This window comes from Phocoena phocoena, chromosome 15 (genome assembly GCF_963924675.1).
Source record: "Phocoena phocoena chromosome 15, mPhoPho1.1, whole genome shotgun sequence".
NCBI lineage: Eukaryota > Metazoa > Chordata > Mammalia > Artiodactyla > Phocoenidae > Phocoena > Phocoena phocoena.
The window spans coordinates 4,427,635-4,489,014 of record NC_089233.1 but is presented as its reverse complement, the minus strand read 5'-3'; the positions used below and the strand labels follow the sequence as shown (position 1 = coordinate 4,489,014).

Here is a 61,380-nt window from a genome sequence, read left to right as displayed (position 1 = left end):
CCTGGCTCAGTTACAGACAGGTTTTCAGAGGCATCGAGAATAGACTGGTCTCAGCTGATTCGGAGGCGTTCAGGGTAAAAGGGACACCCCACAGGGGACTTGTCAATGCTATGTTTGGAAGCAGCTTTTCTCACTCCAGGTTCAACTATCATTAAACAGCCTTCCTTCTTATCCTCTAGGTTTGGAGTCAAATCAGTCGTCATGCTCCCAGGGGCAGGATGTTCAGAGGTGTTCTGAGACAGCAGGAGCAAAGACACTAGGACGGTTCAAACAGGTCCCAACGGTGTGATTGGCAGAAAGCAAAGCGAACTCTGTCCACCACTAAGACACAGGGTGTGAGCCCCTAGGTGTGCCTGCCCTGGGCCGCCCGGGGTCCCTGCTCGGCTGGGAGCCGAGCCATGACTGGGCTCTACCCAGGCCGGTGGGCGGCTCGGTCCGCTTCACAACAGCGGCGTCCTCGCCCGCACCAGGCCTGGGACAGTCTCTTTGTAAGATTTCTGGCAACGGCTCTATAAAGTTGGACCTCCCAGCCGTCAGACTTGACCACATTCTGGAGGAATCAAGGCGGGAAGCTAAAGACTACTCCGGGGGCGCAGAACACGAACCGCAGCCCCGCCCCACCAGCTGTCCGCACACACCTCCGCCGGAAGTCGGCCTGGCCGACGGCGTCGCGTGATGACGTCACGGACCCGCCGGAAGTCTTGGGGACGCGCTCTAGAGGCGCGGACCAGGTGCGGCTGGGGTTAGACTGGTCTCGGCGGTAAGTCCGCCTCCACTGGGCTGTTAGACACCTGGGCTGGCACAGGGCCCTTCGTCTCCCTGTTTGACTCGCCCTTCCCCTTTGTGTATGGAGCTGCAGCCCCACGTCCACCGCTCCCGGCGCATAGATCTTCTGCACCTCCCATCCCCCCAATCCCGGTTTCGGCTCCCGGGGAAAGCTCCGGCCAGGCCCACCCGCTGGGATCTTCGGACGGAGAGTAACATCGGGAATGCTTTTCTGTTGGGTCCCCAGCGTGGGCTCCTCAGGTATAGGGATAAACACCGAGATCCAAGGCTCCCGGGTTATTACTTCCCAATGAGCTTTTTGTCTAGAAATCTTACAGCCCCGTACATCCTGCGGGGTCTCAACATCCCTTGACTTCGAAATTCTTTTACACAATGTATTCCGCCCCTGACTCCTAGCCTGTCATATTATGTGAGGGTTGAATTGATGTCTTCGCAGCCAGATCCAGCTTCCTAGAGGAGCCATGTCTCCTGCAGCTTTGGGTGCCACCTGTTGTGCCGGGCGCACGCCGCTGAACAAGAGGAGATGCCGTTTGGATTCTCCGTGAATGTTCGGAGGAGGAATGCCAGAGCTGCCGGCTGAAAACTATCCAAACAAAAGAAATATGTAGGCTGGGGACCCTGAATCACTTCGTGAGAATTGCTGCTCTTTGTTTCCTCTGTCTTATCTCGTGAGGAGTTTCTAGTTTGGTTATCTTAATTGGAAGTTCTGCCCAGAACCATATCTGCCAAGGCCAATATTAACCATTTCCAGTTTCTTAATACAGGCCTGTGTGTTGACTCTGGTCCCCCTGGGTGATCCCTGATTGTTGTGGTCACTGTCCTGGAGGGATCTTCATAGGACAGCATGCCTGATCCTGGCTGGGGGGCCCTGACTGCCTCTGGTGGATGCTTGTTCCAAGAGCAATGTCAGCAGATTCTTTTGGGTACCTTCATATCAGTGTCATTGTGAATATTTATATTCAGGGGAGTAAAAGACTGATTTATCGTTGTGGGAGGGAAGGGGGATGCATTTTGCATATTCTTCCCCACTTATTTTGGGATTTGCAGGCAGGAGATGCCACAAGGCAGACCACAGTGGTTTGATTAGGAAACTTTTGAAGGGTGACCAGGTGGGAAGCCCCACTGAAAGACAATTTGTGCTTGAAGGATGAAGAATCCTGCTTGGAGTCACTTAGGGAATTGGAGTCACTTAGGGAATTGATGTCTGAGAATATGTGTTGGACTGTATCCCTCAGTAATAGTCACACTCCCTCTGTTCCTTTGTAGCCCCAGGATGGACTTTCTGGTTCTCTTCTCGTTCTACTTGGCTTTTATGCTGATTGGTGTTGTTACGATCTGCATCTGCTCGAAAACCCATTGCTTTAAAGGCCTGGTCAGAAGAGGAGCACAGGTAACAGTGATGGTTGGAGACCACGGGATTTTGAATACCACCAGTCTAAAAGGCTCACCAGTTTTCTGTCAGAACAAAAAAGAGATGCCATTTTTTATTCGTTCGTTCACTTGTCCTTTCATTTATGGCACTTGCGGTATATTCGAAAGTCTCTCTCTTTCTGTTTTGTTACTGTTGAAAGTAATCTTTTTTAAACAAATTTATTTAATTTTCCTTTTTTTGGGGCTGTGTCGGGTCTTAGTTGCAGCACACAGGATCTTTGTTGAGGCATGCGGGATCTCTTCGTTCCGGTGCTTGGGTTTCTTTCTAGTTGCGGCGCTCGGACTTCTCTCTAGTTGTGGTGCGCGGGTTTTCTCTCTCTAGTCGTGGCGCGTGAGCTCCAGAGCATGTGGGCTCTGTAGTTTGCAGCACGCAGGCTCTCTCGTTGAGGCTCGTGTGCTCAATAGTTGTGGCACGTGGGCATGTGGAATGTTAGTTCCCCGATCAGGTAATGAACCCGCATCCCCTGCATTGGAAGGTGGATTCTTTACCACTGGACCACCAGGGAAGTCCCAAAAGTAATCTTTTGATGATGCTTTAAGAGAAGATAGCATTCTCAAGGTTGGCTGTTTTTCTCTAGAGTTGATGCCTGTAGTTGGGCATGGATGTGAGCAGTGTCTGCCTGGAGGGGCCTGATGGGTGAAACTGGGGGTAGTGTGAGTAGAAAGCTGAACATCGGGCTGCCCACACTCCTCCAGGGATCAAAGTGAGCAGAATTGGGGTGAGCAGCCTTGGGAAGGGGTTGGCCTGGTGGGGGGACCTGGGCTAATGCTCCGTGATCTGGAGGTGGACTCTGGAACCTAGGATTGAACCCAAGGCAGGGAAAGGCTACATTAACAGTTTACATCAGCATTACCTGATCCAGCCCCTCTGCTCACCTCTCTTTGCCTGAAGACCCTGACTTAGTGCCTTGTTTGGGGTCAGGATGGAAATGGAGGAGTTGACATCATAGGAAGGGCAGCTGAGGGAAGCCCTCCTCTTTATTCTCACTTAAATCTCTTCTCTGCTCACATGCGGAAACATGCCTTAATATCACCAATATTGCTGGCTGAAAGTGAAGCATCTAATTTGTTTAGGAGTGGGGAGAAAGAGAAATGAAACTGAATCTTTCTCTTTTCTTTTATTTCAGATAATTTCGTATATAATTCCAGAATGCCTTCGGAGAGCCATGCTAAGATTGCTTCATTACCTCTTTCATACACGGTATTTATATTTCAGAGTTTAAGTATTATCTTCTTTTCTGTTTCGATTATTAACTGTTGCTGTCCTCTAGCTGTAGGAGGTTCCTTGTTTGTTTCCAGCGTGATACAGGGAGGGATGCTGCAGGGATCAAGAGTCCTGGGTTCAGAACCTCTACTGACAGATAATCTGCCTTTTATCTCTGGGGTTTTGACATATCAAATTTTAAGTATCAATACTTAAAGAATGGGAAAGTATTGACGTGCGTTTCTGTAAAAAGAAATATATACTGATACTGAGACCTCAGTTCCCAACAAAGATGATGATGATAATAGATAACATTTATTGAGTACTTACTATGTGGTAGGTACTAGGTGAAATGTTTCACATGATTTCTAATGTAATTCTTACTGTTGTCTCAAACCCAAAGGAAGTGGTTGTCCGTTGGTTCACCTCCTGTAGTGTGGTGATTTTTTCACAGAGAAGCCCCTGTGAACAAGTCATGTACCTGTGTCCTTTCAGAAACCACACCTTTGTTATCCTGCATCTCATCTTGCAAGGAATGGTTTATACTGAATACACCTGGGAAATATTTGGCCTCTGTCAAGAGCTGGAGTTCTCCTTGAATTACCTTTTTCTGCCTTATCTGCTGCTGATTGTAAACCTGTTTTTTTTTGCCCTAAGTTGTGAAACAAACCCTGGTAAGTTGAGGCTCTTAGTATAGAAAATGGTGACAGATCAACTGTCTGTCTCACTGAAAGTACTACAAACAAGTAGTGATCCCTCCAAGGGCTTTGCAGAAAATTTGGTATGTAGGGTTTGCATGATCTTTCAGTTTTGAATGGTTTCTAGTTTTTCTTCTTTGTCCCACAGATTATTTAGAACTATTTAAACATTATCACTTAATTGTGTTATATACAGAGCTTGCCGTCTATATGAAACTGTTTCTTTTAAAGTTGTTACTGATATTTGCATTATGCCCAGGCATGCTGTCAGTTTCTGTAAATGATCCATGTGTTCTTGAAAAGAGTATTATATTTTCTAGTCCTTGGGCACAGGCAACCATATAAGTCCATTAGATCAAGATGTTAATTATGTTCAGATTTTTTATATTCATACTAATATTTTTGTTTGATTACTGAGAGAGGTATGTGATCTCATCCTGTTGGTAGATTTGACAGATTTTTTCCTTCACATATTTTGAAGCTATTATATGTGTGTGTGTGTGTGTGTGTGTGTGTGTGTGTATAATAGTTATATATACTCATATTAGATGTATTCAAGTTTAGAATTAGTATTATCTCTTGAATCTTTTTTCAAAATACAGTGAGCCTCTTTGTTACTAGTAATACTCTTTGCTCTCAAGTCTCCTTTGTCTGATACTCATTTATTATTACACTGTTTTTAGATATATACTTGCTAGGTATTTTTTTTTCCCATCCACTTATTTTAATAAATTAAATTTATTTATTTATTTTAAATTTTTGGCTGTGTTGGGTCTTCGTTGCTGCGCGCGGCCTTTCTCTAGTTGCGGTGAGGCGGGGGCTACTCTTCGCTGTGGTGCACGGGCTTCTCATTGCGGTGGCTTCTCTTGTTGCAGAGCACAGGCTTTAGCTGTGCAGGCTCAGTAGCTGTGGTGCATGGGCTTAGTTACTCCGCAGCATGTGGGATCTTGCCCCACCAGGGCTCGAACCCGTGTCTCCTGCATTGGCAGGTGGATTCTTAACCACTGCACCACCAGGGAAGTCCCCATTCCCTTATTTTAATCTTTTCTATCCTTGAAGGACCAAATGTCCATTAATTAATGAACAGATAAATAAAATGCGATATACCTATTCGATGGAATGTTATTCAACCATAAGGAGGAATGAAGTACTTATACATCCTATAACGTGGGTGGATCTTGGAAGCATTATGCTCAATGAAAGAAGCCAGATACAAAAGACCACATATTGTATGATTCCATTTATATGAAGTATCCAAAAAAGGCAAATCCATAGAGACAGAAAATAGATTAGTGGTTGCCAGGGGTTGTGGGATTAGAGAAATGGAGAATGACTGCTGAAAGGATTTGTTTTTGGGGTGATGAAAATGTTCTAAAGTTGATTGTAGTGGTGGTTGTACAACTCTGTGACTATAAAAACCACTGAAGGGGGGCTTCCCTGTGGGCGCAGTGGTTAAGAACCCGCCTGCCAATGCAGGGGACACAGGTTCGAGCCGTGGTCTGGGAAGACCCCACGTGCCACGGAGAAACTAAGCCTGTGCGCCACAACTACTGAGCCCGCATGCCACAACTACTGAGCCCGCATGCCACAACTACTGAGCCCGCGTGCCACAACTACTGAGCCCTCACGCCACAACTACTGAGCCCCCGCGCCACAACTACTGAGCCCGCGCGCCACAACTACTGAGCCCGCGCGCCACAACTACTGAGCCCGTGCGCCACAACTACTGAGCCTCCGTGCCACATCTACTGAGCCCACATGCCACAACTACTGAGCCCGCATGCCGCAACTACTGAGCCCGCACGCCGCAACTACTGAGCCCACGTGCCACAACTACTGAGCCCATGCGCCACAACTCTTGAAGCCCACGCACCTAGAGCCTGTGCTCTGCTACAAGAGAAGCCACCGCAATGAGAAGCCCGCACACCTCAACGAAGAGTAGCCCCTACTCACCACAACTGGAGAAAGCCCGTGTGCAGCAATGAAGACCCAATGCAGCCAAAAATAAATAATAAATAAGTTAATTAATTAAACAAAAACATTGGATGGTACACTTTAAACGGGTGAATTGGGTTTATGAACTACATCTCAAAGCTGTTAATTTAAAAAATAAATTATTTGGAATATTAAATACAGCAGTTTTAGTTGTGCTTTGCCAGGACAGATTGTGTGAACATCTGGTCCACTGTATTGCTCGAAACTGACACTTGTCCTTCCTTTTTTCAGGTACCATAACAAAAGCAAATGAATTACTCTTTCTTCAAGTGTATGAATTTGATGAAGGGATGTTCCCAAAGAACGTGAGGTGTTCTACTTGTGATTTAAGGAAACCAGCGCGATCCAAGCACTGCAGTAAGTCTGGTTCTGGCCCCTCCAGCTCTGCCCTCGCACAGCGGACAAGTGGGCTTCATCTGTAAGAGAATGTTACATAAATCTAGAAGCAGGGCCATTTGACCTCCAGACATGAGATGGCCTCTGTTGGTAGGGGATAGTTAGATAGTGGTTTCTTTGAGATACCTAGAGGTGAGGTCTTGTGTTCTCCTGTAGTGGGTAACCTTCAGCTCTGGGCAAAACAGCCCTTCCTTTGCCACATGGCAGTGCTTGCTGCTCAAGAGATGTTTCTGTAGGATGTTGTGTTTGCAGACTTCAGTCCTGGCAGAGCCTACTCTTCTGGGCAGTGGCCAAGATTCTAGATTAGTGCTGTCCAACAAAAATATAATGTGAGCCACCGATGTGATTTAAAATTTTCTAGTAGCCATGTTGCAAAAGTAAAAATAAATGGGAAAAATTTATTTTAATTATATGTCACTTAAGGTATCTAAAATACCATTTTAACATGTAATCAGTATAAAAATATCATTCGTGGATTTTTTTATATTCTGTTTTCATACTAATTCCTTGCAATTCTGTGGTTTTTACATTTACAGTACATCTCAATCAATAGATACTAATTTTTTTTGTGTGTGTGTGGTATGCGGGCCTCTCACTGTTGTGGTCTTTCCCGCTGCGGAGCACAGGCTCCAGACGCGCAAACTCAGCGGCCATGGCTCACGGGCCTAGCTGCTCCACGGCAGGTGGAATCTTCCCAGTCTGGGGCACGAACCCGTGTCCCCTGCCTCAGCAGGTGGACTCTCAACCACTGCACCACCAGGGAAACCTGACACTAAATTTTTATTGGAAATTCTTGATCTGTATTTAGATTTCATAAAACTTACAGTTGAAAGAGCTGATTCACATACCGAAGCTATTCTAGACATTCTTAAAAGTTTTTCAATGACTGAATCAGTACCAAAACATCATTTTTCTTGGGACTTCCCTGGTGGCACAGTGGTTAAGAATCTGCCTGCCAATGCAGAGGGTACGGGTTCAAGCCCTGGTCCAGAAAGATCCCACACGCCGCAGAGCAGCTAAGCCCGTGTGCCACAGCTACTGAAGCCCACACGCCTAGAGCCCATTCTCTGCAACAAGAGAAGCCATAGCAATGAGAAGCCCGTGCACCGCAACGAAGAGTAGCCCCCACTCACCGCTGCTAGAGAAAGCCCGTGCACAGCAACGAAGACCCAACGCAGCCAAAATAAATAAACCAGCATTTTTCTTTAATATCCACGTCTATATTGACATAATGGTTCGTCTTTATCAGAAGAATTGATTTGACTTTAAAGCAAAAGCATCAGTTTTAAAATTATGTCTGTCCAAGTTAATAAGTTCAGCATTATTCACATTGATCTCAAAGGAGCAATGCGTAACTGAAAAACAACTGTGAATTTATCAATATCAACAAAGTATTCTTTCAAGTTTCTCTTGTAGCCACATTTCAGGCCACATTTCAAGTGCTCATTACTCACATGTGGCTACTGTATTGGCTACTGTATTGTCCCCTTCGGTTCTGAAAGCTTGGTGACAGCAGCTGCCATTGACACTACCAGCTCATACTGCTAGTGTCAGTGTGTGAAACTCTCAGTAGGAGTGCACGGTGTCATCAAGGATCAACGCAGGGTTGTGGCTCCCCCATTTTTGTGCAGGTGTGTGCAACCGGTGTGTGCACCGCTTTGACCATCACTGTGTGTGGGTGAACAACTGCATCGGGGCCTGGAACATCAGGTACTTCCTCTTCTACCTCTTGACATTGACGGCCTCGGCTGCCACCATGGCTGTGGTGAGCACTGTGTTTCTAGTCCAGCTGGTGATGGTGTCGGACTTGCACCTGGAGACTTACATCAATGACTTCGGACACTTGCAGGTGGTTGACACTGTCTTTGTTGTTCAGGTAATTAATATTCAGGTAATTATGTTGTGGGCTGTATGTTTCTGACTTAAGGTTTAAAAATTGGGAAAAGGGCATTTGTTTTCTGAGTCAAAACGTGAAGGCATTCCTTTTTAAAAAAATTGATATATAAATTTTAAAAATCAATATATAATTCACACACCATAAAATTCACCCTTTTAAAGTATACAGTTCAGTGGTTTTAGTATATTCACAGAACCACATAACCATCACCACAATCTAATTTCAGAACATCTCATCATCTGCAAAAGAAACTCTTATCTATTAGCAGTCACTCCCCATTCCCTTTTTCCCCAGACCCAGGCAGCCACCAGTTTACTTTCTGTCTTTATGAGTTTGCCTTTTCCGGTCATTTCACATAAATGGAATCATACAATATGTAGCCTTTTGAGCTGGTTTCTTTCACTTAGCATAATATGTTCAAAGCTCATTCATGTTGTAGCATGAATCAGTGCTTCATTCCTTTTTATGGCTAAATAACATTCTGTTGTAATCATTTGAGGAACCACCACACTGATTTCCAAAACATTTGCATCATTTACATTCCCACCAGCAATCTATGAAGGTTCCAATTTCTCCACATTCTTAACAATACTTGTTATTATCTTTTTTTTTATTACAGCCATATAGTGGGTATGAAGTGATACCTTACTGTGGTTTGATTTGCATTTACCCTAATGACTAATGATATTGAGCATCTTTTCATGTGCTCATTGCCCATTAGTATATCTTCTTTGGAGAAGAAAGTTTAAGGGAGAAGCAGCTCATTTTTATTTGGGTTGTCTTTTATTCTTGTGTTGCAAGAGTTCTTTTTTGTATTCTGGACACTTGACTCTTATCAGATACAGGATGTGCAAATATTTTCTCCCATTCTGTTGGTTGTCTTTTCACTTTTTTGGTAGTTTTCTTTGAAGCACAGAAGTTTTAAATTTTGATGTTCAATTCATTTTTTCTTTCGTTGCTTTTGCTGTAGTGTCATAGCTAAGAAATCATCGCTTAACCCAAGGTCATGAAGATTTACACTTAAATATTCTTTAAAGTATTTTATAATTTTAGCTCTTACATTTAGGTCTTTAATCATTTTGAGTTAATTATTATTATTTTTTTTTTTTTGTGGTACGCGGGCCTCTCACTGTTGTGGCCTCTCCCGTTGCGGAGCACAGGCTCCGGACGTGCAGGCTCAGCGGCCATGGCTCACGGGCCCAGCCGCTCTGCGGCATGTGGGATCCTCCCGGACCAGGGCACGAACCCGTGTCCCCTGCATCAGCAGGTGGACTCTCAACCACTGCGCCATCAGGGAAGCCCCAACTTTATTCTTTAGTTTGTGGATATCCAGTTGTTCCAGCATCATTTATTTATTTATTTATTTATTTATTTATTTATATTTTTGGCTGCGTTGCGTCTTCGTTGCTGCACACGGGCTTTCTCTATTTGCAGCAAGCGAGGGCTACTCTTTGTTGTGGTGCACAGGCTTCTCATTGCGCTGGCTTCTCGTTGCAGAGCATGGGCTCTAGGTGCACGAGCTTAGTTGCTCCACGGCATGTGGGATCTTCCCAGACCAGGGCTCGAACCCGTGTCCCTTGCGTTGGCAGGCGGACTCTTAACCACTGTGCCACCAGGGTAGTCCCCCAGCATCATTTACTGAAAAGACTATTCTTTGCCTATTAATTTACCATAATGTAAAAGTCAAAGCCATTCTTTAAAAACTCATTTGATTGCTAAAAGATTTCTATTTCATTTATGGGAAATGGCTTACGAGCAGTCTTTTTTTAGGTAACTGCCTAATTCTCCTTGAGTGTTTTTTTCCTTTTGTTTCAAAGAAAATAAAATGAGCAAGTGGGACGTATTAAATGAATGCAAGGTTGGCTCAATATTGGGAAATTGATTAGTATCTTATATAGCATTATTAAGTATTAGGAACAATGATATTATTTCTCTAGATGCTGAAAAGCCTGTCAAAAAAATTCAATACCCATTATAATAAAAGCACTTAGAAAATAGGAATTGAAGGATATTGTCTTAATATGATAAAATACACGCATAGTCCTAAAGCCTGCATCTTTCTTTTTAACTCTTATTTTAAAATAATGATAGATTTACAGGAGGTTACAGGAATCCTGTGCACCCCTGAGCTCCTCTCCCCATGCCAGAATCCCTATGCAACCACAGCGCAAAAGCAAGAAATTGACATTGGCACAGTCCACAGTGTCAGTTATATATGTGTTCGTTTGTGTTGTGTGTGTAGCTCTGTGCAGTTTGTCACATGTGTAGCTTTGCGTAATTGCCACCACAACTCAGGTGCTCTTCTGTCCATCACCACAGACTCCCTGTGTTATCCCTGATACCCACATCCTCCTCCCCACCTCCCTAATGCCCGGCCACCACTCATCTGTTTTCTATCTTTGTTATTATGTTATTTATGGTTACATACATGGAATCCTACAGTAGCATTTTGTGATTGGTTTTTTTCACTCAGCACAGTTTCCTTGAGATTCATCCTAGTGGTTGCATGTATCAGTAGTTCATTCCTTCTTACTGCCGTATAGTTTTCCGTGGTGAGAATGGATCACAGTTTGTTTAATGAGTTAGCCTTTGAATGACATTTGGGTAATTTCCAGTGTTTGGCTATCACTGACGAGGCTGCTATGAACATTGGTTTAGAAGCTGCTGTGTGAAAAGAAGTCTTCAGTGTGATTGTTGGGTTGTATGGTAAGTACATTTTAAGTTTTGAAAAGGAGAACCACACTGTTTTGCAGAGTGCTTGTACCTTTCTACATTCTCCTCCCCAGGGACGGGGGAGTAAGTGGTTTCTCTGCATCTTTGCCAGGTTTATCATTATCACTGATTTTCACTTCAGCTGTTCTCATAGGTATGTCATGATACCTCCTTGTTGTTTTAACCTTGAGTAGTTTTTATTCTCAAGTTTTTTCCCAATTGTGTAAATTTGTAATCATACTGAAAAGGTAAAAGAATAACAGAGTGACTACCCATATACCTTCCACCTAGATTTTAAAATTGTTAACATTTTAATGTTTTCTTTCTATACGTGTGTATATATTTCTCCATATTATTAGAAATAAGTTGGAGACGATGTTGCTTCACCCCTAAATACCTGAGCATGCATTTTTTCAGAATGTCAACATTCTCATACGTATCTACAATTCTATTATCCCATGTAAGAAAAGTAATAATAAATCTATATACTCTCTAGTCCATATTCAGATTTCCCCGTTGTTTCAAGTATGTCTTTTATAGCTCTTCTACCTCCTTGAACCAGATTCCATTTTATAGTTATGCATTACATTTGAATATTATGTCCTTTTATTCTAAAATAATGCCCCTGCTTTTTTTTCATTAAATTGACATTTAGTAGTCTAGTTATCTTTTAAAATGTCCCATGTTCTAGATTTTTCTTTTCCTAATTGTCATCTAATTTTTCTCTTTCTTTATATTAGTGTAAACTGGAAGTTAGTTCTAGAGCCTTGATTAGATTCAAGTTAAATGTTTTTGGCAAAAATGCTTCCTAGGTAGGGATGTGTATTTCATAGTGCATCCCATCAGGTGACATAGGAGCAGTGAAGCCCAGGTTGATTCATTGGTTTACGGAGGTGACCACCAGTTCCCTCCACTCGTGAAGTGCATTTTCCCCTTTGCAATGGGTAATCTTGTGTATATGGTTTTGTTTTTGTATTTAGGACTTTCTTTAGGATAGATTTCCAACAACATAAATACTGGGTCAAAGACTGACAACATTTATAAGTCTTCCGATATTTATATATGTTATCAAATTGCTTTTTAAAACCTGTGGTTAGAGCAGGGTGTAAGTGTTCCTTTCACTGCATAAGAGCAGGCATTGATGATGCCTGGGATGGGAAGTGCTTCTAGTTTGACAGAATATGGTTTACCCTTTTTTACAAATTACATTTCTTTCATTACTTTTGATTACTTTCCTTGTCTGTCAGTCATTGGTATATCGTTTTTTGTGAATTCTGCCCTTTAATTGTTTACCTATTTGATATTAGAATAACTTTTGATTTGAGGTCTTTGGATAATAATGGTAGTTCATTCTTGTTATATTTGTTTTCTGTTTGTGTGTCTCATTTTTTGTTGTTTAAAAAGCTTTAGACATTCTTCCTCATCGAATCTGTCTCTTTTCTTTGTAACTTCAGTTAGCAAGTCTCGCCCATCGGGAGTTTTGATGGAGTTTTGATAAGTCTCTACTTCTTTTCTGCTAACTTTCAAAAATATTGAACTCTTTCAGAATTATTTGTCTATCATAAAAACGAACTTATACAAATTCAAGTAGTCCAGAACTTTTAGGGGTCGGGGGAGGTGGGAGAAATAAGTGAAGGTAGTTATTCCAGTTGAAAGATGAATAAGTCCTGGGAATGTAACGTACAGCATGGTGACTGTAATTAACAATACTGTATTGTACATTTGAAAGTTGCCAGGAGAGTAGCTCATAAAGGTACTCAACACACACAAATTGTAACTGTGAGGTGACAGATGTGTTAACTAACGTTATTGTAATCATTTCATTATATAATATATATAATCATTATGTTGTATATTACATGCACCTTAAACTTTCATAACGTTACATGCCAATTGTATCTCTACAAAGCCGGGGGCGGGAGAGAAGAAAATTTAAAACATCTTGGACAAAAATAAAATATAAACTGGGAATTATTCCCCTCCCCTCCCAACAGTTTCATTCTCCAGAGACAATCACTTTTATAGTTTGGTGTACATTTCAGGCTTTTTCTCTATGTTTACTTATATGGCCATACACTTTCATGGAGTTAGTTTTGTTTTTACACAAATAGGATTCCATTGTGATTTTTGCATTTTGTCTTTCTTGTTGGGCAATATATTGCCAACATCTTTTCCAAATTAGTACAGAGACACTGACCTAATTTAAAGGCTTCTTGTTGTTCCATAGTATGACTATCCCAGAGTTTTACTCTTCCTCCTGGATGGACATTTAACTTGTTTCTTTTGGGAAGAGGGGCTATTAAAATCAGTGCTACAGTGAATACCCTTGTACATGTATTTCTGTGGTCGTATTGTTTTCAGAGAGAGATTGATCTCTTCTGTCCGTCTGGACTTTATGTTGATGCATGAACTACGATCTACATTCATTTCTCTGTTTATTTTCTGAATAGCTAGCTGGCATCATCTCCTGAGTGTCCTTCCCCTTTTCCTTCAATGCACACACTTAATTTATCCCATATGAAATTCTTCCTGGGAGGTTTGTCAGTGCTGTTTTTGGTTCTGATTTTGTGTTCAGTGGGTCAGATGTGTATGGAGGTGGGGGAGCTGGGAAGGCAGTTCTGAAGTGTATGTGGACGTGACCATGGCCGGTGGTTCCTGACCCCGACTCGTGTCACAGCCTCGCTGCCTAACGTGCTGCTTCTTCTTTGCCCCCAGTACCTGTTCCTGACCTTCCCGAGGATTGTCTTCCTGTTGGGCTTTGTTGTGGTGCTGAGCTTCCTCCTGGGGAGCTACCTATGCTTCTGTCTGTACCTGGCCGCTACCAACCAGACCACTCACGAGTGGTACAGAGGTGCCCGAGCCTGGTGCCAGCATTGCCCCCACGTGGCCTGGCCCCCGTCAGCAGAGCCCCAGGTTTACCGGAACATTCACTCCCGTGGGCTTTGGAGCAACCTTCGCGAGATCTTTCTACCTGCTGTTGCACATTACGAGAGAAAGAAGAAATAAGAATGGGAAGAGTGTTACTGCCTTTTAAATACAGTATATGTTTATTTATACATATGGATACTTTCTTCTTTTTAAAAAATTTTTATTTATTTGGTTGCGTTGGGTCTTCGTTACTGCACGTGGGCTTTCTCTAGTTGTGTCGAGCGGTGGCTTCTCTTATTGCGGAGCACGGGCTCTAGGCACGCGGGCTTCAGTAGTTGCAGTCATGGGCTCTAGAGCGCAGGCTCAGTACTTGTGGCACACGGGCTTAGTTGCTGCGTGGCATGTGGGATCTTCCCGGACCAGGGCTCGAACCCGTGCCCCCTGCACTGGCAGGCGGATTCTTAACCACTGCACCACCAGGGAAGTCCTGGATCCTTACTTTCTAAGCGTTGGTTTCTTTCTTTTTTCCCGGTTTCCACTGTGTTTATGAATTGGCTCTCAGTAGCTAAGGAAGGGAAGGGAAAACTAGTGTTTACTGAGTGCCTAAGCTTTGCCAGGTGCCATGCTAATAAACCCTGGGGCAGAAATACCCCTTGCTCATCCTCTGTTCATTCAGCCGGCTGGAGTGGAGCATCTCTAAAGTCCTGGTGCCAAGGGGCTCCAAGGTGAATTCCCAGAGGCTCCAGTTGACCTTGGTCTCCCACTGGGCTCCTGGACAGGAGGGGCCTATGGCTGTGTCCCCTGATACGCAGGAGGGTCTCTGTGACTTGAAGTTGTCTCAGCTGTACCCTCTTTAATGTCCTTTCCATCTTTCCCTGGGAAAGGCCTTGGCTTTTTTCATCTCCTTGACCACACCCAGCATCCTCTCCTAGGCCCACCTTTTACAGAAGGCTCATTCCTGTGGCCTCTGGCCTGCCCTCCACTGGCCTCTTGTGACCACATTCAAGTCATTTCTGCCGTTTTTTTAAAATCCCAGGCTAGCCCCGCTGTCCATTCATTGCAGAGAGATGAATGCAGGAAAAGAGATTCACAGAAAGTGCTGAGGGTTTTGAGGTCGTAGTGGTCAGGCGCAGGAGACATGATTCCTATGGCCCTCCCAGGCTAGGCGGGGCCCACCTGGAGGGGGCTGGGGAATAGGGACTCGCAGGCAGGCAGGCATCATTTGTCGTCGCAGCCCCGAGTTCAGACTAGATATAGCGTTAAAGATGAACAAGATGAACGGCTGGGGCCTGAGCCACGGCCCTGCACCACCACCCTATCCTTGGAAAAGCTCCATGAACTCCTGTGTAGGCTTTGAACGCCGCGCAGAGAAAGCAAGGGGAGCTCCGGGCGGGCCTTGCGGGGCTGGGGGGCGCGCACAAGACCTAGATTGCGTTCTCTGGTGGATGTGGCCCCCAGCTCGGCAGCTCGGGACCCGCTCGGCGGTCGCGGGGCCCAGGGGCGGGGTTCAGGGGCGGGGCCCTTCCGCGCCCGCGGGCCGAGCCGCCAGGGGGCGCCCTCAGGGGGCGGGCCCTCGCCACCGCCTGCGCTTGGCCCTTGCGGGCCGCCGTTGCCGCGGTCGGCATCTGCCGCCTTTCGACTCCGCGGCATCGGGTTCCCAGGGCTCTTGGTGGCGCCGGAGTCGCACACCCGGGGCGCCCGCTGGCCGCCGGCGGCGGCGGTAGCCCCCTGAGCGGGCCCGAACGGGGAGCGGGGAGCGGGCGGGCGCCGCGGCCCAGGCCCAGGGTCGGCGGGCGGAGGCCGACTCGCGGCCTCTTTGTCTCGACAGCGGCGGGCGCGTCCGCGGGGCCCGGGGCGGAAGTCCCGCCGCGCTCCCGGCGCCCCGGCCGCAGAGGTGGCACCATGAGCGACATCCGCCACTCGCTCCTGCGCCGCGACGCGCTCAGCGCCGCCAAGGAGGTGCTGTACCACCTGGACATCTACTTCAGCAGCCAGCTGCAGAGCGCGCCGCTGCCCATCGTGGACAAGGGCCCTGTGGAGCTGCTCGAGGAGTTCGTGTTCCAGGTGCCCAAGGAGCGCGGCGCGCAGCCCAAGGTGCGCCGGGCGTCGGGCTGCCGCGTCCCCGATAAGTAAACTCCGGCTCCTTTTTCCTTCTCGGTGACAAGCGTCGGCCAGACCACAAACGCTCTTCGGATCGGGGGCTCCGTCCTCACCCTTGGCTTTGCTCCTTCAGCAGCAGCCAAAATGCCCGTTTTGCGGGGCTTGTGACAACCATGTCTCAATGGTGTTAAAGGAGGAGACTTTAAAGGCCTGTTACCGAGAATCTCAAACCGCTGTAGGTCATCCTGAGCCCCCTGGGGTGATGCATAATGACGTAGAATGGTATTTCTCGAGATTAACAGTAGAGAGTTCTCCGTGGGACCCGGGCTTTAGGGAGGTGAAAAGTTCCCTGGTGAAACCAATGTTTTCTGTTTTCTCACTGTGTGAAATTAATAGGCCGAATTTCTCATCGCTTCTCCTGGATTTGTTTTACAGAGATTGAATTCACTTCAGGAACTCCAACTTCTTGAAATCATGTGCAGTTATTTCCAGGAGCAAACCAAGGACTCTGTCCGGCAGATTATTTTCTCATCCCTTTTCAGCCCCCAAGGGAACAAAGCCGATGACAGCCGAATGAGCTTGTTGGGAAAGCTGGTCTCCATGGCAGTGGCTGTGTGTCGAATCCCAGTGTTGGAGTGTGCAGCCTCCTGGCTCCAGGTACGTCTCTAGAGATAGCATCCCTGAGAGTCTCTGAAGAGGTGTTTCGTGTCAGGAAGTTTAATTTAATTGGATTTCTAGAGAGGTCTTTTCCATGTGTTATCTCCTTGATGTTCCTGCCCTGTATGCTGATACCCCACACCTGTATATACAGGTGATCACCATTCTTGGGAAAACAGTAGTTTGTAACGGTAAATGAAGGCTCCATCTTCAGAATAAGTGAAAATTAATTTTTCTTAGTTGAAAACAATAAGGTAGGATTTTGAAAACAGCTATGCATGCAGTCTCAAAGATTGGATTCTTTTTTTTTTAAGGTCACTATGTGTCAAACTGTGGCAGTGTTTGCTTGTTTTTTATACAGTTAGATCAGTAAACGTGGGAGTTGTTCCGGGGTGCCATTTCAAAGCTGATGGCTCTTCTAATGGATATGGACATAGGAGCCTTCTACAGTGTTTTTAAATATCTAAAAAAAAGTATTTTCATAGTAGACTTCGTGTTAGATAGTTTTTTGGAAGATCTGTTTTGCTTTTTTGTTACTCAGAGTTGTTGAAAAATTCATAATCCACTTAGAGTAATTATTAACTCAAATTTTTGATTAACATCCTCAGCTAAGCTAACAAAATTTACTACATTCCGTTTTTCAAACCTGTTTCATTCCCAAGGACTTGACATCATTTGGGTTTTTTTTCAATTTATTTAAAAGTTTTTCCTGTGATCTTATTTATCTTTAAAATTTGGCTAGTAAAAATATATTTTGTTCTTTGTAATACACAGGTAAATCTCAAGGGAATCTGTACCTTAATGGCCACCATCCTGATTTATGGAGCACCTGAATAAATCTTGTGTGTTGTATTTAATGTCAAGTTTATCTCTATCCCTTGACAACCTGATGAAGTCAAGTTTAGCATCTTGAAATTCATCATATAATTTTCCATTTATCTCTCATGGTGCTGTTGTGCTGGCATTTTGGCAAAGTGAAAGCAGATGTTAACAGCAGGAAAGGGTCTGGTGGCTTGGGTCAGGGTTTGCCACACTGGGGTGTAGGGCTGCAGCTTCCTCCAGAGAAAAGGGTGGAGATGGCTGGTTTGGTGCGTGAATGAACGATCTGGCCTGATGCCTCCTTGCAGTTTGCCCTGCAGGCCGTGTTGTAGCCCTGAAACTGTAGCATCCTGAACAACGGTTAAATGTCGCTACAGATGGGCATCTGAGTGGGAAGGAAAAAGACGGGAGGGTGGTGATGTAGGGTTCAAAAGTATTAACGGAATCCATAATAGGAAAGGACCGTAGGAAAATTTGAGAAAGTACTGCTCTAAATCATGTGATAGTTCACAGACTCTCCTAAGTCACATCAAAGTGGTACCAACTGCTAATTTTTACCTCTGGAGTCTCACCTGTAGGGTTACAAAAATTGTCGTTTCCTCACTTGAAGTCAGGAATGATTTTTTCTGAAGTAAACTTCAAAGGTCGGCAGGCCTTTCATGTAAAGGGCAAGATAGTAAACATTTTAGGCTTTTCAGGTCATATAATCTTTCTCTTTTTTAAAACAAATATTTGTTTATTTGGCTGCTCCGGGTCTTAGTTGCTGCATGCGGGATCTTTGTTGCCACGTGCGGGATCTTTAGTTGTGGCATGCAGGATCTGGTTCCCTGACCGGGGATCGAACCCGGGCCCCCTGTGTTGGGAGCGTGGACTCTTAGCCACTGGACCACCAGGGAAGTCCCTCGGGTCATATGATCTCTGTCACCCCTACTCAGCTGTGCCCTTGTAGTGCAGGAGCAGCCTGAGACAATAGCAAACACATGAGCAGGGCTGTGTTTAAATAAAACTTTATTTACAGAAAGAGGTGGCAGGGTGGATTTGGTCTGTGGGCTTTCGTTTGCCAACCTCTGCTTCAAAGTAAGCTGTTAACGTCTTCTTCCCCTCTTGGAAGGGGTTCTGCCAGTTCTGATCTTCACCGCGTGTACATAGTTGCTAGTCTCCTGGCTCACGACACCTGTAGTTACACGGACTGTGGCTTCTTTCCAGCGGACGCCTGTGGTCTACTGTGTGCGGTTAGCCAGGGCCCTCGTGGATGACTACTGCTGTCTGGTGCCGGGATCCGTTCAGACGCTGAAGCAGATGTTCAGTGCCAGCCCTCGCTTCTGCTGCCAGTTCATAACCTCAGTCACTGCGCTGTATGACCTGTCGTCAGGTAAACTTTAAGCAGATTGTTACCCTCACAGTGGCTTCGGCCGATTGCTAGTTGTATTTGCACTGAACACCCAGCCAGCGGATGGCCTTTTTTTTTTTTCTCTCTCTGAAATGTGTATTTTATTTCAGGCTGAAAGCTAAAGGGATGGGCCACGTGCACCTCTGGAATTTGCTAACAGGGAACTTTCCTTAGTGAGTCCCATTTGCCTGACTCAGAATGGTCCAGGTGGCAGACAGCTAATAAGCAAGGGTCTGGTGTCTGGGACAGATGTGGCTTTCTCCCCAGACATGACCTCCCTTTTTTTTTTTTTTTTTTTGTGGAACACACCACTCAGCGTGTGTGGTCTTAGTTCCCCAAGCAGGGACTGAACCCGTGGTCCCTGCATTGGAAGCACAGCATCCTAACCAGTGGGCCACCGGGGAAGTCCCCATGACTTGCCTTTTTATTCCCGACTTTTTATTTTGAAAAATTGCGAAACTTCAGGAAAGCTGCAAGAATGTTACAACAAAGGTTTGTGTATCTCTCACCGAGGTTCCCCAGTTATTAACATTTGCCATGTATTCTTTTTTTTCTCTTTTCCTTTTGCTCTTTCTTTCCCCTTCTCTCCACATACACACTCACAAGTATTTTTTTCCTGAACCCTTGAGCTTGTTGGCAGTGTCAGGTACCAAGTACTTAAATGTGTATCTAAGAACAAGAACATTCCCTTACACAAACATGATATCATTAGCACATGTAAGAAATTAAATACTGACAGAATACTTTTATCGCATATATTTAGCCGTTGTTCAGATTTCCTTGATCGTCTCAATAATGTCTTTTATAGCCTTTTTCCCCCCTTTTGAGGGACCAGGAGAATTCGGGATCCAGTCAAGGCTCATACATGGTTGTTATGTCACTTTAGTCCTTTTAAAATAGTTCCCACACAGACGCAGAGAATGGAATTGAGGACACGGGGAGGGGTAAGGGTAAGCTGGGACGAAGTGACAGAGTGGCATGGACGTATATGCACTACCAAATGTAAAACAGATAGCTAGTGGGAAGCAGCCATACAGCACAGGGAGATCAGCTCGGTGCTTTGTGACCACCTAGAGGGGTGGGATAGGGAGGGTGGGAGGGAGATGCAAGAGTAAGGAGATATGGGGATATATGTATACATACAGCTGATTCACTTTGTTATACCGCAGAAACTAACACACCATTGTAAAGCAATTATACTCCAATAAATATGTTAAAAACAAAAATAAAACAGTTCCCAGCCTTTAAAAAAACTCTATGATATTGACATTTTTTGAGAGCTCAGGCCTGTTGTTTTGCAAAATGTCCCTCAATTTAGTTTTGTCTGTTTCCTTATGAAAGGTTCCAGTTAAACATTTGTGGCAACAATATTACCCAGGCCGTGATGTGTCCTTCCTGCGCCGGGAGGCAAGCGTGTCTGTTGGCCTGTGGGTGATGTTCTGAGACTTCCTTAGCGAGGCACCAGGAGAGGGCCTCGGGGAGGCCATTAGATGGCATTTGACTTCAGCTGGGAGAAGCCCACGTCCGTCGTCCCTGTCCGGCAGCAGAGCCCTCTGGACCCCCAATAAAGAAAACCAAGAGAAGTTGACCGGCTCTGGTTGAATTGTGGCAGGGGTCTCAGACCCCACCCACTGGGCCCTGCTGCCCACTTTCCACCCCCAGGAGTGGGTTCCAAGGAACATGGATTGACAGGCACTGAGTCCTTCTACATCTGTGTCCTTGAATGACCCCCACAGCCCTTGCGGCCCCTGGCTAGGGCTGCTGCCCTCGCTTTGCATTTGGGGAAGGTACAGGCCTCGCCCTCGTGAGCAGCTTTCTCTGCAGAGGCAGACCTGAAGCCCGCTGTTCTAGTTCAGGTTCCTCCTCTGCCCTCAGCTCTGGCCGCTCAGAGGGCTGGCAGGCAGCCTCTTTCTTCTCCTGGTCTAATAGCTAACCCAGCTGCTGGAAAGCCTTAACAGCATTCTCCACTTTTGTTCAGTCCAGCATCGGTCTCCTGCCAGCACCCTGATTGTATTTGATTCTCCTTTTATTTGTAACTCTCTTCCTTGCCGTTAGACTTTTTAGTTCTCTTGAGAAAGTTCGCGTGGACCTACCATGAACGTTTAAGTGCGTATCATACCCGCGCGTAATTGCATACTTTGCTTTCGTCGCTGCGTGCTGCTTGCTGGGATGGGTGGCAGGGCTTGTAGGCGTCCCGCTGCTGGAGTGGAGTCTTCCCTGGTGCTCTCCTAAGAGGCTTCTCAAGAGCTCTTAATAGCTAGGAACGGTATTTAGGCCTTTTATGTTCCCATAGGAAGGATTTGCAGCATCGTAGTTGCTCTCTCAAGTCATCGGTTATTCCAGGGCGACAAGGACAGAAATTGGCCTTAACATTGGGAATGGATTCATTAACATATGGAGAAGGAAATAATGTTCAGAAAATACCACTAACGTTCTAGGATGGACATGAGACGTGGTATTTTTCTCTTAAGTCAGTTTGCCAGTCTGACATGTCAAGTCTTTTTTTTAAACCACTCCGTCGAGGTAGGATTGACGTAGAGAGAGCTATATATTTATATGTACAATTGGATGAGGTTGGAGATACGGAAATCCCTGGCTCCATAGTGGTGGCCCAGAGGGTGGGCCTGAGTCCGCTGGCAGCAGGGTGCTTGCCGCTGCTCTTGGTACTGTGGCTGACGGGCGTCTGTGCCTCCGAAGCTGTGAAACGGAAGGGGCTTACCTAACCAAACAGAACACCCTCTTGCCCCAGTGTCACAGGGAACCTGGGTCTCTGCATACGAAGGTTGTGGAGATTATTCACGCAAGTACACACACTCACGTGTACTCACCGAGCACACGTGTACACAGCATGTGTGCATACGCCACCTTCAGGCTCTGGAGATGCCCCAGCTAGACGTGTGTGGGGCGGGGGAGGGGCTGGGTTGCTGGAGGAGCGGGCCTGAGACTGGCGTGTCCCAGACAGAAACGTTTCGGGGAGTCAAGGGGCCGGACACAGGGTCACCAGTGTTTATTTTGCCAAGTAAAGGTCATAGACGACAACTCCCTCTTGTCACCGTCATTTCGTAGCAGAAGGGAAGGGCGTGGGTCAGCCCCCAAGCAGTAGACAGTCCCAGGGGAAAGACCGGTGTCTCCTGAGGAAGAGCAGTTGGAGACTTCACACCAACACGGGGCTCACTCTGCCCCTCAGTCTCTCTTCTCATGCTTGGCTCTGGACCTCAGCAGCCCGGAAGGGGCTCCGTCATCCCCAGCTTCATGAGCTGAGGTGTGCACAGCCCCAGAGGCAGGAGGCTGGGGACCCGCTCCCACGCACACACAGCCTAAGGGCAGTGTCCGCTGACCCCAGGATGGGCGGTGTAGCCTAGTGGTAAGAGCTGGGCCACCTGGGGTCGGGTCTGGGCCCACCACGTAGTTTTAATGAGTCTGGAGAAAATGATTTAACATCTCTGTGCCTCAGTTTCCTCATCCTCTGTATAATAGATGGTTTGTTTGAGGATTAAGTGAGTTCATCTGTGGTAGGACTTAGCCCGGTGCCTGGCACGTCATAAACTCAGGATAAATATCAACTTTTGTCTTTAAAGTTACTGTTCTCTGTCTTGCCATAGAATGTACTAGATCTCAGGACTCACAGGAGGCCAGGCCTTGCTTAGAGGTTCCAGGTTTGGGGCTGGGATGGCTCCTGGCAGCGGACAGATCGTTGTCTGGACTTTGAGCTGCTCCCTGACGGCCCCTGTAGCTGTCACCGTACCACCGAGGGGACACCAAACACAGGGATGAAACCTACTCACAAGGGAAGGGATGAAGTGTGGTGGTGGTGGTTCTGGACATAGATAGTGGATCACAAGGCATAATGGAGTTCTAGGGAATTGTTGGTTTAATGTGTTGAACCCAACCATGGCCAGGCCTTCCTAAGTCGGGTGAGAGCCCAGCCCTCTCGGAGGGGACGTTCCAGGAAAGGAGACAGAGGGTAGGTGAGGACAGAGGTGCGTCATCCGGCTGTCAGGTGATGAGTACTGTGAGCTTGAAGGTCTGTCTGTCCCTGTCTCCTGTCCGTGGGGCTGAAGACCCTCATGACTTTGTTTTGCAGACGATCTCATCCCACCGTTGGACTTGCTTGAGATGATTGTCAACTGGATTTTTGAGGACCCGAGGTTGATTCTCATCACTTTTTTAAATACTCCGATCGCAGCCAATCTCCCAATAGGATTTTTAGAGCTCACCCCGCTCACTGGATTGATCCGCTGGTGTGTGAAGGCCCCTCTGGCTTGTAAAAGGAAGAAGAAGCCCCCCTTAACCAATGGCCCCGTCACTGCCAAAGTCGCCAAGGACTCGGGGGGGACGGACAGAGACCCCCACCTCTTGTACTCGAAGCTCCACCTCAGCGTCCTGCAGGTCCTCGTGATGCTGCAGGTGCACTTGACTGAGAAGAACCTGTACGGCCGCCTGGGGCTCATCCTGTTTGACCACATGGTCCCGCTGGTGGAGGAGATCAACAGATTGGCGGATGAACTGAACCCCCTCAACGCCTCCCAGGAGATCGAGCTCTCCCTGGACCGGCTGGCACAGGCTCTGCAGGTGGCCATGGCCTCCGGAGCCCTGCTGTGCACGCGAGGTGGGTGATTGCCTGCCCAGGCCTCCCGGGGGCGGGTCACCACCACCCGCCGGAAAGAAAATCGGGGCTCCTGGACGAGGGCTGTTTTCCGCTTTTAGGACTTCTTTACTCTCAGTGAACGCAGGGTAGGTGGGCGGAAGTTGCAGGACGTGCCCAGGTCGGATCCTGTGGCCGTGGCATCTGGGTGTCTCCCGGCTGTTTTGCCCAGGCCTGGGGATGCCTCCAGAGCACAGATAATAATGGCTTAATCTCCTTCCTCTCAGGGAACCTTTTCTTTTTCTGCAGTTCTTTTGCATTGCGGCATAATTTACATACAATGCAATGCACCTGTGTAAGTGCAGGGAACATTCCCATCACCTGTCCAGAGGGCTCCTTAATTCTGCATTTCAGTGCTTGAACTCGCCCAGAAGAATGATCTGATGCTAATGACACACTTCTGTTTGCTCTCTGACTGCTGGCTCACAGACGTTGCCTGAGGCCCATGCAGTTGTCCCTGGAGATGGGTTTCCCTCTTATCTCGCTCTTAGCCTTGGGCGTCTGATCTGTTGTCTCTGGGCCTTTTCCCAGCCATCTGACAAATTGCCAGTAGAGCTGCCCCCTTTCCTAAGTGACGTCTTCTGTTGAGGGCGTGTGTTAAAGCAAAACTGGAAGAAAAAGAGAGCCCCGCTTCTAAATGGTGCTAGGAAGGTGAGCATCAGGTACTGTTACTGCCTCGCTAGCATCCTTGAGCATCAGCAAACCTCACCTCGTCATCTCCAGGCCGTTCCTTAATTCTGTGTCTCCTTCATTTCAGATGACCTGAGAACCTTGTGCTCCCGGCTGCCCCATAATAAGTAAGTATCCTCCCAAGACTTCTAGCTGGGTGGGGGCGGGGGTGGGTGAGGGAGTGGTGGGGTGCAAGGCAGGGCGGACCCCTTGTCCTGGCTTCTTGGGGAGAGCTGGTTTGCAGGGTCTAGAGCGTCTGTGAATAAGGGGCCCCCCAGAACCTGACAGTAAGTGGGGGAATGGATGTGATAGCATAACACAGGAGAGGAGGCCCAAGCAGGGAGTCCATCAACGAGGTAAGAAAAGTGGCCATCCTTCTGGGCGTCAAGGAAGAAGCCAGAGTGAACTCGGGGGGCCTTTACTGCTCACTAAGTCAGCGTGCGTGTGGGTCGTGGTGATGGTGCGCGCACGGCCCTCAGGGAAGTACTGTGTCGGTTAGGCCAGCGCCTTGGTCTCGGGTGGCACAGACCGGGTTCTGAGCGTGGTTCTGTCTGTGGTTTGCTGTGACGCCGGGGCTGACTCTTTTGCCTTGGTTTCCCCCCTTGTAAAATGGGGACCGTAATTCACCTGCCTCCCAGGGTTGTAGTGAGGTATAAATGAGGTGGTGTTTGCAAAGTTGTTTGTCCACAGCACACGGGAGTCTCTCCGTAAGTGGTCGTTATTGTCCTAATGTGGGGGGAAGCAGTGGTAATAGTGGTGAAAAGCAGGAACTGTGTGGTCATAACAGCTTCTGGTGAGAATTCCACCCCTACTACATCCTATCTGTAAGACCTTGGGCAAGTTCCCACTACCCCTGTTTTCTCTATAAAATCAAGAAAACAATAGTACCTGCCTCGGGTCCCCCTGCCTCCCCTGCCCTGCTCCCCTCATAGGAGTTTTGTGAGGATTAATTGAGTAAAAACATAGAAAGCACTTAGAATGGTACTTGACATGTAAACAACCTTTTCCTTTGTGCACAGCTTTTATGTAATGTTTAATGTTTTCAGGGCATTAAAATGTGATAGGGTATGAATCATTTATCATCTCAGTGTTACAACTAGGGGTCCCCGTGGGAATCCTCTGGAACTTCTAACAGCTCCGAGGGCCCCCCACCCCCACCCCGCCAGGGGCCTGTAGCTGCTGCTCCAACGTACAGCCCTGGGCCCCAGTCCCCCGGGGCAGCCTGACACTGACGTGGGGAAAGAGTGGCCGCAGTCACTTGGACTGCCTCTTTGCTTTCTGATTGTTCCTTTGGTGTTAATTGTCTTCTGGACTAGACCAGAAAGTTCCTGAAGCCCCTCCTCTCTGTGGCAGGGTGTGCAGGTTCAAACAAGCACGTGACCTGCATTTTGCCTCTGCAGTGTATTCCCTCCTTAGACTTACTGATTTGTTCGCTTAGTTTCCTTGAATTTCTTACCCAGAGTTATTAAACCGTAGTAGTTACTAAAACGTAGTGAAGAGAGAAGAGCTTCAAGCCAGTAAAAGGCACCAGCTTTCTTTACACCTGGGTTTACTGCCTGAGCCCCTCCTGGGGGCCCAGGGTACCAGACTTTGTACTTGGCGGGTGGGAGAGAGTGAGGGTCACTCTGCCAAAGACCTAGGCCCGCCCTCCGCTTCATCTCAGAGCTCCAGGAAGCAGCCAACCGTAGTCAGTCGCCCGAGGGTGAAGTGGCCCGGCGGGGTGGGCTTTCGCTGGGCCAAGCAGGACAGCATGCAGGGAAGGTGTGGCCTCGTGGGACCGGGAAGCTGAGGGGCAAGTGGTGGGCAAGAACGGGACCTAGCAGGCAGGGTTTGGTGATGTGGAGGGACAGTGTACACACTCGAGAGACAGGACCCAGCCAGAGCCACGGCCCTGGGTGAGGCTGGGAGAACAAAGCACAGAGGCCAGGGTATCCAGGGGGAGGGCAGGGCTGGGGAGGGGCCCTCTGTCCTGAAGGGGTGTAACCAGGGGAGTTGGTTATTTCAGGCCGAGTCCGGACAAGCTAGAGGTGGAGAGAAAGTTAGGCTCTGCTGATCCTGCTGAGAGGGGAGGGTGGCATTAGATAGGATGAGACTAATGAGAGGAAGCTCTTCAAGGGGTCTCAGAAGGGACCAGCATAGGAGGCGACATTGAATTCAGGAGCGGGGAGGACTTCCTGGAGGCAGAGGCTGTTGAAGTGCTGAACCACGGAGAGCGGAGCGCAGGCCAGGGTGGGAGGGGGTTGGGGAGGAGAGTGGGGCCGGAGGGGGCCCTGAAAGTGGGTGAGGGCTGGGTCCAGGCCGGGGCCATTCCTGAGGACTCCGGGCATCAGGGTCATGTGAAAAGACACCTTCTGTGTGGCTTTGCTTGGAATTCAGTTAGGACTCGGTCATTAGGAGTGACCTGGAGAAGCGTGGCCCTCTGTCCTTTTTGCTGTGGCTCCTCAGTCACAACCCCCGAAGGTGTGGACAGGTGAGGCTGACACCAGTGCACACCTGCATGGTCCCCAAGCCACAGATGCCAAGGCTGTGTCCGGAGCTTCTGTGGACTACAGGCCCCCTCCCTCCCTCCCCATCGCTGCCGGCAGGATCCCGGCTTTTCCCACCACGGCCCCTCGCCTCTCCGGGCCCCAGTCTGTCAATACATCCCGCTGCCTCCAGGTCATCCCCTCCTGCTGCTACCCAGCCATGAGCCACCCTCCGTCCTCCCTGGAAACTTGGTGTCTGTCCCGGCACAGGAGCAAGGACCACCACGGCAGCCTAGCCTGCCCCCCACCCATAGCGCCACGGGTCGGGCGGATGCCACCATTGGCACCGTTGGCATCCTAACCCTTCTCCTTGTGTTTGCAGCCTTCTCCAGCTGGTGATCTCGGGCCCCGTGCCGCAGTCGCCGCACGCGGCGCTCCCTCCCGGGTTCTACCCTCACATCCACACACCCCCGCTGGGCTACGGGGCTGTGCCGGCCCACCCTGCCGCCCACCCTGCCCTGCCCACGCACCCCGGGCACACCTTCATCTCAGGCATGACCTTCCCGTTCAGGCCCATCCGCTAGGCTGGCCCCCGCGAACCGCTGAGTGGCACCGTGCCTTCCATGCCTGGTTGGAGGAAGCCTTCCCAGGAAAGGATGACCGATCCATAGGAGAGGGCTCGGGGGGCAGCCGGGCGGCCCCTCCTCGCTGCAGAACCACAGAACCGGGTCGGTGCGGAAGTTCTGTGACGTCGCCGTCCAGGCACCTCCTACCCGTCTCATTCGTAAAAGTCCAGATGGGATCGATGAAAGGAAACGTCCAGCCCTCTGCGGAGCGATGCGGGCATCTTTAAAAGCTGCCAGGGCTGTGAACCTGTGGTCTGGGGTGTCACTGCGGACACGCGCCCTGAGCCTGTGCTGTCGGAGCACTGGTGGAGGAGCAGCGTGTACGAGTCCATGTGTCTGGCCTCCCTCCTTGTGGATGGGCTGTGTCCCGCCAGGAGCACAAGGCACTCCCATGGCTCCGGGAGCGCAAGGCTGAACCGCCGGCATGGCAAGCTCTCACCCAGCACTTGGTCCCCACGGGTCGGGGGAACCTGTGAGCGTGGCCCCCATCAGTAGGGAAAGGAACGTCTCTGTTTTATTGGGGTCTCTAAGTTTTCCTTCCATATGTTCAAATAAATTTTTTCTAAACAGTTTCATAGACTTTATGGCCTGTATTTTTAAAACTTAGTAGCTGTGAGCCTCGGAGATGTCCTCCCCAGTCCGCAGCGATCCTGGTGAGAAGATTGGATACAATTGTAGGCGCTCCTTTTGGCAGAAACGCTGCAGGTGCTCCCCGCACCCTGTGCAGGGCACCCAGGGTCTGTCTGCTTCAGTTACGGCTCCTTTCTTCCTTCAGGAACAAAACTCAGGCCTCAGGAGTTTTCTCCAGCATGCCGTTGGAAGGTATCTGCTCGGAGTTCTCACTTACTGGTTTGGGGAGGAAGGAAAGATAACCAGTAACCCCATGGCTGGGCTCCCCTAGGCTGAGCGTGAGGAACGAGAGGCGGTTACAGCAAACAGTGAGCATGGAGGACCAAGGTTAACTCGGGGTAAAATGTAACCTTACCGTTGTTTGCCTGCTGTTGCTGGAGTCCGTGCCAGACCAGACTCGTGTGTGTGTGTGTGTGTGTGTGTGTGTGCGTGTGCGTGTGCGTGTGCGTGTGTGTGTGTGTGTGTATTTTCGTCTGGAGTTTAATGCATCTCTCAAGGTAGTGCAGTTTTGCTGTGAGGGCCATACTTGGCCTCCGGGGTCCGTGACCAGGGTGCTTTCTCAGGGACACGAGCTCGTGGTCTTCCGTGGGCGCCGGGAGTGCTCAGCCAGGCTCCTGCTGCCCCAGCCGGTGTGTAGGAACCAGCTTGCAAGTGATGCCTATCAGGACCCTGCTTTTAGGTTGCTTTTGAGAGCCGTGAACTAGAGAGGAAATTCCCTTTTCTTTGAGTTTGATTTCATTGTCCCTGTGTTTCCTGTTGCCTGTATAAATCTGCTGATGTCAGGGCGGGAGCCAAAGTCAAGTCTCTGCTTCCATCTCTCTTGGTGGGACTCATCCACGGAACTAAGGAGAGTAGCACTTGCTGGTTCTTCGTGTTCAACTCTGGTACCAAGTGTTTCTGCAAAGGGTGGAAAAGGAGCTCTCACACTGCTTCCTGGCTGGAGAGGGTCTCTAAACTTGGCTCTGTCTCGGAAGGTGGTTGTCACCATCCATGTCCAGGGCTAGATAGTCTTAGCTCCTCTCAGACCCGAGGTGGTTTTTGCCAAAATAAAAGTAAAAAGAAGGGTAAAATGTAGGAAATAAAGCCACTAGAGCCACAGACTTCCTTTGTGGTATTTTTAGCAGAATGTGGTCAGTTAAGTCAGCATATTAAAAACGATGGACCTCCTGTTAAGTTGTTATGTGCGGGCACTTGCTAAGTGTTTTACATCCATTAAAAACTGACACGTGAGAAAATACTAGGCAACATATGAAATAAAGTGTATCTACCCAGAGTGTATAAAGAAACTACACATTAATCCAAAGACATTCCAATTTTAAAACTGAGTGAAGGACATAAACAGAAAATTCATAGAAGAGAAAATACAAATGGCCAATAAATAAGAAAGGATTCTAAAAGTGGTAACCAGGGAAATATAAATTAAAGTGAAATGCCATAGAAAGTGTCGCTAAAGGTGTGGGGAGAGAAGGATTGCGGTTTGTGGTAGAGTGAATCGGTTTAGCTGCTCTGGAAAAATTAGAAGATAAGATGATTCTGTGGTCCAGCAATACTAGAAAGAGATGTACAAGGGTGTTCAGGGCTGTATTGTCTGTTTTCTAAGTAACGGTTTTATGGGCAGATAATTCACATACCCAGTTCACTAATTTAAAGGGTACAACTCAGTGGTTGTCAGTTTATTTACAGAGTTGTGCAACCATCACCACTATCTGTCTTAGGACATTTCACCATCCGAAAAAGAAGCCCTGCAACGATAACCAGTCACTGACCCCCTCCTCCCAGCACTTGGCAACAACTAGTCTACTTTCTGTCCTCGTAGGTTTGCCTTTTCTGGACGTTTCATATAAATGGAATCATACGGTATATGTTCTTTTGGGACTGGCATATTTCAAGTAACAAAATGTGTTCAAAGTTCATCCATACTGTAAAGTGTCAGTTCTTGATTACTTTCTATGGCCAAATAATATTCCATTGTATGGATGGACCATATTTTGTTTATCCATTTATTAGTTGATGGACATTTGAACCCTTCGGCTCTTACGAATATTGCTGCTATGAACATTTGTGTACAAGGTTTCCTGTGAACATGTTTTTGATTCCTTTGGAGAGAAAGGTGTACGTATATATACATACACATGTATATGGAAATGCTGGGTGCAGTATTTCTTTAATAAGGAAGATCCAGACACACCTCAAATAGGCATCAATAGAGGACTGTCGGACTAGGTGCTGTAAACTTGGATGTCTCGTAAACTTGGATGTCTCTAGGGACCAGGCAGGTGATGTCAAGGGATGAAGCTTCCAGAATTAGACCCCAGCGGGGACTGGGTTCCGCGCTAAACTAGAGAACACCTAGAGCTGGTCGTTGCCAGACCTGGTCGCTTGGGCCAAGGGAATGTTGCCAGGACTTCTGAGTTTTCACGGAAGATGGAAATACGATTCTTCATGTTGCGTTTTCTTAATTTACAAACCACATTTGGAAACCAGTCTCTGCTGTTAGAAGTCAAGATGGTGGGGGAGGCTGGGTCGTGACTAGTAGAGGCTGGTTACACAGGTTTGTGCACTTTTCCATATGTCGTTATCCTCTAATAACAAGTGCCTCCCCCCAAAATCCCAAATACCATGTGGGCTGACCATGACAAAGTCTTAAACCAGATTTGACCCAGAGGTTTCCTGTTTCTGCCCCTTGGGCTCCTGATATGGAAAGTTCCTCAAGAAATATTTGCCAAGTGAAAGCTTGGATAGCATTATGAAGAGTGTAATGCCTAAAGCCATGTATGTAAAAAATAAAAAGACAAGGTGATACTACAGCTTTCCCACAGGTATACATGGATGTGTATGTACATGTGTTTAAAAATGGTATACACCGAACTGAAAACAGTGGAAACCTCTGGGGGGGGTTACTAGAAATGGGGTGACGGCCAAAGGAGACCTTTCCTTCTCTGTACAGTTTTAAAGTTTCATTTTATTTTTTAATTCTTAATTTAAAAAAAATAGTCTGGGGACTTCCCTGGTGGCGCAGTGGTTAAGAATCCGCCTGCCAATGCAGGGGACACGGGTTCGAGCCCTGGTCCGGGAAGATCCCACATGCCGCGGAGCAACTAAGCCCGTGCGCCACAACTACTGAGCCCACGTGCCAAAACTACTGAAGCCCACACGCCTAGAGCCTGTGCTCCACAACAGGAGAAGTCACTGCAATGAGAAGCCTGTGCACCACAAGGAAGAGTAGCCCCCGCTCACCGCAGCTAGAGAAAGCCCACGCGCAGCAACCAAGACCCAACGTAGCCATAAACAAACAAACAAACAAAATATTCTGAGTCATAATGAAAGACAAGACTTGAATCAGCCCCTGACTACTATAAGTAAGAGAAGCCTGCATCTGGTATATGTCCTAGCCAGTACTGCACAAAGTTTACATTTTTATAAGGATGATGTATTCACATGTTACTTGTCTAATTAAAAGATAATTTTTAAGGGAATTTTAGGACTTCGATTTCTGGTAGTGATGGGCTAGATTTTTCAGACCAACCCTTTTACTTTAAATAAAATGCTGGATAAAATACAGAAGTCTATTGACGAGCCCGCAGGTTGCAAAGAACGTCCAGGTCAGGTGCCAAGGGAAAGCAGGTAAGGTGCGCTAAGACACTTTTGCCCTGAGGGCCTCAAGGGTTAAGGGCTCAAAGTGGCGGTCTACTAGGAGACCCTTTCTCCATTTTGCTGGAACCCCCAGGGCTGTACCTTCAGTAAGAACAGAAGACAGCATGGAAGGTTTCCCTGGTGCTGAGCAGAGCCTGAGAAAAACCAAAGGAAAGTCTGGTTCCTGAGAAGTGAGGGACAGGGGTGGGGCCTCACCCTGGTTGTCAGCACTGGTTACCGCAGGGCACATCCCACTGTGACCTCAGTCCGTGGGGGTCCTAGACTTGTAGTCCTCCCAGGTGCCTGGCAGGAGCAAACACACATCCGCTGGAGGAAAGTCATTCATCCTAGGCTCAGCCCACAAATGACTGTCCAGGGAGAACGACTGATAAACAATGAGACGTGAACACAGTGCCAAGAGTGGGAACCAGCAGAAAGTCTTCCAGTGTCACAGTTGTCAGAGTCGGACTAAAACAGTCATGTTTAAAGGAATAAAAGATTAATGTGACACTATCTCCAGGGAAAAAGGAATTGTGAATTACCTAGCAGATTAAAAAAAAAAAGCTGGCTAGAACTTCAAGAAATGAAAAGTAGAATCACCCACTGAATTCAGTGGAGCTGGTGGGGATGCAAAATGGTATAAAACCCCTTTGGAAAGAAATCTGGCAATATTTAGCAAAATTATATATGTGTTTGCCCTTTGACCCAGGAACCTCCTTTTAGTTCCAATGGCAAAAAATAGGAAATAATACACATACAGGTCGTTTCATTGCAGCATTACGTGTAATAGCAAAAGATCAAAAACGTCCTGTGAGTCTATCAACATGTTTTTTTATCCACATGGAAGGGTATTATGCTACTGTTTTTTGGATTTTGTTTTTAAGATATTCTGCCAGGGAGTGACTGCTAGGATTTATTAAGTTAAAAGAAAAAAGCAAGGCCCAGAAAAGTGTGTATAGTATGCTACCTTTTGCAAAAGGAAGGAGGTGGGGAAATATAAATTGAAATGAAGGAAGGATAAAGGAAAAACTAATAAAATAGTAGCTTAGGGGAAGGGGGAGCAGCAGAGTGAAGTGATAGGAACGGAAGCGAGGCTGCTGAATGTACCTTGTTTTGACTTTGGGACCATGTAAATGTTTAACTTCATTAAATCAGACAGAAACACAAAGCAAACTGAAGCAGGTGAAATTAACTTGGTATCCGAATCGGTAGCATAACCACACAGAAAAGAAAATTTCCAGTTTCTTTAAAATACAGTATTTTAATTATACCTATGCCTTCTTCAACTTACGAAATCCTGTTCAACATCACTGAGAATTTTTTAAAATGCAAATTAAAGCGAGGTCATTTTTACCCATCACATTGCCAGCTGTTAAAAAAAAATGTGTGGTTAGCAAAGTGTATGTGGCAGAATTACTAGCCATCTACCAGCCGTCTGTCTCCTAAAGGACCTCAGTTGGGGCAAATACTTGACAGGCACCTGCTCCGTGGAAGCTGGGCCCCTCCCTTGGAATGAATTGTGGTTGGTCTAAACCGGCATGTCCTTCCACACCTCTGCTCGGAATTTGGTTATGTCATGGGCAGGGGATGTGTTTCTGGCCAGGGTGGGGGCAGGTCTGAGAGAATGGCTTTCTGGAAAGTTCTCTAGCCCAAAGGGACCAGAAATGGGGACACAGCCGTTTTGGTGTTGGTTGGACACTGTCGTCGAGGATATGGCACCTCTATTCTTAGGACATAGGCATCTTGCAGTCCTCTTGGGACTCCTCTTGGTCATTGAGGTGTCCTTGGGCCACTAAATTGACCAACCCTAGAACCCCCGCCATTGCACTTCTTGTTACATGAGATAATGGCATCTTCCTCTCTAAGCCAGTTTTAACTGTTTCTGAAATTTGGAACTGAAAGTATCCTTGATGTGGCAGAGTGGTTGGGAAACAGGCACTTTTATTCTTGGCTGGTAATGGTTTAAATTGGTACAACTTTGTCAGGGCAATATCTATCAAAATTTTAAATATCTGTTTCCGGGAATTCCCTGGCGGTCCGGTGATTAAGACTCCACCCTTCCAACTGCAGGAGGTGCAGTTTCGATCCCTGGTCGGGAAACTAAGATCCCTCACGCTGTGCAGTGTGGCCAAAAAAAATAAAGTAAATAAAATATCTTTGGCCTGCAATTCCACAAGTAGGGCTGTATCTCACAGAAGAACTCTCACAGTTAAATTAAGTTCCATGTACAAGCATGTCTGCAGTATCAAAAGATGAGAAACAGCTTAGATAGTCATCTGTATGTGCCCGGTTGAGTAAATTAAGGTATATCCTTGCAATTGGATTCTAAGAGGGATTTTTTTCTAATTCGGTAGGTATTTGTCCTACATGGAAAGATGTCCAAAATATATTTAGTTTAAAGAGCAAGTTGGGAGTTCCCTGGTGGTCCAGTGGTTAGGACTTGGCGCTTTCACTGTTGTGACCCGGGGTTCAATACCTGGTCGGGGAACTAACATCCTGCAAGCCACAAAAATAAAAAAGTTGTTGCAAGTCAATATGTATATTATGATCCCCGCTGTGTAAACACACTATAAATAAATAACAATATATTCTAGTTATGATGTATCTCTGTTGTTTCTGCCCATTCAAAACTCTGCCCCTTTTTTCCTGCTACTGATAGCATCCTCACTTCACCCCTGAGGCCCTGGCTGCATCCCTGGCCCAGGCCTGGCCTAGCTGAGCTCGGGAGCCCCCGTGGTGATTGCCTGAAAATGAACGCATGAACCCAATGAACCCTAATGAAACCCAATTCTAAGACTTGAGCCAGGGATTTCCCTGGTGGCGCAGTGGTTAAGAATCGCCTGCCAATGCAGGGGACACAGGTTCGAGCCCTGGTTTGGGAAGATCCCACATGCCACAGAGCAACTAAGCCCGTGTGCCACAACTACTGAGCCCACGTGTCACAACTACTGAAGCCCGTGGGTCTAGATCCCGTGTTCCGCAACCAGGGAAGCCACCACAATGAGAAGCCCACACACCACAACAAAGAGTAGCCCCCACTCACCGCAACTAGAGAAAGTCCACACGCAGCAACGAAGACCCAACACAGCCAAAAATAAATAAATAAATATATTAAAAAAAAAAAAAAACAGACTTGAGCCAGAACTACTGGAAAGAGAATCTGTCTTTTCACTTGAAGCTAGGAGGGCGTAAGTCCACAGCTGGGGTGGGAGAGGCATGGGGGGCAATCATGTGGATGGAGGGTGACCACACAGAGGAACACAGCTGAGAAATGAAGAGACCCGAAGTCCTTATGATGACACTTGTGCCCTGGATCTTGACATGCCTAAACATGGTATCTATACCCTGGGCTTCTAAATTACGAGTCAATAGATGCTTCCCAACTTTTTTCCTCAAACCAGTTCGGGGTGATTTTCTTTTACCAGCAGCCGAGAGGTTCCTGGTGAATTCACAAATACATATACCTATGGATTTTTATAAGAAACATCTGGAAAACTGTGTTCTTAGCTGTTAAGAGGGGTTGTCTCTGGAGGTTGGGATTTTAGGAGAGTTAAACTTTTTTTTGGCCACGCCACGCGGCATGTGGGATCCTAGTTCCCGGACCAGGTATCCAACCCAGGCCCTGATAGTGAGAGCACCGAGTCCTAACCACTGGACTGCCAGGGAATTCCCTAAACTTTCTAAATTATGGCTTTGCTGTCCCACATGGAAACCTGTAGCCAACGTGGCAGCTGAGGAGCCCTTGAAATGTGCCCAAATGGAGATGCGCTGTGCGTGCAGAAGACATATATAAAAAGAATGTAAAAGTTCTCATTCGTAATTTAAAAAATCAATTACACGTTGAAATGATACTATTTTGGATAGATTGGGTTAAATATTACTAAAATTAATTTCACCTGTTTCTTTTTACTCCTCTCAATGTGGCTACAGATTTTTTTCCAATGACTTTTATGGCTTGCATTTGGCATCCCACTTCTGTCGGGGCTGGTAAAGAGAGCACATGAAAGCCAACCTGTAAATCTTCGCTGAATGAATATCACATTTAAAGTGTTTGCAACATGCAGTATTAACTTTGTGATCAGATCAAGAAAATAAAGTTGAGAAATGTTTAACGCTGTTGCTAATATTTGCGTGGTGACCCCAGTTGCTCCTCAGCCCCTGGGATTTTACGTCGCCTGCTGGACTAGGAGTTAGTTGGTGGAGTGATCAAGAACATGGGCTTTAGAATTCCACAGACCAGAATCTGACCCCAGCTCGCCCCTTGTGGCCTTGGAGGAGTTCATTTAATCTTCTGAGCCCTGGTGTTTTCAGCCACAAAATGGGGCGAAACACGCTTTCCTCCATAGGTGTAGCTTGACTAAGGCGTTTGAAAGGAGAACTTCTGCCCCTTTGTTCCCTGGGCTTGAGCTACCACCACCAAGCCCTAAGGTGCAGTTTCCCTCCTAACTTTGTGGAGCTGAGATTGCTGGCTGTCCGCCAAATCCATTTGCTCCCTCCACCGAAATTAGGTGGTAGCTGAACACACCACTAGATCCCTTTTCCCCCCTGCCTCCCTGGCACGTGATCCCTGTGCCTCGGGCAATGTAGATTGGATAGCCAAACTGAACTGAGCCATTCAGAGTCTTTCCTAGGAGTTTAGATATGGCGGTCAAGAACATGTGCCTCCCAGGTCTCCTGCTCTGGGAGCAGAGCTGACTTACAGCCCCAATCAGATTTTAAACTCAGAACCGGGCAAGCACCTCAGTTCCAGTTCTCTGAGAGTGAACATTGGGGGATGGGAGGGTGGGAGGTTGGACCTGGGGAAGCGATGCCTGACATTTGCCCACTGGTCACCACCTTGCACGCTTTACACACACCCTGGGCAGTCAGTGCTGCCCCCTCATCGGTCAGTCTTCCCCAGAGCATATTCTGGACCTTCTCCATCATCCCCAGCTGGAGATGTAACTTCCTGCAGCCCCAGAGTTGCCATCTGGGTGCAAGTCTGTCACATTCCACTCCCCCTCCAGGCCTGTGTAATTTCCTCTTTCTGTCTTTCCTTCGCTCTGATTCTTTTGCACACAGTCTCTGCCTCTCTCAGGAAAGAGAAAACCAAAAGCACCCATCCACCAGATTTTAGAACCTGGAACACAGATGACCTAGTGGACCTGACTTAGCAGAGTAGAGAAAGCTGAAAGCTAAGCTGTCAGAGGCAGAAGCCAAGAAGCAGCCACCTGAGCTCCGCAGACCCCCAGAAAGCCTGCAGAATCCAAGGCTTCCTAAAAACAGGAAGATTGGTACAAAGTATTAAAAGGAGCCAGTGGGCCTCCAGACCTCACCTCCCACTTTGTATCCAGCTAAGAGACCCCTCCTCCTCCACCCTGGCAGAAGCCTGAGACCAAATAGGCTCTGACTTGGGGAACACAGGGCAGAGCCAAGGCAGGGAGAGTTCATCTTGAAAGCAGGGGGATTTGATGAAATCTGCTTTCTGTAATATGAGAACCCTCTTTTCCCTGTTAGGCTCCTAGAACGCTCATGATCAAGTTACTTCTCCAGGCTAGAGCTTAAATGAGTCCTTTCTAGAAAAACTGAGTGGCCTAAGAGAAAGTACTAACAGGTGTTTGAGGACACCCCTCCCCCGGTGAAGTTCTCCCGTTGTTCAATTCCCTCTCTTGTATGCAGAGTGACTCACTCCACGCATGTGACTGAACAACCCAGGGTCACCTGGCATGCTAGGAAACCCTCCAACAGGAGTGACAAAACAAACACATTAAAAAACAAACAACAAAAGGAACTGCAGCAAACAAAGATGACAGAGGGAGCAGGAACAAAGCTAACTGTCCTCAGAGAGATGAGAGCAAGTATTGTAATCATGAAACAAGAACAGCAAGTATGAGAAAAGCAACATCTTGAGAATAAGAAAGTGCTGGGAAATTGAAGACAGGAGAGCAGAAATAAAAACATTCAACAAAAAGCTTAGAAGAAAATGAAGAGAACATCCTCTAGATCTGGGCTCTAGAAAGTGCACTGAGTTTAAGTAATAAAAAATGGAAGAGGAGTTAAAATGACTTGAGAGGATTAGAACAGAAGGTCCAATATCTTTTTTAATGTATAAATTTATTTATTTAATTTATTTATTTGGCTGTGTTGGGTCTTTGTTGCTGCATACAGGCTTTCTCTAGTTGCGGCCAGCGGGGGCTACTCTTCATTATGGTGCATGGGCTTCTCATTGCGGTGGCTTCTCTGGTTGTGGAGCACGGGCTCTAGGCGCATGGGCTTCAGTAGTTGTGGCACATGGGCTCAGTAGCTGTGGCACATGGGCTTAGTTGCTCCGCGGCATGTGGGATCTTCCCCGACCAGGGCTTGAACCTATGTCCCCTGCATTGGTAGGCGGATTCTTAACCACTGCACCACCAGGGAAGTCCAGAAGGTCCAATATCTGAATAATCAAAATTCTGGAAAAGGAGAAAAGAAAGCAGAGGTGGGACATTATCAAATAAATAACTCAAATTCATTTCTCAGAACAGAAAAACATGAGTTTCCAGATTGAAATAGCTGCTTGAGTATCCATTATGGAATTTCAGGATACAGGTTATAAAAAAAAAAAAGATTTACAAGGTTCCAAAGAGAAAATACCAGTCACATGCAAAAGATCAGGTATCAAAATGGCCCTGGACATCCCCAGTAGCAATACTGGAAGCCAAAAGGCAATGAAGCAGTGTCTTTCAAATTTTGAGAAACAGTTGCCAATCTGTAATCCGTACTCAGTCACATGAGAATGAAGGTTTTTGCACATGAGCGTTCCCCAAAATTTACTTGCTATATACTTTTTCTGCTGCAAGATTTCAAACTACATTTCCCAGACTCCCTTGTCTTGACCTCAGGCTAGATTCTATTATACTAGTGAGATGCACTAATGAGAGATGGAAGAGAAGACATTTCCTGTTTCTGGTGGTGCCTTCACCAGTGGCTGGTGGGTCTGGGCTCATGAAATTGCTTTGGACTCACAGTTCCAACAGTGGGTACAACAGGCTTGATGACACAGCTCCCTGGAATATTGTTTTTCCCCTTTGCTCCTCCAGCCCCAAGGGCACTAATTTCTGGGTGGTCTCATCTTCCCTCTTTGTAATACTGAAGCCCTTTTAACATGTTTATACCATTTTCCTGTGTTAAATGTTATGTTTAATTCCTTGAGAATTCTGTTGTTTTCCTGAATGGATTTTCCAGGCCTTGGGCTGACTGAGATTCCACTCTTGTAGTTGTACCATCTGGAACACATCTCCGCCAAGGCCACATGGCAGCAGAGGAGTGAGATGGAGGAAGCACACCAGCTCGTAAGAGCTTTGTCTTAGAAGTAGCATATGTCACTTCCTTTCATAGTCCCTTGGCCAAATTATTCATTTAACCCCGATTTAACTGCATGGAAGGCTTGGAAATATAGGGGAGCTCTTGGAATATTTGTTGAGCACAAAGTGTCTCTACTACAATGAGAAAGAGAAAGACGTGGTATGAGGAAACAGAATGATGAGAGAGAGAGAGAGAGAGGCAAAGGAAAGTCCCAGATTGATGGCAGTGGAGAGTCCCAGGCTGATGGCAGCAGCCCTGAGGGCAACCTGCCCAATTTGGATCCCAAGGAAGGAGGCTCCAGAAGGGATGTCTCTGGAAACAAAATGAAACAAATAGATTTTCTGACCAGTTTCACCAAGTGGAAAGTTGGGTTGAGAGGCATGTATAGAGCTGAAGGAAGATGTGAGGAGACCTAACTGTTGATTCTAAGAATGAATCAAAGAAATTTAAGAGAGAAAGAGAGAAGGAGTGATTAATTCCAGGAAGAACCACGAATTGTATAAGAAGGAAACTAAGAAAAATAATTCACTAGGCTGAGCAGTGAACAACATTTGCATAGATATAATTATGGAAACAGTAAACATGGATTTACCAAAACTGATAAAATTGTGTTGAGAGGTGTGGTACTGCACTGCAATTCTGATACTGACCACCAGAGTTGGCACAGACTCCACAAGTTAAGGACATGATCCCCAACAAGACTGCCCTGACCTCAGATATCCACTGGAAGTCTGCAGTTTCCCAGGCCACCTACACTTCTGACCAACTGGCTGCAAATTCAGGGGTTCCTATGACCCACTCGGGTTCGATAATGCACTAGGTCGACTCACAGAATTCAGGAAAGCACTATACTTATGATTGCAGTTTTATTATAAAGGATACAAATCAGGACCAGACATGGGCCATGAAGGGACTCAAGGTCTGGGAGAGTCTTGAATATGGAGCGCTCTGTATCTTCTCTCTGTGGAATCAGAATGCATCCCACTCCTCTGATTATCACCAACCAGGAAGCTCAGCTGAGCTTGGTGTCCAGAGATTTTATTGGGGTTTCATTACTTAGGCATGACTGACTGAATCATTGGCCACGAGACTGACTTCAATCTCCAGCTCCCCACCTTCTCCCCAGAGGTTGGGTTGATATCACTGGCTCAAAGCCCCAGTTACAGAATCACATAATTGGTCTTCGGGGTATGACTAGCACCCACCCTGAAGCTATCCAGGGGTCCAGCAGGAATAACAAAGGCATTCCTATCACCGAGGAAATGCCTAGGGTTTGGAGCTGTATCCCGGAAAACGGAATAAACACCAGACAAATGATTGGACAACAGGAGGATGAGAGGGAAAGTATGCATGTGTCTGTGTGGTTTAAAGAGTTAAATATGCACCTTCCAAAGTGGGATGTCAATAGATACCATCTAAACTGGAAAAATCAAGTAATAGCATTAGAAGCATGTTATTTAGAAATATGGCAAGAGATATTAGAAGAAATGGGAGTGGACTCAGAAGTGAGGAGATACTTTCCTTGTTGCTACAGATTTTGTAGAACTATTTGACTTACACAGCTCGGTATGTGTGTTACCTTGATAAAAAAAAAAAAAATCAAAGGGAGGGAATTCCCTGGCAGTCCAGTGGTTAGGACTCCATGCTTCCACTGCAGGGGACACAGGTTCGATCCCTGACTGGGGATCCTGCATGCCCTAAGGCACGGCCAAAAAAAAAAAAAAAAAAAATTAAAGGGAAAACGAGGAAGAAAGGGAAAGGATGGCTGTGGTGGAGCCAGTGCTCAGGTATGGACCAGAGAAATGATGCTCTTAGGGAGAGAACTGCTGACCTGGGAAGACACCTTACTGCAGGTTTGCAGGATGTAAAGGTGAGCAAGGAGTATGTGGTAGGAAGCAGAGCCTGAAAAGGCAGCAGATCGGGAGGAAGGGGGAACCAAGGGTGTTCTCCCAGCAGCCACCAGAGAGATGTCCAAAGCTGCCTAGAGGTGGAATGGGATGAGAGATCCAGTGACATGGAGGTCCCTGGTGACATGAGGGAGCTATCTGGGTGGAGTGATGGGGCAGAGGCGAGGCTGCAGAGAGGGAAGGAGGGACAGGCTAATGGGGATGTGGATGGAACTATTATGGGTCATCTTTCCGGGAAGTTTGGGCACCCAGGGCAGGAGAGAGAGGGGATTGTATGTTTTTAAGACGAGAGAGCCATGCGAATGAGTAAATGCTGTTGGAAAGCAGCCAGCCGTGGGGGAGGTTAAAGATTCAAGGGGTGAGTGGATCCTCTGGGTGTGAGGTCTCCCAAGAGGCAGGAGAAGGCAGAGACAGCTGTGCCCTGGGCCCTCCCAGGGGAGCGGAAGGTGCACACCTGCCCTGTGCAGGAGGGGGATGCTCACTTATCCTCAGACACCGGCTAGTGGGGTGCAGTCCCCACCCCACAGATGGAAGGCAATAATTGGCCTCATTCTATGGCTGGAAGAAGTCCCTGGGAACCTGGGTTTTTCTGTCTCCAAAGCTAGGCTCTTACTGCGCTTGTTCTGCGGAGGAGGAAGATGTGGCCCTGCCCTCTGGAGCTCCTGGTCTGAGGTGAAGCTGCCAGACAGAGTACAGGCCGTTCAGACAAGGGCCAGAGGGGAAGCCCCAAACGCCATTGCCTGAAGGGCCAGGAAGAATCCAGAAATGGAACAAGGGGGCCACACGTGTGGCAGCTATGTGAGCATGGAGACAGTAAGGAGGGGAGGGGGCTGTGACCACATGAGGGCTCGTGTCCCCCTCCAGCGGGGCATTCCCATAGTCCACCCAGGAGCAGCTCCCTATGGCCAGCTCTTTGGGTTTTCAGAGAACTGGAGTATCCCGATTTCAGGGTGAACTCATCTCCAGATCAGAGAGACAGTGCAGTAAAGGGATGGGATATTGAGATGGAGGGACCCCTGACCAGCCGGGAAGTGGCTAGGCACGTCCAGGGAGGCCGCTGCCAGGTGCTGCTGGGGTGGGGACTGGGGAAGGCAGAGGGCGGGGGTGGGGCAGGGGGCCTTGTGCACAGAGGAAGCGAGCAGGGGGCGCAGAGAGGGACGAGCTGACCAGGGTGGCCCGAGGGTGGCCCCTACGACAACATCTGGTCCTTTGGGACCCACGCCCACCGTCCTGGCTGCAATACTCCCCACCCCCTCAGGCCTGTCCTCGCCACTCCAGGGTCCAGGACCGGAGGTCCAAGGGGAGGAGGGGGAGGCCTCTTCAGGTGGCCCGGGTGGGGCTTCACTAACTGAGTGTCATCTAATTGAGTGCTAATTAAGCCCAATTTGTACCCTGGCCAGGGGCGCCCTGAGGCCGTGCCTGCCGTTCACGGGGCGGCAGGGCCCCAGCTGGGAGCCTCCCGCTACACTCCTGCGGCGACAGTCGCCAACCCCCGCGCGGACGCGCGCACCCAGGGATGCGGCCGGGCGAGTGGCCGGGCGGGGAAGGGTTAAGCCCACCGAGCTCGCGGCTGCCTAGAGCGGCGGCGGCGGCGGCGGTGGCGGCGGCGGCAGCGGGGGCCGGGGCGCGGGGCCGCGCGGGCGGCGGGCGGGGGACAGGATGCGGATGCCGGGGGGACTTCCTGTGCCGGCCCCCGCCGCCCCCGCCCCCGGCCCGGCCGCTGCCCGCACGGACGCACGGCCGGTGGGTCGCACGCTCGGGCGGGCGGGCGAGCGAACGGGGACCCCGGCCCGGCCGCGGCACCCGCCGCCCGCGGGGCCCGGCCCAGGCTGCCCGCCCGCGGGCTCCCGGCACCTGTGGCGGCCGGCGGACCCCGGCCGGGCCCGCGCTGCCCCGGGCTGAAAAGACACCGGTGGCACCCGGCCCCGCCGACCTCGGGCTGGGTCGTCCACCGGGGCCGCCCTCGGGGCCGCCCCGTAGACCTCGGCGCCCACGATGGTCCCGCACGGCCGGCCCTGAGCCCCGCGCTGGTTGGGGGCTCGGCCTCCTCCAGCCCCCACCCCAGGGAGCTGACACCAACTTCTGCTCTTGAACTCCGCTCTGCCCGCGTCTTTTGGCCCAGCGCGACCTCGGCAACCCAGACCGCGGCCGACCCTCCTGAGTGCCCAGAAAGGCCCCCGGGTGGCCTGGCACCTCCCCTGCTCTTTCTGGATGGAGGCTCCTCAGGAAGGTGCTGGCTGAACGCTTTGGCCTTCACCTTCCAGCCCCTGCTGACCACACCTCCCCTAGTGCAGAGGCTGCGTGAGGAGCAGGAAATGCTGTACCAGGTGAGGCCCAGTGGGTAGGACAGCAGGGTGAACCTAGGGACGCTTCTCTGAAGAGGCTTTGGACTGGATTCTGCAGGGCTAGGGAGACCTGGAGTCACCCTGTTAGGAGGGGAGGGAGGACTGGACATGGGCACACCTCTGCAGGGGCCAAGGTGGACACAGGAGAGAGGCGGGGAGCCCTCCGGACCTCAGGACTGCCTGGGCACAGGGCCAGACAGGCAGCCCGCCAGTTCCGTGGGTCGTGGTACCCTGGAAACCTGCCTTCCTGGGAGCTGAGGTGGCACCTGGACCGACCCATATGGCCTGGAACCGCTGGTCTGCTGGCGGCCTGGGAAGGTGGGGTGAACCCCCCAGCAACCTGGGAGGCAGGAGGTCAAGGAATTGAACAGACTTGTCACTGCGTGGAAGGGGGCTAGGGGAGTGTGAGATGGACACGTCTCTCTTTTTTCTGCAGACTTCCCCAAATGTCCCTTCTGGGAGTGCAGCTAGCCACCTTAGTATCGTCCCTCAGTGACGCGCAGCTGCATGGGCTGCCCCGGCTGTGGGGCTGAATAAGGGCCCTGCACAAAGTCTGGAGAGGCAGGACTCCTTGTGCAGGCGAACGGGCTGGGGATCCAAGCCTCTAGGCCACCCCTGCTCATCCCTTTCCTGACTGTGGACCACACGGTCCTCCTTTCCAGCAGGGGTGAGCTGCCAGGTCTGGGGGTTGTCAAGGGAGTTGGTGCCCCTGGGCCCAGGGCTCACAGCACTCCTATGCATCTGAACAGCTTCCTTCCTTCCTCAGCACAGCTGGCTCCCTGGGATCTCCATCTGACTGCCAGGATGGAGGTAGGGCCGGCAACCAAGACCTTCGTGCTGGAGCTTCAGTGTCTTGAAGATGGGGGCTCAAGGCCTGACACCCTCTCAGGTGAGGGGCTGGTGGGGGGGGGGGCTCTGATGTCCTAAACCAGGAGATGGTCCTCAGGTCCCCAGCGAGAATCCTTTGACAGAACCCTGGCCTGCCACAGCTGGGAGGGAGCCCTGAATGGTGGCGGGCAGCCTGCCGTCTGGATGGGCACCCACCTGGCAGTTTCGGGGTGTGGAGGGCAGACTGCACCCACTCACGTCGGCAGGTTCACATCGAGAGAGCAGGTAGCTCAGGCTGCAGTCTTGCTGGTGAGGGCTGCCTGGCAGTGCAGACGTTCTCAGCCCCTGCCCCAGACCTGGATAAGTGCTGGCTGGGACCCTCTGCTGTTTCCCCAGGGCTCACACAGCCTCCATCTTCCTCCCACTTGTCCCTGGCTCCAGACTCAAGGTCCCAGATTGAATTCAGCGGCACATTGGCCACGTGGCTTTTCTTTGGCCTCTGACCTCGTCCACTTTTCCTTGACCTCTGCTTCCATCCAGCTTTCTCTCCCCTCTTGCCCAGAGGCAACTGTGGCCCTGCAGAACCTTCCAAGACCCCGTCTCTCTCTGGGACCTGCTCTGGGCGAATCTTTCCATGGTGGCCACACTCGTGGGACCCAACTCCCCACTCTGGGCTTCGAGGGTGCTGAGTGAGGGGCTGGGGCAGGGTTGAACAGAGCATGAAAAGGACCAAGGGAGCTGGAGGGGTTGGATGGGGATGTGTGGACTTAACTAGGACTCTTTGGGCTTTTTTCTTTTTGCCCGTGCTGCGCAGCTTGCAAGAGCTTAGTTCCCTGGCCAGGGATTGAACCCACACCCTCAGCAGTGAAAGCTCCGAGCCCTAACCTCTGGACCGCCAGGGAATTCCCAGGACTCTTTTGGCTTAAATATTTAACTGACAAAAATCTCGTGAGAGCAGACACATCAGGTGACACTTAAGTATACATTTACTACAGCATTGTTGTTAACAATGTTTAAAATGCCATAAGAAGTCCGGAGTGGCCATATGGCCAAGCACTGTCCTAGAAATGAGAGGACCCACACAGAGGCGTGCTGTGTCCCTGCTGCCCCCAGAGGTGGTGGGAGAATGGAGTGTCCATGTGACCTTCGATTTGCCGAGAAAACAGGTTTTCATGGCTGTCTTCCCTCCCTTGTGAGTGTATAGGAAAAATGCATTCACTGATCCATTAGTCTAAGCAAAGGTTATTGGGAATAGTTTCCTAAAAGGGAATTATTTACATGTAGATATCCCTTGGCTTTATGAATTCAATATATTCCTGGAAAAGTAGCCAGAAAGCAAAATTTACAAAATCAAACCTCTACTTCCCATTACAAAATTGAAAAGATGATCTCAAAGTGAGAGACTGCGTGTGGGTTTTGTGAAACAGCAACGGAATGAGTCCTTACACTATGTCCTGTACCGTGCTGGGGCTGCTCATTTATCCCCTCTAATTTTCACGATTTCCCTGAAAGGGATTTGTCTCCTTTAGCAGATGGGGAAATTTAGGTTCCCAGGGGTTAAATAATTGGCCAGTTGCCATGTTGACTTGGGGCTGTGAGTTGGTCCTTTCCATCCCAGAATAACAATCTAAAACACTTCCAGCCTAAGGACTGTTTCAGATGGAGCTAGTTATATCCTCAGTATTTCCAAACTGTTTGTTAGTTTTCAAACCCATTCCAAACCCACAGGGAGAGGGATTTTTCAAGCACCTGCTAGGGGTAATGTCAGGGCTCTTCCTGCTTCACTCATTAAGCTGTTGGTGTGGGTGTCACTAAGCTATGTTACAGACAAGGAGGGCCCTGAACCTGCAGGAGGTTAGACAGCTGCTCACTGGTAGAGTTTTTCTGAACTGAGGACTTCTGACCTGGAAACCTCGTGTTCTCCCTGACACTTTGGTGACTTTTAGAAACTGCCGCAGAAACACTGCCAGGCAGCCTTACAGAAATTCTTTATTATGTACAGAGAAGGTGAGTTCCATTAATTTAAGGTGTGACCTTAACTGAGGTCTGAGTTCAGCATGGGCTTGTGGTTTAGCCGTGGGAATGGCTGGTTCACCGTTTCCTACTGGATGGCAGCTAAGCCCAAAGGACTTCTCAGGGAGTGGTGCTGGGGAGCCACAGGCACCCACGGTGTCACTGCCAAGGTCTAAGGCGTGGAGCCTGTGTGGCAGAAGGCCCAGAGGAGAGGTCAGGGGGCTGGGGTCCAGAGTGATGTGACCAGCTGTCCCTGGGGCACATTTCCAAGCCAACTCCACACCTCTGGGCGTTTCCGTTTCTACCATACCGCCATTGTCACTTGGTCCAGTGTTTTGGGGTCCCTTCTGAGGGCTCAGGAGTGTATGGTACAGTGACTGTACATGGGGCAGAATAAGGGGGGAGATCCTGGGAGTCTGGATCGGAGAGCTGCCTGTAGATCTTTCTCTCCTGGCTTCCTGCCATTTCCGCTACAGGTGGCAGCGGTGGGAGTGAGAGTCAGGAGGAGGAAGAGGCTCAGGAGAGGAGCAGTAGCCCACCGCGGCCAGCAGTCTCAGCCCCTAGGGGGGCCGGTGCAACCGCTGAGGGAGCCCCGCCAGAACAGCAGGAGTTGCAACCCCGACAGTTAGAACAGCAGCCAGAGCTGCAGCAGCAGCCACAGCAGGAGCAGCTGCAACAGCTGCAGCCACGAGACGAAGGGTCAGGACCTCAGCCAAACTCGCAGCGGCAACAGCAGCAGCAGGGCAGGCAAGAGCGGCTGCCTCGACCACAGCCGGAAAACCCCCAACCTGTGCGACAGGAGCCCCTGAAACCACAGCTGCAGCTGATGCAACAGCAGAAGCAGTCACAGGGGCAGCACATGCAAGAGCACCAGCTGTCACAGCAACAGCAGGAACAGCTCCAGCAGCAGCAAGACGGGCAGCAGCAGCTGCCTCGGCAGCGGCAGGAACTACAGGAAAATCCCCAATCTGTGCACTGTGAGCAGCGGAAACCACAGCCGCAGCGGCTGCAACAGCAGGAACAACCACAGGAGCGGCAAGCGCGGGAACAGCAGCTGTCACAGCAACAGCGGGAACAGTTACAATCACAGCAGTTGCCACCGCAGCAGCAGTTACAGCAGGAACAGTCACAGCCGCAGCAGCAGGAACAGTCACAGCCACAGCAGCAACAGTTACGGCCGCAGCAGCAGGAACAGTTACAGCCGCAGCAACAGTTACAGCAGCTGCAGCAACAGTTACAGCAGCTGCCGCAACAGTTACAGCCGCAGCAGCAACAGTTACGGCCGCAGCAGGAACAGTTACAGCCACAGCAACAGTTACAGCAGCAGCAAGAACAGTTACAGCCGCAGCAACAACAGTTACAGCCGCAGCAGGAACAGTTACAGCCGCAGCAACAGTTACAGCAGCTGCAGCAACAGTTACAGCTGCAGCAGCAACAGTTACAGCAGCAGGAACAGTTACAGCCGCAGCAGCAACAGTTACGGCCGCAGCAGGAACAGTTACAGCAGCAGCAGCAACAGTTACAGCAGCAGCAACAGTTACAGCAACAGCAGCAACAGTTACAGCAGCAGCAGCAGCTGCAGCAGCAGCAGTTACAGCGGCAGCAGCAGGAACAGTTGCAGCAGCTGCAGCAGCAGCAGTTACAGCAGCAGCGGCTGTTGCAGCAGCAGCAGGAACAGTTGCAGCAGCGGCTGTTGCAGCAGCAGCAGGAGCAGTTGCAGCTGTTGCAGCAGCAGCAGGAACAGTTACAGCAGCAGCTGCTGCAGCAGCAACAGTTACAGCAGCAGCTGCTGCAGCAGCAGCAAGAACAGTTGCAACAGCAGCAGCTGCAGCCCCGGCCGCTGGAGCCAGAGGAGGAGGAGGAAGAGGTGGAGCTGGAGCTCATGCCGGTGGACTTGGGGTCAGAGCAGGAGCTGGAGCGGCAGCGGCAGGAGCTGGAGCGGCAGCAGGAGCAGCGGCAGCTGCAGCTCAAACTGCAGGAGCAGCTGCAGCAGCTGGAGAAGCAGCTGGAGCAGCAGCAGCAGCTGGAGGAGCAGCAGGAGGTGCAGCTGGAGCTGACCCCGGTGGAGCTGGCGGCCCAGCCGCCGGAGCTGCAGCTGGAGCTGACCCCCGTGCCGCCGGAGCTGCAGCTGGAGCTGGTGCCCGCCGCGGGGGGCGGCGGTGCCGCCGTCCCGGGGACGCCCGCCGCGGTCGTGGTGGCGCCCCCGGGCTACGTGGTGCTGCAGGAGCTCATGGTGCTGCCGGCCGTGTCGGCGCCCTCGGTGGTGGCCATCCCGGGCCCGGCGGGCAGCGCGGCCCTGACGCCGGCCCGGCAGCGGCGGCGGCGGCGCGCCCGGGACCGGCCGACCATCTGCGGGGAGTGCGGCAAGGGCTTCAGCCGCAGCACGGACCTCGTGCGGCACCAGGCCACGCACACGGGCGAGCGGCCCCACCGCTGCGGCGAGTGCGGCAAGAGCTTCTCGCAGCACTCGAATCTGGTGACGCACCAGCGCATCCACACGGGCGAGAAGCCCTACGCGTGCCCGTACTGCGCCAAGCGCTTCAGCGAGAGCTCGGCGCTCGTGCAGCACCAGCGCACGCACACGGGCGAGCGGCCCTACGCCTGCGGCGACTGCGGCAAGCGCTTCAGCGTCTCGTCCAACCTGCTGCGCCACCGCCGCACGCACTCGGGCGAGCGGCCTTACGTGTGCGAGGACTGCGGCGAGCGCTTCCGCCACAAGGTGCAGATCCGCCGCCACGAGCGCCAGCTGCACGGCGCCGGCCGCTCCCGGGGCCTGGGTCTGCTCCGCGGCGCGCGCGCGGCCGCCGGCGGGGCCCCGCGCGCCGAGCAGGCTGCGGACAAGGCGCCGTGACCCCGGGCGGGGGCCGAGGTCGGGGAGGGCGCCGCTCTCCCTGCCCCCCACCCAGGAAGCTCAGCGCCCGCTAGGACGTCTTGACCCAGTTCCGGGGTCTCGGGACGTCCTGGAATATCGCCGGGGAAAGGCTACCATCCTTCTCCCGGGTCAGCCGAGTGGCCGGACGGGTTCACCCTCAGAAACACTCCACAGGAGGAAGTCGACGAGGCTAAAACAGCAGGGATGTTGCACATCAGTGCAAACAGCACACGGTTCAGATTCGGCATCGGGTACCGATGGGTGAGAAGTCGGTCAGGGAAGCCTCCCTGGGAAAATCGGACTTACTGGAGGTGAGAGCCGCAGGGGAGAAATTCCAATGACAAGACGAGACAGTGGGTGACATTCGACAGAGCTCGAACACTAACCAGGGAGTCCGATATACGTGGTGCAACGCACGTGAAAAGGATTTGGTCCTGGTGAAAATTATTTCATGGGAAAAAAAGGAAATGTATCTGCACTAGGTAGAAAACTGATCAAGGCATTAAATTGTCCTCAGTGGCATTTGCCTTGAAAATACTTCCTAGAATGAAAATTCATCAGGGTGGATAAAATCCTGATTAAAATGTTTGTGTTCATAAACACAGGGTCCGAGTGTCTGCTGGGTCAATGTGCAAACGCCAGGAAGTCCACTCTGGGTGAAGGTGAAACCTTCCCTCCAGGGCCACCCAGGCAAGCCTCAGGCCGGCTCTAGGCCTCTTTGCTGCCGTGTTCCCATGCCCACAGCCGCTCCCTAATGCCTCTTGAATAGAAAAGCCTGGGGCTGAAGCAGAGGGCATTCTGGGAGTGCTGTCCAAGGTCCTAAGGGGTGGTCCCTCCATCCTTCCCAAAGAGCTCCGGGTAGCCCCACCCTAGCCTCCCTTCTCAGATGCCCGTCCAGGGACTGAGGCTATGGGGTCGGGGCCTTGAGACGCAGGGGCAGGTTCTCCCGGGCCAGGCTGTGCAGAGGGCTGGCCCGAGTAGACCCCGCCTCATCGCCGGGAGTCAGAGGGAGAATGTCAGGGACAGGGATTGGAGGCAACAGAAATGCTCTTTATGACAGTTTTGTAAGCATCTGGGGCTCAGTGAAAGCAGCAGCAACATGACGCCTTGTGGGAAGGCAGAATGATGCCAGGGGCGGGGGGGCACCCGCCACCTCAGGCCCCCAAGCCCTTCCTGCTCTCGACTCCCCCATTTGGCTCCTTAGATTCTGCCCTGCTGTCCTCCCTGCTTCTCCTTTACTAACAGAGCCTGCTACGTTTTACAGATGTGTTGGTAAGTGAGAAACAAACAACGAAAAATAAATTAAAATGAGGAAATACATTGTCCTGCCTGTGTTTTCACCTCTGGGTTTCATGGAGCTTCATTTCTCTGGCACATTTTCCTGGTCGCTCTAGAAACAAGGGACTTAGTATTCAGGCCCGTGCCCAGTGCCCCTCACCCTAGAGCCATCCTTGTAGCCTGAGACCCTTGGTGGGGGGTGGGCTCATTCAGTAAAACCCTCCTGGGAGGGGTGAGGACCAGACAGTGGACGCTGGAGAAAGCCAGTTTTGGCGTCTCCATGGCCTTAATAAATCACGCACACGTAGACCCTTGTTTCAAGGTCTGCTCCTGGGGAGCCCACCTTAAGACTGACGGTGTTGACAGCGGTCTTAGCAAGTGGAGTCTAAAGTGGGGACCCTGGGCTGGGACCACTCGCCCATTGTAGCAACAGGAGCCCCCTTGTGGGTGGTGACCCCTGGCCACTATACTGATGGACAGGACAGGATACCAGGTGAGAGGGGATGCCCCAGCTCATGCGGTATCTTGAGCACTTCAGAGATGTAAGAAACGGTTATTATAGGTACTGTGGAACGGGTTGGTTTCGCTGAGCACCATTAAAGCCACGATGAGGGTAAAAGAGAGGCTCGGGACCACAGTTATCAACTGAAGACACAGAGAGACCGTCAGAAGCCTCCATGCAGTATTTAAAGGGACTCGGTTCTTTCTGCCAAGCGTCGACTGCCAAGGACTAGGCACAGGGCGTAATGCAAGAGTAGCGAAACTTATGGCTTGGACCGGGCAACGTCCTTGAGAACACCAAGCCCCCACATTCCCCTCAACTCTGGGCAGCAGGTGTGACCCGATTTCCCTTGCTAGAAACACCAGCTGTGCCTCTTACCTTGTCCAGAGACCATGCAGAGGTCTGGTTGAGGCAGACGTCTTTCAAGACGATACTTGCCCTCCTATGATGAGGTTCTAGGCCCGGCATGGCCTGGCTGGGGCAGCGCTGGCTCTGCCAAGGGAGGGAAGGGATTATTCACCAAAGGACCTGCAAGTCCTGGCTAATACCTACCAGCGGGAACAAGGGAAGCACACCTAGGAGTGGATCTGGGGGTTGAGGGGCTGGGAGTGGGTGGCATATTAGCCTGGAGGTTGAGACACACCTCTGTGTCCCCCTGGGTAGCGCCCTGGCAAGGGCACCTGGAGCTGGTCCTACCGCTCTGCCGAGACGACTGCTGGAAGCTTGGACGTGACGATGGTCCACATCGAGTGAGCTGGGGTTGCCAGGACTGCCTGGGCAGAGTGTTGACTCAAAGTATCAGAAGTCTGGAGAAAATAGATGTTTTATTCCAAAGAGCCCATTGTTGGCTGTGCTGTGGGAGAGCCCAGAGGACCTTCCCTCCCCGAGGAGATAAGCCGTGTGCAGGTGAGAAGGCACTGGCTTCATTCAGGAGCTCAGCAAGAGCTGCTGTCTGTAGACCTGAGCTGACATTAGAAGTGCCTTCACGGAACTGGACTCTCTCGTGTCAACAGGGTGGCAGCATCCTTGGAGCAGCAGCGGCCAGATGTAATGCTGAACTCCCAGGACGAGACAGACATAGTTACTGAAATGGGCAGTAAGCTGGGGGTGGCGTCCAGGCCTGAAGGGATCCATGGTGATGGGTAGCAGACAATGGTGTTCCCAGGGACAAGATGGGTGAACAGCCAACTAGGCTATTGCTTGACTTATATTAAAAAAAAAAAGAAAAGTGGTGACCTTGAAGACCAATGTCATCTTCCCCGGTGGAAAGTCACAGTCTCTTTCCCAGTTCCTAGATCTGAGCCAGTTCTGAGCCAGAGCCCGCTGATCGCAGGAGAAGCCGGTCCCCTGGGCAAGGACTTTACGATGCGACAGTTCCCAGTATTCGTATAGAGTAGTGTTTCCTTGGTCCTTCCCCCAAATAGACCTGGGTCCGTTTCCCTGAGCAACCATTCACTGAGGGGACAAGGGTATCCAGATCTTTCAAGCAGGGGCTCTGGCTCCTTGGGGGTAAAGGTCTGAGTAACCCCATCAGACAAGCCACCTAGACCAGCAGAGATGCTAAAGCCAAGGATGGGGAAGATGAGAAGCGTCAGCCGGGGCCTCAGGGGCTGTACGTGACCCCACCAGCCCTTCTCCAGTCAGCGTTCTCCACCCAGAGTGGAATTCATATGGGACGCGAGTGGATCTGTGCGGGTTAAGTAGGGCTCGGGACAGATTCTCTGCCCACCTCTCCTTGGACGAGTCCTTACAGACGTACGGTCCCCCCACCCCGCCCCACCTAGCTTCCTACAGCAGCACCCGCAGGGGAAGGGGGCGGGGCTCCTAACCCTGAGGGGTGTGGGAGTGTGAAATCCCAGCTCCCTCCTCAGGCGAGGACAAGGCTTTGGCACCACTTCTCCTTAGGAGCCCTGGGATGCCATGGAAGCTTCCTTCCCTCTGTGTGGCTGTGCCTGAGCCCTCCCTCCCCCTCAGTCCCCTTTCCTATGCTGCGTCCCCCTCTCTCACCAGCTTCCCCTGGCTGCATTTCCTTGAGTGGTTACTGGTGCGCAAATGGTCTTCCATGGTCTGGTCCTGGGAAACCTCAGACAGGGGCCACGACAGGAGGGGAGGCGAAGCTGGTGGGCGGGCGAAGGTTGTTCCGGCGGCAGGGCTTGACAGGCATCGCTGAAGAGCTCAGAACCCAGGGGGAGAGGGAGACACAATGGGATGGGCCGCGGGGACAGAGCCACGAGCTCTGCCACGAGGACCCAAGTGGCCTCACGGGAGAAGTCTTCCTGGGTCAGAAGGTGTCTTTTTGGGGTTTTTTTGTTGTTGTTGTTTTTTGGCCGTGCAGCATGTGGGATCTTAGTTCCCCGACCAATTCCACGCCCCCTGCAGTGGAAGCTTGGAGTCTTAACTGCTGCCGCCAGGGAAGTCCCAGGAGGTGTTTGCAAGGTGAGGACTGGAGGGACTGCGGGGCTGGCTGTGGTGTGGGAAGCGTCCAGGCGGAAGTCATGCTGTGTGTGAAGGATCAGAGCCGGAGAAGCTCTGGATGTGGTTAGGAATTAGCAACTCCAAGGGTTTCCCGAAGGCCAGACAGAGGTGCTATGGGAGACAGGTGTTGGGCTGAGGGGTGGGCTGGGCAGGGGCTACAGTTTGTGGAATCACATGATTTTCAAGCCGAGAAGCTTATATTTAATCCTATGGATCAGTGTTTCCCATACCTTGGACACTGGCATATTGTATCTATTATATTCACCTTTACTACCACTGTCTTAATATTTGTCTTAAATGGCTGATTTTGTTCTTAAACAGATGTATGTAAAACGGGAACTGGGTTTCACCAGTACAGATGGAAGGCCAGTAGGGCAGCTCTGTGTGTCAGCTGGGCTGAGCCAACCACGTTTCCCAGAATCCCCTTTTCTGTCTCTGGTTAAGGAGGCCACACTCGGGGGCCTGCTGGGGGCAAAGAGAACACACACTGGGTGTGCAAGAAAGCAGTTCTAAATACAGTTACAACCATGTGACCCGCTGCAGAAACCAGGGCTGTAATAGTTCTCAGCGTTCTGCCCTTGTTTTGATGTGAATCTGTTTATTTACATATTAACCATTGTCTCCCTTTTTTTCTCCCATTTCTCTACCGTCTCATGTAAAACACAGTCATAGTAGTTAATTTTATAGCTCAGTATTTAAGTTACAGAGAATTAAAGGTAGAAGGGAAATGACGGCACCCAAAGATGGATAAAGGGGCTTTGTGTCCTCTGGGGGAAAGAGTTGGTGTGCTTTGGTTGCATGGGAGTAGTTGCGCCACTGTAGGTGGACTGGTGTGTTTGCTGGTTAAGTATGGTTTGTGGTTTTGGTTTCACACACATCGGAGGCCATGTTAGTGATTGCGCTGTGATCCATTTTCATCACCTCCTCTCCCTTACGCTGTAAGAATTCCCTGTTGAACCACGGATCTCTGATGGGCTTCACAGGAAAAAACCAACCAGTCACACTTAAACATAGAGAGCACACATCTGATATTAATTCCCAACAATATAACAATATAATTCCCAACAGTAAAATACATATATATATATATATATATGTATGTATGTATGTATGTATGTATGTATATATGTATATGTCTATATCTCACATCTAAGCAATCATCTTCAGGACGTGGCATTTCCATTTATCACTGGGAGGAGATGTGTGATGCTGAGATGGGAAATTCACAAAAGTTCTGCAGTGCATCCCAGCTCCCTTGGAAGGCCACCTGGAAAGAACCCTGAGTCTCCACTGGCAGAGCCTCTTCCTCCAGTCCTGGGAGTTTGCACAGGTGTCCTCTCCCCATCTTCTCTCCCAGAGCCCATGGATTTCCAGCAGCATCCTTGAAGGTGACTGCAGGGTTGAGATTGAAGGCCTCCTCACTTGTATGGACAAAACTCCACCAGGAAGCCCAGCCATGAACAATCTCGGGGGACACTCTCCTTCCGACTCCCATGCTGGGTTCTCCGCTCCACGGCTAAATGTGGGCAGGTTCCAGGGTCTGTCGGAGTCTGCTCCTTCCCTGTCCACAGCCTTACACCAGGTGGCCTCACCTAGCCCCCTGCCTTAATTACCATCCCCCTGCCCTAGACTCCCGATAAGGCTCTGACTTCTCCCCAGGACTTCTCAGCATCTCTCCCACCCCTACTTGACTTCTCCATTCCAATAGCATCTTAGACTACCTAGGCCTGCCCTCTGTGCCTGCTGTCCCCAGGATGACTCCTGAGTCCTGAAGCCAGCCAAGTGTGGACCCTGGAAGGCCCATGATCCAGGCCCTGCCCCTGGGGTTCCTGCCCAACACTGATCCCCACATTCCCCTCTCCTAACCCTCCCCTACCTTGCCAGTTTCCCTCCTGAACCCTAACCCTAACCCTAACCCTAACCCTGACCCTAACCCTGACCCTAACCCTGACCCTGACCCTGACCCTGAGCCTAACCCTGACCCTAACCCTAACCCTAACCCTGACCCTGACCCTGACCCTGACCCTGACCCTGATCCTAACCCTAACCCTAATCCTGACCCTAACCCTAACCCTGACCCTGACCCTAACCCTAACCCTGACCCTGACCCTGACCCTGACCCTGACCCTCATCCTAACCCTAACCCTGACCCTGACACTGACCCGGACCCGGACCCTGACCCTGACCCGGACCCTGACCCTGACCCTGACCCTGACCCTGACCCTGATCCTAACCCTGACCCTGATCCTAACCCTAACCCTGACCCTGACACTGACCCTAACCCTGATCCTGACCCTGACCCTGACCTGGACCCGGACCCTGACCCTAACCCTGACCCTGACCCTAACCCTAACCCTAACCCTGACCCTGACACTGACCCTAACCCTAACCCTGACCCTGACCCTGACCCGGACCCTGACCCTGACCCTAAGTCGCAGAGGAACTCTGCTTTTCTGGGTTTATATCACATCTTGGCCGTTCTGTGCTGGCAGCCAGCCAGACCTGCCTAATTCATATGTGTTGGGAGACATCAAAGGAAAACATAGAGACAAGAACATTAAGAAAAGGAATCTTCCTTGGGGAATTCTGTAAAGGAGTCCAGACCTTACAAGGCTGGCTCATCAAGTGAGAAAAATACAGTGGGAAACATTTTTTAACCCCCAAAATTACTGACTATAGTTAGCCTCAATTGTTCATATAATGATCATATCTGCAAGGGTTTGCAAAAGGTAGGGAGAAGGTTGTTCCTATGAGGGGGTCAGGCTAGGACTCAAGGTTTTACCTATTTTAGGCACTAGTGTGAGACAGAGGGACCAGGTAAGAAGTTCTTCCTGTCTCTGGGTTGTGTCAGTCACAATAATGGCAGTAGGGCAGGGCGCCATTCTGCTTCTCAGCACTCAGGTAAACATCTCTCTGGGCTGACCCTTGGGCTGTATTTGTGCCATATAAGGGGCAGGCTGGCTAAGCCCAGAAGTCTCTGGTAAAACAGAGAATCTCCAGGGAATAAGATACAGTCAGACTTTGAGTCAGCCTTTCCTCTTTCAGAAACTAGTGACGGTCCTCCAGTGAGGACTTGGGGATTGGAATTGTAGCCACCAGTTACTATGTGACAACTCTCCTTGCCTTTCAAATGTGAGCGAGAGGGTCTATTGTTCTGGGTTATTGTGTGTCAAACAGGTAAAATAATATGTGCGAACGAACCTGGCACACAGTAGACAGTTGGAATATGTTTGTTACACTGAAAGCAAGAGACCAACACATACTCTTTCCTCTGGTTGGATTTTCTATGAGATAAGGCTTTCTACTATTCCAAGATTTAAAAGTTTAGACACTGTAGAAATGAAGACTTTGTGAGGCCCCCAGATGGTAGAAAGGCATAACGATGCCCTTAGGATTCTCCTTGCAGGTAGGGTCTGGTAGGGTTCCCAGGTAACTTTATCCATCCTGTGACATCAGCCACCACCCAGGCATCTCCCCAAAGCCCTGAACCTGAGGACTCATTGGTCTCCCAGTCTTGGATATTCCAAAGATCTAAAGCTCAATCAGGCCCCACGGAGCTCTCAATCCCTGGCTAAGCCTGTACTTCCTGATTTCTCCCTTCAGTGGCTGGCAGCACCGTCCACATGGAGACATTGAGACACAAACCCAGGAGTCCTTCTGGATGGCCCCTGCTTCTCCTAACGCCCTCTGTTTCAGTTAACAATTGCTGTGCAATAATCCACCCCAAAACAGTGGCTTAAAACAACAGATTTTTATTATTTCTCATGGTTCTGCAGGCTTCCTGGGCTCAGCTGGGTGGTCCTCCTGCCCCATATGATGTTAGCCAGGGCTGTATCACCTGAGGGCTCCGTGGGGCTGAGACATCCAAAAGTGCTCATCACGAGACTTGTAGTTGATACTGGCGATCAGCTGTGAGCTCAGTGGGGCTGTGCACTATACTATATCATGGGAGAGAGATATATATATCTTATAACAGGGTGTTCCCAATTCCTACTTCTTCTCCCTTATAACATCCCAGTCATTCACTTCTCCATTTGGTCCTCCTGGAGGTAAAACTCACACAAGTGCAAGGCCTTCCTAAGACTGGAACCTCTGGAATTTTTAAGTCTCAGACTTACCGCACTGAGGCCCTAACAGTTTGTCTACTGCACCAGCGCCGGCTCCAGTGCAGTTTCTGCTGCTGCAGGCGCTATTGCTCTAGCAAGCTGTGATTCTCTGTACCTGCTGTCTGTCTCTCCAATTCTGGGGGCAGTGGTTTGCCCCATGATTTCAATTCTCTGATGGATCTCGGATGAGTTGTTGATTTTCATTTGTTTTCTTGTTGTGATGATGGACTAGTGACTTCCAAGCTCCTTAAATGTTGGACCAGAAACTGGAAGTTCTGCTAAATTTATTCTAAAAGCTAAATTTACTTACCGTAAATGGAAAACCAGTGTCACTTGACATAAGTAGAAGGTAGTTGTAAAAAAAAAAAAAAAAACAATGGAAACAAAACGATGTTGTTAAATTATCTTTGTTTAAATGGGAGCTGAGCAAATGTCTGAAAGGTGTTAGAGACCAGGGAGCCCCAAACAGAGACTTTCTCTCTGATGTTATCAGAAGAAGAAGAGTAAAGGTAACAACTGCTTCCGAACGGAATTCAGCGTTACTGAAAGTCCCTTCCCAGCACCTCCTAAAATGACCTCTGTCTCACATGACCTACAGGAGAAAAATCTAAATTCCTTACCTCAGTAAAAGGCATTTCAGACTCTGGACCCTTTTTATCTACTAGGCTCTTTCCTACCACATTCTCCCAGACACTAAAAACTCTAGCCATAAATTGATTTACTCTGCCAGTCTACTTCCAAGTTATTTATCTGTTTTAGGAATAAGTAAACAATGATGCAGTAAGTATATAAACAGGAACCAAATTTAAATAACGCCATTTAAACTGCCCACCGATAACTTGTGCCTCTCGCTCCCAGCAGCATGGCTTACAAGGCTGCTGAGTGGCTGACTCGGGGGAGGGGAGGGGAGAAAGGGAGTGGGGTTAGGTGGTCCATAGCCTTGGGGAGCTGCTGGACCAGCCCTGGACCACACTCCTCCTCCGACCTGAGGACAATCACATCCTTGGTGTGCATAGATTGTTGCTTAGATGATCTTTCCTGTTACTCGGTGCTGAACCCAATCCTGACTGGTTTCCCAAATTCACCTGGAAAAGAAGTAACTTTACCTATTTATTTATTTATTTTCGGCTGCGCTGTGCGGTTTGTGGGGATCTTAGTTCCCTGACCAGGAATCCAACCCATGCCCCCTGCAGTGGAAGTGCGGAGTCCTAACCCCTGGACCACCAGGGAATTCCCAAGAAGTAAATTTAAACACATCGAAATAAGGTGCAAGAAATCGAACAGTCTCCAAAAAAATAAATCAGATGCTTCTGCATTAATAAAATTTCCTTTCTTATAGATCTATAAACCTTTTAGTGGATGCATATAAAAACGTATCCACGAAATCAAGTTCGCGGCGGGAGTGGGGTGTGTCATCTGCCTAGTTACTGCTGTGCCCTCCACGGGGGATGCTGGTGGTGAGGAGGCTGTCAGCCATCCAGTGACTGCCATGAAGTTCATTCTGTGTGTCAGCCTTCCTGTGGCTCTGCAGCAGGGACACGGGATGTGAGAGGTACGAGGCATCTAGGTGCACTTGGAATTTGTGAGATCCAGGATGTCTCTTTTGGGGCATATGGGCTTTGATCTGTCCCCACCTTTGCACAGACTCATCCACAGGCATGCACTGCCTTCAAAGGCTGGCCCCCCACAGCTGGGCAAAGCTCCCTCCCACTAGACTCTTAGGACATGCTCAGCTGTCACCACCTGCAGGTAGTCCTCCTGGGCTCCTCCTGGGCTCCTCCTGGGTTCTCCTGCTGGGGGCTGGCAGAGTCTGGCACAGAGGAGTGCTGACCAACGTCCCCAGCCAGCCCCTACATGCCCCGCGTAGGGAGAGGGCAGTAGTGCCACTGTCAGAGGGAACCAGAGAACATCACCTAGGGAATTCTGGGGGTGAGGATTCTGATCAGATATCCAGGGTGGGGATTCTGGCTAAACTGACTTGACAGGATTTCTGCTAAAACTGGGCAATGCAAAGATAGACATGGGAGCCCCAAAGTGGAGGCCTAACTGAGATGAGGCTCAGACTAAAAGTTTGGTGTGGGAGAGAGTCTTTGTCACACCCGGCTCACGCCTCACCTCTCTGCAGTCCAGACCCCACCCCTGCCTGTTCCCTTCTGCCTGGACTTGAAGCTCTGCCCCTGTTTGGTGGACATTTTTGTCATTTCTCTCTGCACCCAGGATGGGAGGGAGCCGTCTGCTCTTCCTTTCTGCCCTCTGGCAGTCCCCTTCCTGTCCTGTCCCCAGACCCGGCACAATCACTCCCTGCCAGCCTGCCCTGCACTGCTGGGAGGGAGGGGCTAGGATGGACTCGGGGGGGCCCCCCCGGGCAGGGGGCAATTTAAACTGAGGGAGGGGCTGGGCCAAGGAGGGGCTCCCTCCAGAAGGACAATGGGCAGAATTCTTCACAATAGTGTCAAGGATGACAGAACCAGGAGGTGTGTTCCCAAAGTGATCAGGTTTTCCCCCATCAGCAATTCCCATTTCCACAGCTTAACTCTGTCACCTTGTGCTACAGACTGAACGTTTGTGTCTGCTTCCTGCTCCCCTCACTCCTCAGATTCACACATTGAAGCCTAATCCCCAACGTGATGGTATTAGGACTGGCGGACTGTGGGATGTGATTAGATCATGAGGGTGCAGCCCTCATGAAGGATATTAGTGCCCTTAGAAAAGAGACCTCCAGAGCGATCCCTCACCCTTTCCACCGTGTGAGGACTCAGTGAGAATGCTCCAGTTATGAACCAGGAAGAGGGCTCTCACCAGACAATGCGTCAGTGCCTTGATCTTGGACTTCCCAACCTCCAGAACTGTGAGAAATAAATGTTTAAGCCACCCAGTCTATGGTAACTTTGTTATAGCAGCCCAAATGCACTAAGACACTTTGTTACCTTGAAGCCTTGTCATTGTCCACATGGGTTACCTCAACAGCCTTTGGACAGCACCCTGCATCCCATCTGGACCCCTGCTATTCCCACCCCCCCCCCCCACCCATCTTGGTAAGTGACAACCCACCCCTACCTGATGCCATTGCTGGCTGCCTGCTGCTGTGGTGCCCCCACTGGGATGTGAGGCTGCAGCCATGGGATGGCCCCGCCCCCTCCCCAGACTTGCCGCAAGCTCCTCACCTACAGGCTCTTGCTCAGGCCAGGTCTCACCTGCCCCACTGCATCCCAGTCTCTGGCCATCTTTCAGGTATGGCGGAAATGCCACCTGTCTCATGAAGGTGTGGGGACCTCCTCGCTGCAGCTCCCCTCAGCTCCTGGCCCATGGCTCTCACAGTTGGGACCTCAGGACTTGCCCTCCTCTGGGCATGGAGGCCCTGTGCCCCTCACTGCTCTGTCCACCCTTCACCCCCGACCAGCCCAGGTGGCAGGCGCAGAAGGAGCTCACGCTAAGGCCAGCCCTTCTCCCTGCTGCTTCCCCGCTGCCCAGCCCACCTCCACCAGCCCCCTTTCCAGAGCTCCGACTAACAGTTAGTGCTGGCCAGGCCAAGCGACAACGTCCAGTTTGGGTCTCTGTTTTTCTTGTTCTTGCTGCTTCCTGCTCTCTCGGGCTACAGGCCCCGGTGGGCCCTGTCCCTGGGACACACTGCCAACCACCCCTCTCGTCTCTTCTTCTGGCTCAGAAGCAGCTGGTGCAGGGTGGACCAGCCCAGATACAGGCCCACTCACCCTCCCTTTCTCCCCAGGCAGCCTCATACTGGCAGAAGTCTCGAGCGGGCCTGGGTCCCTTCTTCTGATGGTCCTTGTGTTTCTGGTCCATCAGCTGCCCCTCACAGAGCCAGGCAATTGGAAGGACTGGGGCACACCTAGTTAGCCCATCATGCCCAAAAATGGCATCAAACCCCTACTCCATTTCCAGTCATCCGCAACATGGAATACTGATGCCTTGTTTTCATTTATAATTGTTTTCAAAGGGCTCTCTATCGCTGCCAGGCAGGATCGTATATCTGAGTTCTGAGAGACCCCATGGTAAATTCAGACGGCCCTAAGTGGGTCTCCCTGTGGGTGGTGCTGGGGCCTTGGCTGAGTCTGGACTCACGAGTTGGGTCACCAGGTTCTCCTGGGAACG

At 50.1% G+C, this 61,380-nt stretch overlaps 3 protein-coding genes across 6 annotated transcripts; all 3 read left to right on the top strand.

The window, feature by feature from the left end:
- The first annotated feature begins 694 nt into the window (after nucleotides 1-694).
- ZDHHC4 (zinc finger DHHC-type palmitoyltransferase 4) lies at nucleotides 695-14,175 on the top strand. 3 transcript variants are annotated; one of them, XM_065892839.1, is made up of 8 exons: nucleotides 695-760; nucleotides 1,223-1,416; nucleotides 2,053-2,176; nucleotides 3,345-3,418; nucleotides 3,917-4,095; nucleotides 6,346-6,471; nucleotides 8,142-8,386; nucleotides 13,835-14,175. In XM_065892839.1, exons 3-8 carry the CDS (start codon nucleotides 2,060-2,062, stop codon nucleotides 14,123-14,125), a joined length of 1,032 nt encoding a protein of 343 aa, XP_065748911.1. In that variant the 5' UTR covers nucleotides 695-760; nucleotides 1,223-1,416; nucleotides 2,053-2,059; the 3' UTR covers nucleotides 14,126-14,175. The 3 variants fall into 3 exon arrangements, with proteins under 3 accessions (XP_065748911.1, XP_065748913.1, XP_065748910.1); XM_065892841.1 differs by lacking the exons at nucleotides 695-760; nucleotides 2,053-2,176 and having other exon boundaries at nucleotides 1,332-1,392; nucleotides 3,349-3,418; XM_065892838.1 differs by lacking the exons at nucleotides 695-760; nucleotides 1,223-1,416 and having other exon boundaries at nucleotides 2,060-2,176; nucleotides 6,346-6,519.
- A 1,695-nt stretch (nucleotides 14,176-15,870) lies between these two features.
- Nucleotides 15,871-27,927, top strand: INTS15 (integrator complex subunit 15). 2 transcript variants are annotated; one of them, XM_065893161.1, is made up of 7 exons: nucleotides 15,890-16,081; nucleotides 16,580-16,744; nucleotides 18,770-18,935; nucleotides 23,038-23,101; nucleotides 23,333-23,562; nucleotides 24,356-24,395; nucleotides 27,115-27,316. In XM_065893161.1, exons 1-7 carry the CDS (start codon nucleotides 15,890-15,892, stop codon nucleotides 27,314-27,316), a joined length of 1,059 nt encoding a protein of 352 aa, XP_065749233.1. The 2 variants fall into 2 exon arrangements, with proteins under 2 accessions (XP_065749232.1, XP_065749233.1); XM_065893160.1 differs by having other exon boundaries at nucleotides 15,871-16,081; nucleotides 16,523-16,744; nucleotides 23,038-23,562; nucleotides 27,115-27,927.
- A 16,067-nt stretch (nucleotides 27,928-43,994) lies between these two features.
- Nucleotides 43,995-48,888, top strand: ZNF853 (zinc finger protein 853). Its single transcript, XM_065892320.1, has 3 exons — nucleotides 43,995-44,085; nucleotides 46,514-47,007; nucleotides 47,527-48,888. The coding sequence occupies exons 1-3, from the start codon at nucleotides 44,001-44,003 to the stop codon at nucleotides 48,886-48,888; spliced, it is 1,941 nt and encodes a 646-aa protein (XP_065748392.1). The 5' UTR covers nucleotides 43,995-44,000.
- Nucleotides 48,889-61,380: the final 12,492 nt, after the last annotated feature.

Coding starts and splice junctions, on each gene's coding strand:
- ZDHHC4 (XM_065892838.1), top strand. CDS start 2,060: ATGGACTTTCTGGTTCTCTTCTCGTTCTACTTGGCTTTTATGCTGATT. Junction 3,419..3,916: donor CATTACCTCTTTCATACACG/GTATTTATATTT, acceptor GTGTCCTTTCAG/AAACCACACCTTTGTTATCC. Junction 6,520..8,141: donor TGCCCTCGCACAGCGGACAA/GTGGGCTTCATC, acceptor ATTTTTGTGCAG/GTGTGTGCAACCGGTGTGTG.
- INTS15 (XM_065893160.1), top strand. CDS start 15,890: ATGAGCGACATCCGCCACTCGCTCCTGCGCCGCGACGCGCTCAGCGCC. Junction 18,936..23,037: donor GCTGTATGACCTGTCGTCAG/GTAAACTTTAAG, acceptor TTTGTTTTGCAG/ACGATCTCATCCCACCGTTG. Junction 23,563..24,355: donor AGCCCTGCTGTGCACGCGAG/GTGGGTGATTGC, acceptor CCTTCATTTCAG/ATGACCTGAGAACCTTGTGC.
- ZNF853 (XM_065892320.1), top strand. CDS start 44,001: ATGGAGGTAGGGCCGGCAACCAAGACCTTCGTGCTGGAGCTTCAGTGT. Junction 44,086..46,513: donor AAGGCCTGACACCCTCTCAG/GTGAGGGGCTGG, acceptor TTTCCGCTACAG/GTGGCAGCGGTGGGAGTGAG. Junction 47,008..47,526: donor TACAGGAAAATCCCCAATCT/GTGCACTGTGAG, acceptor TTACGGCCGCAG/CAGGAACAGTTACAGCAGCA.